The sequence below is a fragment of the Miscanthus floridulus genome, chromosome 2, assembly GCF_019320115.1.
Source record: "Miscanthus floridulus cultivar M001 chromosome 2, ASM1932011v1, whole genome shotgun sequence".
Taxonomy (NCBI): domain Eukaryota; kingdom Viridiplantae; phylum Streptophyta; class Magnoliopsida; order Poales; family Poaceae; genus Miscanthus; species Miscanthus floridulus.
The window spans coordinates 148,911,812-148,972,759 of record NC_089581.1 but is presented as its reverse complement, the minus strand read 5'-3'; the positions used below and the strand labels follow the sequence as shown (position 1 = coordinate 148,972,759).

The 60,948-nt window shown below is 45.5% G+C and overlaps 5 protein-coding genes and 2 pseudogenes across 6 annotated transcripts; 3 read left to right on the top strand and 4 right to left on the bottom strand.

Annotated features, from left to right (window-relative positions):
- Window positions 1–613: 613 nt before the first annotated feature.
- Window positions 614–4,505, bottom strand: LOC136540056 (uncharacterized). Of its 2 annotated transcripts, none has more exons than XM_066532041.1 (10): window positions 4,251–4,505; window positions 3,973–4,155; window positions 3,582–3,872; window positions 3,315–3,497; window positions 2,482–2,703; window positions 2,225–2,341; window positions 1,955–2,098; window positions 1,670–1,771; window positions 1,141–1,209; window positions 614–1,022 (listed from the first exon to the last, which is right to left on the bottom strand). In XM_066532041.1, exons 1-10 carry the CDS (start codon window positions 4,410–4,412, stop codon window positions 789–791), a joined length of 1,707 nt encoding a protein of 568 aa, XP_066388138.1. In that variant the 5' UTR covers window positions 4,413–4,505; the 3' UTR covers window positions 614–788. The 2 variants fall into 2 exon arrangements, with proteins under 2 accessions (XP_066388138.1, XP_066388139.1); XM_066532042.1 differs by having other exon boundaries at window positions 3,582–3,797.
- Window positions 4,506–6,804: 2,299 nt separating this feature from the next.
- Window positions 6,805–7,986, top strand: LOC136537247 (zinc finger BED domain-containing protein RICESLEEPER 2-like). Its single transcript, XM_066529286.1, has one exon. The coding sequence runs from the start codon at window positions 6,805–6,807 to the stop codon at window positions 7,984–7,986; it is 1,182 nt and encodes a 393-aa protein (XP_066385383.1).
- Window positions 7,987–14,352: 6,366 nt separating this feature from the next.
- Window positions 14,353–19,551, top strand: LOC136537245 (nuclear poly(A) polymerase 3-like; annotated as a pseudogene).
- Window positions 19,552–22,077: 2,526 nt separating this feature from the next.
- Window positions 22,078–31,984, top strand: LOC136532702 (AP2-like ethylene-responsive transcription factor AIL7). The gene is made up of 8 exons (XM_066525299.1): window positions 22,078–22,535; window positions 22,666–22,748; window positions 30,230–30,238; window positions 30,328–30,416; window positions 30,913–30,986; window positions 31,075–31,125; window positions 31,202–31,278; window positions 31,521–31,984. Exons 1-8 carry the CDS (start codon window positions 22,078–22,080, stop codon window positions 31,982–31,984), a joined length of 1,305 nt encoding a protein of 434 aa, XP_066381396.1.
- Window positions 31,985–33,315: 1,331 nt separating this feature from the next.
- Window positions 33,316–36,359, bottom strand: LOC136532683 (probable NADH dehydrogenase [ubiquinone] 1 alpha subcomplex subunit 5, mitochondrial). Its single transcript, XM_066525286.1, has 2 exons — window positions 35,880–36,359; window positions 33,316–33,693 (listed from the first exon to the last, which is right to left on the bottom strand). Exons 1-2 carry the CDS (start codon window positions 36,214–36,216, stop codon window positions 33,512–33,514), a joined length of 519 nt encoding a protein of 172 aa, XP_066381383.1. The 5' UTR covers window positions 36,217–36,359; the 3' UTR covers window positions 33,316–33,511.
- A 16,845-nt stretch (window positions 36,360–53,204) lies between these two features.
- Window positions 53,205–56,845, bottom strand: LOC136532673 (GPN-loop GTPase QQT2-like). The gene is made up of 7 exons (XM_066525274.1): window positions 56,626–56,845; window positions 56,374–56,518; window positions 56,048–56,274; window positions 54,885–55,175; window positions 54,392–54,597; window positions 54,024–54,298; window positions 53,205–53,445 (listed from the first exon to the last, which is right to left on the bottom strand). Exons 1-6 carry the CDS (start codon window positions 56,686–56,688, stop codon window positions 54,025–54,027), a joined length of 1,206 nt encoding a protein of 401 aa, XP_066381371.1. The 5' UTR covers window positions 56,689–56,845; the 3' UTR covers window positions 53,205–53,445; window position 54,024.
- Window positions 56,846–59,686: 2,841 nt separating this feature from the next.
- The window catches only part of LOC136537244 (uncharacterized), a 2,990-nt pseudogene continuing 1,728 nt past the window's right edge, over window positions 59,687–60,948 (bottom strand).

The following is a 60,948-nucleotide window of genomic DNA, read 5'->3' as shown; positions in this document are numbered from 1 at the left end:
CCCAGCCGTTCTCCTGACTGATGGACCCCTGTCATGCAGGCTATAAAGAGTAAGGTGGAGGTCGGGGCGCAATACACGGGGTTAACCGTAGCCGCCAGCACCCCACCATGTCTAGACCTAGTTCGATCATGAGGGTGCGTTGTGAGCGACGGGAAGCTCCACCGCTGCCTCGAGATCGCGTCTGCACTCCTGCCTTCTTCAAGACCCTAGCAAGCGTGTCAAGGTACTGCTACTTCCTCATCGACGCCGTGGCCACGATTTCATTGGACCGAGGTACATCGTAAGTAAAGTTTTTACCGGAGGTCTTCAGTCCTATCGTGCTTTTGCATCATTTCAGTGCTTCCGATAACCAATGTCTGTTTTTGCATCATTCCGAAAATCGAAAATATCACTGCAGTGCATCTGCATAATTGCTGTAGCTTCGAAGCGGCACGGCAGATTTACATCTTTTATGCGGCAACTAAATAAAAATAGCATATATAAGCATTTTTATCTCCCCGCACCAGGCCTTGCCAAACAACTCCGTACTTATAAGAAATCGAGCAGGCAAGTTTTTTAGCTCGATATTTTTTCGCCAAGATACAGCTAGCGTAACATAATTCCTTGAGGCGCATTTTACATGTGCCAATAATATCATAAATGAGAACCACGTAAATTATCTTGGTCGACAATTCAGAGGACACGACGCATTGAATTTTCGTTTTCTAGGGTTCCCGTCTGTTTTTTTTCTCCATCGTTGTCAAAAAGAAAAAAAATATGGGGAGGATTATCCATTTTTAAATGGAAGCTCACTTGATTTGAAATCCAGATTCAAGATCTACCCACTTCTCGATGTCTCTGGCCAAATCCTCCGCTAGCCCAGTATAAGAATGCGGGGTTAGCTTCGAAAGCTTTGATCGAACCTCCTCCGGTATGTCTAGACCATCAATGAATTGCTGCATGCTGTCCTTGGTGACAGCTTGGCCTCTCGTCAGTTCCTTCAGCTTCTCATAAGGTTCAGGTATTCCATATCTTCGCATAACCTACAAAGAGTAATAACAGTAACGTGATACATGCCTGATGTGCACACAATAAGCACTTTCTGACAGCAACCCGAACAGAATCCAAGGGGAAATGGACAGAAGAAAACAGATGCCTTACTGTCTGTATTGGCTCAGCAAGGACCTCCCAAGTTTGCTCCAAGTCTTCAGCTAAACGTGATTCATTCACCTGTATAGGCACCAATTCAGCATAAATTTTCTAGCCTGATCATAATTATTTAAGATGTATGCAAAAATTTAACAAAGTTATCTGAGTTCAATAGTAAAGAAGAGTAAACATCTGATATTCCCATGCAATGGTCCAAGAATGCAAGTGTATGCAGTTGAGCACTGCACAAAGGAATATCCTTATCCTACTCAGTTATCCTCAGCTGGTTTGAGTGGTATGAACTTTTAGTTGGGTAAATGCCTAGGCCTAGCAGTCACCACTAATTTATAGTGTATTTTCCCCTGTCAGGTCAAAACTTATGAAAAAAGCAAGTGGTGAGGTAGGTCAATCTGCTTGATCATCAAGCATTCTGCAAGTACTTATAATAATCATAAACTAAAAATTAAACATGCATCAACTATATTGAGGGTACAACTATATCACCTGTAACGAGACAAAGGACAAGCTCTGGGCCACCTACCTGAACCTTGCTGATTCCACGCATGGTAGTTTTGTAAGCCAATAGAGAATGACCCAATCCCATACCCAAGTTTCTCAAAACAGTCGAGTCTGTCAGGTCACGCTGTGAATGATACAACATGGTGGTTCATTAGTATACATATATACTAATGAGATGGTAAGTATACTTTAAGATCCAATCTCGCATAGGTGTCAAGTGTCATGAGTACAGGCACCAGATTTTCATCCTGACAACTCATGTTAGAAAAGCTGAAATTGAGGAATAAAATCGGATTAGCGACAATACCTGCATCCGGGATATTGGCAGTTTCATGCTTATGCCAGATAATATAGAATTCGCCTGACATAAATTGCCATCACTATTTTCAAAATCAATGGGGTTGATTTTATGAGGCATAGTGGAAGAACCAACTTCACCAGCCTTTGGTATCTGAAAAAATAATTTTGGAAGATGTTGGAAGTTAATATGGAACATAAAAATAAATACCATCAATTTGTTTCCTTGCAGTACAAGTTTAATCCTCCCAAACTGTAGTGTCAACCCTTTTTAGTTTACCTGCTTGAAGTAACCTAATGATATATAGGACCACATGTCTCTATCAAAATCAGTCAACACATTGTTGAACTGGGTGAATAGATTGAAGAGCTTTGATATGTAGTCATGAGGCTCAATCTGTAAAGGGATAAAACTGCATCAGAACCAACAACATTGATGGTTATGATCACCCTAGAATTTGAGAAGCCTCCCTAATTGTGCAAGAACATTGAAGACCAGAGAAGAAACTAAATGTCAAAACAAAGAATATAGATCACCTGAGTAACGTAGGGATTAAACTGCAAACCCAAGGATCCAACAAACTCTTCTGCCACCTTAGGCCAGTCAACTTCAGGATATGCAACCACATCAGCATTGTAATTGCCAACAGCCCCAGCAAATTTCCCTAGTATCTTCACCTCCGAGAAACTCTTTCCTATATCAGATAATCTGGCCGCAAAGTTTGCCATCTCCTTTCCCACGGTTGTTGGTGATGCTGGCTACAAGCAGGAATTGATTGAAAGCAATTTAAGACAGGGATCCAAATCAAGTCTTTCTTGCAAAGCAAGTGCATTCATACTAGCAATTGAGCAAGACAACTGTGTTCACTATTCTATCGATGGAGTTACTGAGCTGTACTCCACAATGCAACACTGCTGAAGAACTTTTTTTTTTACTTATAGAAATATATTTTTCCCTTTTCCTGTACAAATGGAAAGGTTGAAGATTATCTGCCAGAACCCAGAACAATATAATAATCTTTTTAAATTTCCTAGACTGTGCTGATAAATAATGCAGGTTTGTTATTTCCTCCAGCCATGTTGCCTTGGAAATAGCTGAATGAGTTGATCAATCATTCAATTCCATTCTTTTCATTATGAACTTATCAATTTACTATCACTCAAAATCACCTTGTTCCATCAACCAAGCAAACTTACAAAATATTAAGCCCCGATAAATAATTATTTATATCATATATCTCACAAAGGACGCCTTTGATAGCTGTCTATGGAGAAGCTATGCTTCAAACTAAGGGTACAAAAATCTTCTTGTTCTTGCTGTATAACAGTGTAATAAAATATTGCGGTGAAGGTGGCTTCATAAGTCATACCTGCCCATGAGTTCGAGCCAACATAGGGTAGCCTGAATTTTGTGTTGCCAAGGAACACAATGCTCTACATATGTCGGTCATGGCAGGGAACATAACTCTATTTACCCCCTCTTTCAGAGCCAATGCATGCGACAAATTGTTGATATCTTCAGAGGTACAACCGAAATGGAAGAACTCCGACACCTGGAAACAGGTTCAAGAAGCCACTCAGCTTAAAGTCTAACCAGAAATAATTACTCCTAGACACATTAAGATCCTAGCTGCAACCTTTGCAATCTCTGGATTTGAGCTGCACCTTTGCTTCAGAAAGTACTCGACGGCTTTCACATCATGGTTGGTTACTTTCTCGATTTTCTTTACTTCTTTTGCATCGTCAATGCAAAAATTCTCAATAATAGCATTCAAGAAGGCCTGGGCTTCCTTGCTGAACTGAGGCACCTCAGTGATCTCAGGAATTTGAGAAAGTTTCAGTAGCCAATTGATCTGAAGAACAAGAAAGACGCGGCAGATAAGCAACATTGACAATGACACCAGCAACAGGCTCTCAAGCGTCCAATTCTACAATCAAGATTGTACGCAGATACAGTGAATCTCCAGTAAAGATTGCAGGCAGATACAGTGTTTGCAAGGAGCTCAAACTATCCTAAATGTCAGATACCTCGATGAGAACGCGGTATCTGATGAGGCCGAACTCGCTGAAGAAGGGCATCAGCTCCTTGACGAAGCGATCGTACCGCCCGTCCAGCGGCGAGAGCGCCATCAGGCAGAACGTGTCGTGGTCCGGCAAGCTGTGCAACTCCTCCAGCGACCTCCCCGTCCAGTCCAGCAGAGCATCAGCCATCTGAACAACACGGCACAACCCGTAAGTCACAAGCAACCAATACCTCGCTAGCAGGATTCCGGGAAGTTGCACGTGGAGGAGGCGTGCATCGTCACCTCGGTGGAAGCTCCGGCCACGGCGGCGGAGGCTGAGCACCGGAGGCGCCAAGTCGGGAGAGCACGGGCGCCGCTAAGCCCGGTGGTTCTCGGGGCGGCGGCCGAGCGCGGAGAGGCCGATACGGCGGCTGCCGGGGGCTTGAACGACGGCGGCGCGGACATGATTCGAGAGTCACGGCGGCTGCTGTGAGTGGTTAAACCCTAGCGGGTGGCTGCGGATGGGGCGATGAAATAATAAGAGCGGATAAATGTGTGCAGGTGTGGGGGTTTAAGCAGGATTTGTCGATTTCATTTGATGGGAGCTTCTTCCGATTATATTTGGCCATGCAGCCCGCGGCCCGCCGGCCCGGCCCGTGGCCCGTTGTTTTGGCCCGGCCCGAGCCCGGCCCGGCCCGGTGGCCGCCGTGCCCGTGCCGGCCCGGCCCGAGACATCGGGCCGTGCCTGGGCCGCCGGCCTGGCCCGTGGCACGGCACGGGCACGGCCCGGTGCATGATGCGGCCCGGTGGCGGCCCAGTCGGAGAAACGGCCCACGAAGGCAGGCCGCCGGCCCACCCCACGCACCCCTCTTAGTCTCTCCCCTCGTCGTATATAAGCCATCCGCATCCGGCCGGCCGCGGCGCATCCCCCTCCCAAACCCTAACCTAATCCTCTTCGGCTCTTCCTCTCCCCCACCGCGGCTCTCTCAGTCTCTCGCTCTCGGCCTCTCGCTCAGTCGCTCCGCTCTCCCATTCTCGATCCAGATCCAGATCCACCGTCGCCGACGCCGACGTTCGTCCGTCCTCCCCGTCACCGGTGAGCGGTGACCGCGCCGACGCTCCTCCCTGGTCCCTGCTTCCCTGCCGTCTCCTCCTCCCTCCTTTTCCTCTACTCTCAGTCCCTCACTCCCCTCTCGGTGAACCATGTGAGTGTTCATGGCAGTCCCTCATCCTCCACCACCTCGCCGTCGATTCTAATCCGTGTCTGTCTGTCTCATCCGCTGCTTGGCTGGCCTCTTCATCACCGGCACCGGGCTCCAGGTACACAGGTTGGACCGTTGGACTTCTTCTCTAACCCTAACCCTAGATCTGTCATCTGTTCTTCTTCTTCTCACTTCTTCGTCTTCTTCTCACTTCTTCTTCTTCAGTTCTTCACTTCTTCTTCTTCTCGTCGTCGATTCTAATCCGTGTCTGTCTGTCTCATCCGCTGCTTGGCTGGCCTCTTCATCACCGGCACCGGGCTCCGGGTACACAGGTTGGACTTCTTCCCTAACCCTAACCCTAGATCTGTCATCTGTTCTTCTTCTTCTCACTTCTTCTTCGTCTTCTTCTCACTTCTTCTTCTTCAGTTCTTCACTTCTTCTTCTTCTAACTTCTTCTTGCGTGCAGGTTGGCGCCTGACGCCGCGTCTTCCTCCTCTGGAGTAGACATGGCCAGGCCGCCCAAGCGCCCGTTGAGGGGCGGTGCTGGTGCTGCTGGAGGTCGAGGTCGGGCACGGCTGTCCGGCTCGTCCGCGGGTGGTTCTGGCCTCGCAACGCGGGGGGAGAATCAGCATCCCCTCGGCGATGGTGAGGACCAGGCGCCGTACGCGGATGACCTGCTGGAAGTCGAGGACGACGATGACATACGTGATGATGCAGCCGGTCTGTTCGGCATCGACCTCGGTGACGGCAACCAGCCCATCGATGTCGATGGCGACGACGACGATGGTGGAGTTGAGGTATCCACTGACACTCATGGTACCTCCTCTGGTAAGAAAGTTTCTGCTGTTTGGGATTACTTCCATGAGATTAAGGAGAAGGGAATTCGAGTATGTGCCATCTGTAAACATTGTCATGCACGATACACTGCTAGATCGGCCGCTGGCACTGGCCATTTGAGACGGCACATGAATTCTTGTATGAAAAAACGTGATCAGGCTAGTCTTGTCCAGTCTAAGCTTGCTCTAAATCCTGATGGTTTGAACAATTGGGTGTATGATCCTTTGATTGCTCGCACTGAGTTGTGCCGTTTGATTGCTAGGCTAGACCTTCCTTTAGGGATAGGTGAGACTGATGCTTGGGAGGATTACATTAAGCGTGCTCATAATCCTCTGTTCCAAAAGGTTTCTAGGCAGACCACCACTAGAGATATGTCTAAACTGTTTGATGAACAACGTGATATGCTTATGAAATCTGTGTTGCCTACTGCATCTTCTGTTTCTTTGATATCTGATATTTGGTCTGGTAATGCTAAAGAGGATTATATATCTGTGGTTGCTCATTATGTTAGTGCTGATTGGGAGTTACAGAAAAAAGTAATTGGTTTAAGCCTGATTGATGTTTCACATTCTGGTGATAACATTGCTGATAGGATTGCTAGTGTGGTTGAGGAGTTTGGTTTGATAGACAAGGTATTTTCTGTGTCTCTAGACAATGCTTCTGCTAATTCTAGGGCATATGAGATTTTGCAGCCTATGTTCTTTGGTTATTTGGGTTCTTATCCTGCACCTACCCCCACTGATCCTAACAAGGTGCAGTACTTGCTTGTGCATCAGCGTTGTGCATGCCATATCATCAATCTTATTATTAAATCTGGCATGAAGAGGTTGAAACCTTATACTGAAGATTTCAGAACTGCAATAAGTTTTTTAAATTCCTCTAATCAAAGAATTGCATTGTTTAAAAACTACTGCAAGGCTCGGGGTCTTAGACCTAGGAAGTTTGGCTTGGACATGGATGTTAGATGGAATTCTACTTTTTTGATGCTCAAACATTTGCTGCCATACAAAGAAGTCTTTGATGTGTTTATTACCTCTAATTATGGTTCTACTTTATTGACTGCACGGCATTGGCATGTTGCTGAACAAATAATAATATTCCTGGAACTCTTCTATAACTCTACTGTTGTGCTGTCTGAGGTTTATTATCCCACAACTCCACTTGTTTTGCACCATATGCTTGACATGGTTGAACATTTGCAAAATGCTGAAAGAGATGCTAATTTTAGAATGATTGCTACTCCTATGAAGCTTAAATTCCTTAAATATTGGGAGAAAATTCCACTCATTTATTCATATGCATTCATTCTTGATCCTAGAGCTAAGATGAAAGGGTTCTTTAATGTGCTTGAATTGCTTGCTAAGACAACTGGATGCATTTATAGTTCATACTATGTTGATGTAAAAGATGAATTGTATAAATTGTTTGGCAATTATGAACAGAAATTTGGTGCAGTGAGGTCTCAGAGGGTTTCAATCCCTTCAGCTCATACTGGTAAGACAAAACAGGCATGGGGAAGGATCTTTGGAGGTCCTGGTGATTCCCCTGTCTCTTCTTCCCCCTCAGCTCATACTCCATCTGTTGTTAGTGAGCTCAAAGCATACTTGGACAGTGACCCTGTCACATGTTATGAGGAATCCTTTGACATACTCCTCTGGTGGCGTGACCACAAGCTAACTTATCCAATCCTGTCTATTATGGCTAGAGATATTATGTCTGTCCCTATGTCTACTGTCTCTTCCGAGTCCTGTTTCAGCTGTACATCCAGGATACTCGAAGATCGGCGGCGACGCTTGTTGCCTGAGCATGTTGAGATGCTCACCTGCATCAAGGACTGGGAGCAAGGTGCAAGAAGAGAACAGCATACACCTGAGGACCTGGACCTTGAGGAGGCATTCAAGAACCTCTTCCTCAATGAACAAGGCGAAGGCAGCGGCTCCGGCAGTGTCAGCGGCAGCGGCGGTACTGCTGGTGCTGGTGCTGGTGCTGCTGGTGGATAGAAGAAGAAGAAGAGAAGATGAGAGGTAGTCACTCAACATTCAACTATTCAAGTTCCATTTTGCATCTTTTCTTTATATTCAAGTACTGCTGGTACTAACATTGCTTTGCTTGCAGGAACTTTTGGTGTGCTGTAGTGAGTCACTATGATCAATGAAGGAAGAACTTTGCTAGTTGCCACTGATGACCTGATGTTATAATAGGATAGAACTTTTGCTGTTCCTGGCTTCCTGTTGCTGTGATCTGTGAACTCACTAAGTCACAATGACTTTGCCACTGATGTTGGCTATCCTAATAGGATAGAACTATAAGACCTTGACATTTAGAGCTGGCTGCACTCTTTTTTCCTTTCTAGGGTTTCTCACAAAGGTGAGTTTTACCTAAAGGTTTTTAATGAGGCAGCATTGCACAAAACAACTCATTCTAAATATAAGTTCATCATCATATGATCTGTCATCTGTGTGCTGTGTCACTGTGTGCCTGTGTGATTGTGTGAACTGTGCATGGGCCATGGGCCGGCACGGCCCGGTGAAAATGGCCGTGCCCATCGGGCGGCACGGCACGGCACGGCAAAATGGCCCACGGGCCGTGCCATGGGCCGTTGGCCAGGCACGAGCACGGCCTAGGCACGGCACGGCCGGCACGACGGCCCGTCGAGGCACGATTCCGTGCCGTGCCGGCACGGCACGCCGGGCCAACGGGCCGGGCCGGCACGGCCCGATGGCCATCTATGCTTCCGATTTGGTCGCTGTAGCTGTAGTTGTACTCGCTCAAGACTTGAGAAGCCATTGGAGATCTGGCGGCACGTGTTTTTTTAAGGGTGTTCTTGCCCCTTACCCAGACGTGTAATTGTGATTTTGTCCTCATTTTCTAATTTTGTAATTTTGCCCTTCACGGTTCACAAGTCAATGTGATTTTGCCCCTGGTCTTTGCGAATTTGCCCCTGTTTTGACCATTGACTAGGGACAAAATCGCATTGACCTATGAACAGTGAAGGATAAAATCATAAAGTTAGAAAAACAAAAATACAATCATAATTTTATATCAAAATAGGAGCAAAAACACGAGAACTTTTTTTTCTAGGACGGCTATGGACCGTAGCCGTTCATTTGGTGGGACCAAAGCAAGCACGTATAAAGATGGCAACGACCACAAACCCGTTGGGTCTTACCAACCTGCCCATGAACATAAAACATGTCCGTTAATAAACCCATGACCCATCACGACTTCACAAGTTTAGTTTTGCGTCCAAACCATGCCCATCGGGTTCATGGTACCCAACGGGTCACCCATGCTCACGGTTAAGGTGAAAACTGGACGAGGAACTCTCATATATATATATATATATATATATATATATAACTACTTAATTTACGAGATTATAGTAACTCTTTACTAAGTAGTTTACTATAACGTTATGGTAAATATCCCTATGTGTTATATTAACCCAACTATCGTAAATATGTATTGACGTTATCGTAAATTAGTATATAAAATTATCGTAAATAGAGGTGGCTACAGAATAACTTATTTTGTAACTGGCTACTGAATATACTCTCCCTATATATACCATTCGACGTTACCTAAGACTATCTCCAACAACACATATCCAAACACAGCACCCATTCCGTGGTTTGGGTCACCTACGACAGGAAGGTCACACACCCAAATCTTATCTTCTCCTACAGCAAACCCAAATCTTATCCTCCTCTGTCGGCGCCGCCATACGAGCGACCGCCGGAGCTCGAAGCCGCCGCCACTGCCCTCCCTCTCCTTCTCTCCCTTTCCTCCTCCTCCTCCACTCTTCCTACTTCCCTCTCCCTGCCCACGCCGCCGCAGTCCGAGCCCACTCCTTCCCTCTCCCCGTCTACCGCTAGAGGGAGGGGTCGGTACGGTGGAGAAGAGGTTGAGCGCCGGTGTTGGAGGCGACTGGTGGGGAAGGGGATGGAGGCGGAGACGATGCGCGGTGGAGGAGGTGACGGCGGGTACAGGGGCGGTAGGTGGTGGCGAGGGGTACCGGCGGAGGAAGCCCTGCGGCTGCGCCTGCTTGAGGTCGTGGCGCGCTAGATCTCGAGCTGGGTGGCGACCTCGGTTGCGCGTGGATCTGGGCGGGACGGTAGACGGGGAAGAAGGAAGAGGGCGACACCCGCTTGGGATGCACCGCTCGGCGTCGGGCCGCTCCACCTTCGGCTGCTCCGGTCCGCGCCGACACTGGCCTGCTCCACCTCGATGGGGGTGCCTGGAAGAGGAGGACGGGTGCAGTGGCACTGGAGCCCCACTTCGCCGGCGGCCACCGCGCGCCCTGTGCCCCGGCTCGCTCTCCCTCTCTTTCCTCCTCCGCCTTGCCTTCTCTCTCTCCTTCTCTCCTTTTCTCTCCCTCCCTTTTCTCTCTTGGCCGCATGACCCTGCCTCGTCGCCGCGCGGGGCACGCCCAGCCCTGGCTTAGGGTCCGGCCACGCGCCGGTGCACCTCAGCACGCCACCCAGCCCACCCGTCGTCTCCTTGCCGCTGCGCCCCGCGGTCGTGCCCTCCGCGGCAGAGATTTGGGTCGTGCATCGGGAGGATGCTTATTTGCCTTTCCTCTCTTCTCCCACGCAAAATGTATAGTCTGATTGCCTACTCTGTTGGAGATGGTTTTTTTTTACTGTTTACCATATATTTTGGGTATAGGTCGCGTGATGGGTCAGTCTAAACGAGGCTATGCGCCCTAGAAAGTTTGGACAGCCCCCATCCCTTCTATTTTATAGTATATCTGGCCACGAGTGCTCTACTATGCTAGCGAGGTGGAACAAATTTGATTCCTCGGTAGGGCCAGCAAGGCTCGGCTCGCTCCACTGGAACTGGCTCGTTAGCTAACGAATCAGCTCGGCTCAGCTCGTTAATATTATGATCCAGAGGGACAGCTCAGCTCAACTCGTTAGCAAGCTCGAGCTAGCTCACGAGCTACTAAAAAATAGGACATACATGTTTATAATGTTCGTGTCACAATAATTCTAGAAGATGACGTCCACCGTTATGCAACCATACATGATTAAAACATATTAGGTTCATCAAAAGTATCAACCATGCAACATAGCTGGTTTATTCATGATTCATGCAGTTCCAGTATACTTACTAGTTGCTTGCCACCACCGACTTATAAAAGTACACAAATTCAATGTCAGCATCATCATCTTCTCCCTGAAAAACAGTCTATAAATCAACATTTAAGTACTATAACAATTGTAAAAATCAAAATTTATATGAAACATTTGAAAATAAGGATTACATATCAATAGAATAGGTATACATTTCTAAGTCTGCATCATCATCTTCTGGATTCATGGTCATGAGCTGATAGGCCTAGCTCGTTTGAGCTCGTGAGCAGCTCTCGTACTGGCTCATTAAAACAGCGAGCTAGACAGCTCATAAAAAAAATTAAAACGAGCCAAATCGAGCTGGACACGAGCCGAGCAAATTAACAAGCCACGAGTATTTTATACTGCCCTAAGCAGGATAGCGCTACGAGCTTTCACGTTGAGTAGCCCAGCGAATTTGCATTTCTTTCATGTTTCATGTTTTTAAATTTTTGTTTCCAAAAGTAAATAATGAAAATTAGTATTAATATTTTATAGCGCCGGTCACGTCATGTAGATACTCTTCTACGATGGATCGGGTTTAAAAAAATCATGGGTTTATGAGTTTGGGTACCCACAAACCCGTTGGGTCTGAAGCCCATTAACAAGCTCACAGGTATAAAAATTGACACATACCTTTACTCTAATAGAGTAAAAACCCATCAAATTTTGGGTACTCATTACCATCTTTAAGCACGTATTCCCTTGTCTCTCCTGTATATTGTCACATTTCAAGGTTTATTCAGCATGTTCGCTTGTTGGTTTCAGTCAAGACTTATCAGCCAACTAATAGTATTTTTCTCTCATAACAAACCAACACCAGTTAGGCTTATCAGCCTAGAAACCAACCCACGAACAGACCGATTATTGTTTCTAAATCACTTTTTGGTATGAATGAATGTCACCGGTCAACTTATTATATTAAGACAATTGCAATATAGATATATATTTCATAAGTACCATTTATATAGACTCAGAGGCTGCTTGATTCGCTTTCAAAGTTTGTCATGGCGAGATATAGACTCAGAGGTAGTATTTGGTTTGCTACCAAACTTACCAAACTCTCACATTTAGCTTGCCAAATTTATGACAATTTTTTTTTTGTCAAATCTTTGGGGCAAAATTTGAAAATGAACCAAGCAGGCTCACTTCAAAACGTAACGACTTATTCTCAATTTCTCAATGGGAAGGATATATAGTAGTTAGATGTATCTAAAATTATTATGTACGTGAGCCTGTGAAAAGGATATAAGCAAGAAATTAAGAATAGTTAGGCCTCGTTCAGTTACGGGGAGAGCCGAGCGGCATCTTCGTAAATTTGTATAGCAATCCGTTCTAGGCGCGGAACGTCTGGTTCCGTAACAACCGAACGGCGCCTTAAGGAAAATGAGGCTAGCGTACTTCCTCGATGCTGTGTATACTTTCTTCTCTGCTATGGATTTACTATTGTTTCAAGAAAAAATGTTGAATGTGATAACTTATTCTATTTCGTAGAAAAAAGATGACCATAAAGTTCGAAAGAATCAATTTTCAAGAAAAAATGTTGAAAGTGATTAACTTATTCTATTTCGTAGAAAAAAGATGAACCATAAAGTTCGAGAAAGAATCAATTGACAATTGCCTAGTTAAGCTTGTGACATCTGTTACATATGAAACCTACCTCCAAAGGCTGAACAACCATCGTGCCACGTGACAAACTTTTGGCGAAAGAATAGTTCGCTCTGTCTGCAACGCGCAGCTGCGTGCTTTTTCAAGACTGCCCTGGCCCTCCTTTTATGCTTCTCCCTAGACTGCAACTGAGCTAGAGCAGCAAGGTGGTGCTAAAACTGCTAATGCCTCCGAACTCGACTGTCTCACTGCGCACTCTGCTGTGCGGCCGCGGCTGCGCGACGCGAATTGGGCCTGGCCCGTTACTCCTTGAGAGTGCCATTCACTCATCACAGCGATTGATGCTAGGCTGGCCCAGCAGAAGATGGGCCGTCACTCCCTGGGAGTGCCAATTCTTGCTCTTTCTCTAACTTTCCACGTCTTTTCTTTTTTTCCCCTTTCTATAGACATTTCGAGGTTGAAGAAAATGCTAAATACGAGGTTATACGAAACTACTTAGTCACCAAAGCGCATCACATATTCACATCAACATGTTGATACGTACGTTGGTTGGAGAATAAATAAGATTTTCTTTGCGTACTCAAATATGTGGTTTTTAGTTCAAGGGTTGCCTACAAAAAATAGAAGAGGATTTGGTAGCTATAATAAGTATTTTATAAATTATTACAAAAATACAGCTTTGCGTAGTACTCGGTACTGCTTTGCTTGTATTTCTTTCTTTTCCATAATAGTATAGTAGTATTGCTGCCAGCCCTTATCTTTTTTTTTTAAAGAAAAAGATGTGTAGCTCCTACCAACTCATCAAGATACGAAGTTGATCTGAAATCCTCACGAGTAGAACTATGCAGTGCATCCATAATATGGCATGTTTTAGTAATAATTTTTTCATATAAACTTTTACCTATGTTTTTTAGGGGTAAATAAAATTATACCTTCACGATGATAAAGTCTCAAAAATACATAAAAACATAAAATGAAAAATTTTTTGCTGAATTTCTCATCACTACACTTATATTCTTATTGCCACTGGCCTAATCGAAAGGGAAGGCGCGGCAAAGCCGCGCCCGCGTTTCTAGTGCTTACTAAATGTGAATCTACATTTTTTCCACTGCACACTACAAAGAAACTACCCCTTCCTTTCCTTTACCCTTCCAAATAAGTTGGCTTATTTTCTTCCAATATAATTATTAGGGCCCATCATCAAGCCATTCCACATTGGTGGGTGTGGAATAACTCCTTTCACCATGCAACCTTTTATAGATATATGCGATGTGATGCAATTGTCAAGACTTTATTATTTTCCACATGTTTGTTTTGATAGGGATTTGATATTGAATTGTCATGATGTCTCTTCTAGTTTTGTTTATGCACTAAATAAAAGAGGATTTCGGCGAGCAAAAGTGGTCCCATAGGAACAACTAACAACACCATGAAGCTTTGAAAGTAGGAAAGGGAACTTATAGAAAGCCAACAACAATACAATATTGTTAATCTATCAAGTATGGACAGCTCTGAAGCGAGCACACGACCTTATATAAAAAACTCACGGAGACCAAATCAGCAACCTGACCTTTCCTCCGCTTTCGTTCCTCGCCAGCCATCCTGAGGCAGAGCGCGTGGCGCGCTCCCAACTTCCCAATGTTCCGCCGCGTCGGCTCTCGCGACTCCTACCCCATCCGGCTCCGCCCGACCAAACCCCCGACGAGGCAGCAGCGCCCATGTATAAACCCCATCCTTCTCGTGTCGTTGTCCCCGTCTCCCCTCCTCCCCTTCTTCGATCCCGTTCCATTCGGGTCCATTCCCTTTCCAACTAAACCCCAAAGCTGTCTCAAGTCTCAACGATTTCAAAGCGACAGAGCGTGAAGCTCTGTTCGCGTCGTCGTCTCCGCGTCCGCCACCCACTCAACAACGCGGCGGCGAATCGCGGCCGGTTCGCCGGCGACCGCCGCCTCCTTTCCCTTGCCAGCGGTCCGCTCCAGAAGCAATGGCACTGGACCTCGCTGTCGGGGGCTCGGCGGCCCGCAGGGCCGAGACCCAAACCCTAGCGCCCGTGCTGCTCATGGGCCCGCCGCCTCCACCGCCGATCCCGCCGACGACGGCGATGTACCTCCCGGGACCCCCGCCCCCGGGGGCGCTCCTGTCGCGCCCGATCCCCATGGCGCTCCCGCGCGAGGTCATCGTTTACATGGACGAGTGTCGGAGCCGCTTCCTCCTCAAGGTGAACTCCGGAGCTTAAAGCTAGCACGCACGGCTGTCCCTTATGGTGTAATTTCGTGTGCATTCGTGGTTGATTTCGGGAACTGACGTTTTACGTGTTGTAGTTCATTTCCGACGCGGGGATTGTGCCTTCGCTAGAGGACGAGCTGAGGAGGGAGCGGGTAGTACGCGAGCTCGGCAAGGTAATGGGGGTTAGGGTTTCGGGCTTAAAGGCTTCTGGTTGCAATGCCGGTCGAAATTGATGTTTTGATCAGCTGGTGATTTTGTTGCGGATAGTGATGGAGTGGGCAAAGAGGGTGGCGTACGAGCAGGGCAAACAGCACTAGATCACATCAGCCACAGTGTTGACTTTTGGCTCCTATGCCTTAGGGGTAAGGAGGATGCCAAATTTGTCCACAATTTCTTGGAAACCTTTATGGTGATGTAACATCCAGTTTAATTGTTCATGGTATTGATTTAGAATGATATGTAGTGTCCGTGTTGCATTTACTGTATCTTTTGTATGTTGTGTTCTATTTAAACAAATTAATTGTTGCTGAAATTGATATCGTCACTCTTTAATTGCCCGGATATTTTCCAGTAAGGCATTAAGTTTATCAGCTAGCCATGCAGTACTGTTAGTTTGTTACATTATTCATTCTGTTTCGACAAGTTATCTTCTGTGCAAGTATGTCTTGGAGTTGCATATGTGACATGATCAGTTTAGTAAAGGGTGTCTCTTGCTTTGACAATTCTGCCAATTATGACGACTTTGATAGTGTTTCACCAAAGAAATACAAGCAGCATATAGCTTCTCAATCTTTCTGTCATGTGATTGAGCAAAGCATGGTAACATTTGTGAGAAAGTATCTTTGATGTCCTTATGCTATACTCCGTCCGTTCCAATTATAAGATGTTTTTACTTTTTTTAGATACATAACTTTTGCTATGCACTTAGATATACAACATGTCTAGGTACATAGGAAAAACAATGTATCTAGAAAAGCCAAAACGTCTTATAATTTGAAACAGAGGAGTACTACATCATAACTCCGTCCTCCCTGGTCCATCATGTGTTTTTACCATTACTTTGAATTTGTTAAACTATTGGTTAGTTTGTAGAACAAAGATGCTGTACATGATATCTGGTGCTTATTTTAAGTTCTCACAGGCTGTACACTGCAAGCTATGCATGCATTTGATTCCCATGTGCTAGAGAATGTGGATGGGCCAAGCTGGAGATGTCTATCTGGAGTTCGTGCTAATAGACAAATCATTCAATTAGTTCCTTATATGAAGTTCCAAAAACCACCTCACTAGTTTTATTCATGTACCATTTTCCTTCATTTATTTTGTTTACTCTGTGCCTTTTTGTATCTGGGACCTAATGTTGTCTCCAACTGTATCACTTTGTTCGTTATATACATCCTATATTTCTCAGTTTTGTCTCGGTTAATATGTTTTGTCAATGCTGAATCAGATGTCCTTTTTTGTTAGCACTGTTGCATACTTGCACTTTTTATGACTTCTTTAAACCTTTCTTGCTACCACTCTTCCTATTCTAATTTTACCTTTTTATGGAAAATCAATGCAGAAATTTCAATATCTGTTGCGGTGCCTCAAACTATGGGCAAGAAGAAGAGGACTTCATTGCCATGTAGGTGCTTTGTCCACAGTCGATTATGATGTCCTTTATTTTCTACAATTACGCTGTTATTGATTGCCTGATGGTATTTCTGTATTTCAGCTACTTGGCTTCTTCGCTGGAATTCATTTGGCAATTCTTACTGCATATGTTTGCCGCAGACATCCGAATGCTAGTATAAATACTTTGTTGTCTTTGTTCTTCGATATTTTTGTTCACTGGCCTTGGCCTCTTCCAGTGAGTTTGCTTGATCCGCCAGTTCTTTGTCGGGGTCCTGATGGGTGCTCTCTCATGCCCATAATGTTGCCCTGTAATCCACCAGAATTTTGCTCCTCTAGTACAACAGAAAGTACTTTCAGCAAAATAAAAGAAGAACTTCGGCGTGGTTATGCTTTGACAAAGGTACAGCTATTCTTGCTGTGTTTTTTTTTATTAATGCTTTTTTTCTCCCTGAAAGGTTCCTTGCTTATGTTTCCACTGTTTAGAATGTACATATTTATCAATTGAGGTTTCAAGTTATTTCCTTTGGAGCATTTTGTTACAAGCTACCAAGTAATTTAAACTTAAAGGGGTTGTTTCTTATTTTAAGGCTCTCTTTTGAATTGATGAATTTCCCTTTTGTGTGGCCATGTTTCCATTTTCTCTTAATAGGAAAGGTTTAACTGGTTTTGTTTGAATATTGGATAGCTATAGTGTCTTACAATGCAATTTCTGGGTGTGTTGGCTTCTCGGAGTCCAGGGTGGACATGGCTCAATAAATTTCTCATTTCCCAACAAGGCACTATAATTTTTCACCATTTAACTACTCAGGAAGACACTACTTGTGCCCACGTCCCTGCCCCCACCGTTGGACTCACCCAACTCCAACCCCCCAAATTAGCTCTCTGGATCAGTTGCTGTGTTTATGGTTTAGATTTTTACTCACTGATAGTTCTCCAAATATGTTATGTGGTAAAGTCTTAATGCTAAATGTCAACAGTTCCATTTCACCCCAGTGTTCGAAAAAACGTCATTAAACGCTCCCCATCTATGGTGAAGAAAACAAGAGAAGTGATAGGGTTAGGACCTCATGGTGTCCATGTCGCTCGATTATGCTTGCCCTCTGCTCGATTCTGCCTCGCCTCATGTCCACGAACAGAGAGAGTGGAGGCCATGCACCACGAAGGGGGAGCAGAAGGAGACGAGGTTGCCCACAAGCGGAGCAGAGGTGGCGCGCCATGGGGCAGAGAGCGGACAGGGATGGGGGCGCAGTAGCTGATGGGGATGGGAGCACAGGGAGCGGAAGCTGCTGCGCAAGACCTGAGAACCGGCAGCGGCGAGGTGGGAATCGCTGGAATGGTGCTGGCTGTTAGGGCACTGGTAGCACATATGGTGCTTAGATGGGCTATATGGTGCTTAGATGGGTTGTGGGCTTTATAGACATAACTCTTTAGTTCTCATTTATTCTTTCATATATGCAGCTGCATCTCCATATACATAGCTATTGTGTTACTGAAACATAAACGTTTAATCATGTTTAATCGCGATTAGGCACTAGCCAGTGGCCTAGCGCCTAGCTTTTTTTGGAACCTTGCTCTATTATTGGTGAAATGTAGAATTAAGGCTTGCATGTGTCCCTAATTGTCAGGTTGGTAATATTTCATCTGCTGCTTCCACAGGATACCAGAAGTACTGATTTTGACTGGAGTTGGCTCTTTGCATCTTTTCCATATGGTGCAAGATACAAATGCTTTCTCTGCATAGTTCTCTCTGCTCCATTGGATGAAGAATTGCGTGACTGGGTTGGATGGGTGAAATCACGATTCCGCAACCTTCTTCTCAAGGTTATTTCACATTTTCTTTGTGCATTTGTGTTTTTCTTTGAAGGGCGGGTCTGGTGCAAGCGGTAGAGTCTTACCGCCTGTGACCGGAAGGTCCCGGGTTCGAGTTGCAGTCTCCTCGCATTGCACAGGCGAGGGTAAGGCTTGCCACTGACACCCTTCCCCAGACCCTGCACAGAGCGGGAGCTCTCTGCACTGGGTACGCCCTTTTTATTTGTGTTTTTCTTTGCCACATTCTGGGTAGTAGCTTTAATGTTGATCTTCAACTCTCCAACGATGTTCTGCAGCTGGAGTCTTGGCGTTTACTGTGACCCAGATCCCTCGGAACAAGTTGATCATACCATCACTGAGCCAAATGTTGTATTCTTCTGGGGTCTTGTCTACAGAAGGAATATTCAAATCTGCACAAGTTCTCTCAAAGAAGATTTCATGAAAAGCGTCTGCAATAACATCTATGGAAAGGAAAAATGTGCCCATTCAGACATCATAATGTCCATTGTTGGGCCTCCCCAGCTGCCTAAAAGTATCTTTGATCTCTCAGTTTACTCAGAAAAGCTGCCACAGCATATGATGGGGCACCAACTAATGAAGCAGAGGTACAATGCAGTCAGTTAGGCTCTGCTGTCATATTGCGTGCGAGCTTCGTTTGTGAATATGAAAACAGTAAGAAGCCACTGTTGAAGTCGTTTCCAACATCAGATATTCATGATTTTTTTCTGTTCATGCCTCTGGCACAAGGAATATGGGAGTTTTTTTTCCCCGGGAAGCTAGATGTCGATAGCTGGATCTTTCTTCAAGCATCCAGCAAAATAGGGTCATTCGAGCGACTTATTCCTGTTGTGAGGTTTGTGCAGGTACATGCATATTCATGTACACAGCATAGCAATTGGTATACAAGTCAGAGGGTGGTAACATATAGATGTATGTAAACTGTAGGTGTAATGTTTGTACCCAGCAGCAAAAATTGTGTATATTGCTTCCTGTTAGTGCTGCTGCTGGGCACTGATGCTGAGGTCGATATGGAGGAGGTTGTGAATGGAAACTATACAGTCCAGGTCAGTATGAAAGTGTTTTGGATCGATGCGATCCACTATTGCTTTTGTAGGACGGCAAAAACTTGTGTGTCCTACTATCCAAGGACTCTTGTGGTAATTGGTAATGAGTAATGACCATGACTTTGAGGAAGAAGAAATGTTTTCTCGTGCGAAGCTTTGATGTAATTGCGGCCATTATTCTTTCCCATCTCTTTATATTCTTACAAAAACGTTGGAGGTGCAAGATTTGAATACAGCCGTTTTCGCTTGTAGCTGAGCCAACTGTAGTTTGGGGCTCATTTGGATGCATGACAGTTCTGGTAAGCTTGCCTCCTTTGTAGTGCTCTACTCCAATATATATTTTTTTTCTTGAAAGATTAGTTGTCGGCTTGTGTTTATAAGAATTGCTGGACAATCATTAACTGAATTGTGGGCAACAGAATTTTGGTGCGGAAAGTTTGTGTCCAGATGAGGCAAAAACTATGCATGCGGCGCGTACTGATTGCAATTCTCACTATGGCCGTACCTTGTCTCAGTATAAAAAGGCAAAAACTGAAAAATTTCCATGAACATGGTAGTGTATTATCTTTACTAACTTTTTTTTTTATTTGGTTCGAGGAGAAGAATGGCTTAATTCATTATCTCAATTTTTATAAATTAAATAATTGGTACAAGTATTTGGAATTAAGTTACTCCACCAAATTTAAGAAATAAACTTATTAAAGATAGGAATGTCTTAGTGACTTAGTCGACCCTCGGCTTGAGCCTGTCCACGAAAATAAGGTTAGACAGCAGGGGTTAGTCTCAAAGATAAAAATAGGCTAATAGATCTTTATCCTATTAATTCAATGAGTAAGATGGACTGACCCAAATACCTAATCATAGCGCAACAACTTTTTTTTCTTGGTCTTATAGAAAACATGGATCCTTGGAACAACATAATGATTTTGATGGTTAATTGACAACATAACTGTTTAGAACTAACGACGCTTGCTACTCTATAAGTTGCTTTAGTCTTAAGGACACACGGATGGACTTGAGCTAGGTTAAATATCCTTATATTTAAGTTGTTTTAGAAGAGTACCTTAAAATTTATTTATAGGATATAAAAGGACAATATAATAGCAAATTACATAAAACTTGTCTCCTATATTTCTTTAGAAATATGAGAGATGTCCTTTATTTAGGAGAAATGTTGTCTGCAACATTACTTTAGCAGTATTTTTCAGTGAAAAAATAATGTTTTTCTCTCGTAACAAATCAACGTAAGCTAAATTTTAGCTAAACGAACATGACCAAAAATTATAGTACAAAAGATGAGATAGGAGATTTGTTATAGCATCTGCATATCTTAAAATGTTACTTTTTAGGTATATATAGTTTGGATAGGATAGGATATACGAAACTCGTAGACAAAGATCAAACAATCTGACGTCTCAAAAGAGGATCAAAGAGCAACTCTACGCTAGGCTAGACTAGGCGAAGCCACGGGCAGCGCTCGGTTCACAAAGTCACGCCGCAGTGAGACGTGAGACTTGGGAGACCGCGAGTCCACTCGAACTCGATTGGCCCCTTGACCACGACTCACCGAGGACTTCGCCTCGTCGACCGGTGCGGCGCTGCGTCCCACGGACTCACGGAGCAAGTGGAGGAAGGAGAAAGGAAGCGAGCGAATCGATTCGAATCCATCTCGATCACGTAGCAATAGCAGCGTATTGTAGGCTATGCTAGCTACTCCTAGCTGCTAGCACATTCGTAGTACGATCTGACAACTCAATCGCCATCCGTCACGTCCGTGCGGCAGCGCAACCTGCCGTGTGAACGGCACGTCACTCGCTGTTCAGCGGAGACGGCTGCGGTTGCACTGCCTCCGGCTGTGGAGTGGTACGGCCGCAATCAAACACGTCCTTAACCAAGGGAAAAATAATCGGCTTCTGATTTCTAGGCTGATAAGTTCGATACTAGTTTATTATCAGAGAAAAACACTGTTAATTAACTGATAAACTCTGACTAAAACAACCAGTGAACATGCTGAATATGTACAGGAGTATTTGGGAGATCTAGTACGTTTTCGTAACAGCTTCGATTTTGAATCGTGACTAGGAGGGATCAAAGAGAGCGGCTTGTGACACGCACACGCGTACCTTCCGACCTCCCTTTTTCTGTTTTCTCGTTGTGTTCACCATGCCAATTCCTTTCAGATATTTTAAAACCGAAACCGCCGTAGGAGAGGCGCTGTTCACCGGATAGCGCAGCCGCAGCCAAAACAGCCCAGCACAGCAATGCGAAAGACCCGGCCCCAGCGCTGGCGGAGACCACCCCCGCACCTACCCCACCGCCACCCCAGCTTCTATTGTTTTGTCTGGTTCCGCACACCTGAAGACCGGAGTCCGGAGGAGAAGCGCCAGACCTCCTGCCCCATCATTTTCACCCCACGCCTATAAGTATCCGCTCCTCCGTCCTCCCCTCCACCTCCTTTCCCCCGCCTCTCCGGCTCTCCGCCGCTTCTTCCGCGTGCGGCGTGCGCCCCGCCGCCCTCTTTCCCCGGCTCCGTGTTTGTTTCTCTTCTCTTCTTCTCCGCCGAGAGAGAGAGAGAGAGAGAGAGAGAGAGAGAGCCCACAAAAAACCCAGGACGACGAGGAAGAGGCGGAGGCTGATCACGGAGAGACGTACGATGTCGCCACCGACGAACGGTGCCATCTCGCTCGCCTACGCGCCGTCGTCCATGATGCTGGGGGCGGGCGCCCTGACGAACCCGCCGCTCCTCCCCTTCGACGGCTTCACGGACGAGGACTTCCTCGCCGCCGACGCCGCTCTCCTCGGCGGGGCTGGCGGCGCCGACCAGACCCTCCTGCTGCTGCCCTCGTGCCCCGGGACGAACGGCGGCGGCGGCAGCAGTAGCTCCGCCCAGGGTCTCGGAGAAGCCCTGGCGTGTGGTGAGGTCACGACCGCCGCCGCCGCCGGATCCTTCTCGCTCGCGGGCCAGCCTGCGCCTGGGCAGGGTTCGTGGGAGTTCACGACTGCCGTCGCCGAGGACTGCACCACAAACTTCTCGCCCTCGCCACCGTCCCCGGCGCTGCCGCCCGTGCAAACCACCGCCCAGAGGACCTCCATCTACCGCGGGGTGACCAGGTACCAGCGTGCGTGCGTGTGCATCGGTCGCAAGTGGAGTAGTAGATGTTCTTAGCGAGAGTAAGCGTGGTTAGGGAGTGTAATTAACGGCTATCACGTGACTAACCGCTGCGCACGTGTGGGCCATCAGGCACAGGTGGACGGGGCGGTACGAGGCGCACCTGTGGGACAACACGTGCCGGAAGGAAGGCCAGAAGCGCAAGGGGCGCCAAGGTAATTAGCCCCGTCGTCAACCAATCCTGATTCCTGCATCTAATAAAGTAATAATCCTCTCTCAATAGTGTTTATACTTACTAGTATAAAGCTTGAGACGGCGATTACCGCGGCGTGGCCGGGGTGAGAGCGGATGCAGTGTGTCACAGGTGTGCTGGGCCGGGCTGGGAGCCCGGGACGGGACGAGCGGGATTTCTTGTTGGATCTTTTCTGTACGGGACAAAGAGGGTTTTGATGGGACGCCGCCGTCTCAGGAAACGATGAAGTGACCAGCATCCCTGCGACCGCAAAGCCGACCACACCAGTCGCGCATAGGAGTTCCCGGATTCTCTGCGGAGCCGGGGCCTCCCCTTTTGAGACCTTTGACCGTGCAGTGGTGTTAGGCACATAGACATGCCTGTTTTGTTTCTCCTGTGCCTAAACGTCGGGTTAAATCAGTTTAGTCGCGGGGTTTATGAGTGAGTCCATCGTGGAATGTTGCTTTCCTGGCGTCGGAATCACAGCCTGCCGCGGGCGATCGAGTACGTACATGCCAGGGTCAGAGATGCAGCTTTTGCTTTTTGCACTTTAAGTTTTTGGCTCGTGCGTCTTTCTTCGACGCCAAGTTTCCCGTTCTGTTTCGGCCGGCCCGGTCTTACGTGGACAGGATTTTGAATTTTGAAAATGGAAATGCCTGGTCACTTTTGTAACGCTAGCTGGAGTGCCAACAACCCATATTCGTCAGCAGCGACGACTTGTTTTTCAGTTGATGTTCACGGAGTGCCTGTGCTGCTGCTGCTGCTAGTGGCGAACAAGGTTTCCAATCGTTTGCAGCTGCCATACGTGGAAAGTTTTTTTATTTTTCATTTTTTTATTGAAAATGAATTTGGAAGTGTCTACTAGACATTATGTAGCGCTAGCTAAAGCGTCAACAGTTTAGCAATACTTGCAGTGACATGTTTTTCTTGTTCAGTTCTTTTCTGGTGTCACTGTTCATCTTCACCAATCACCATAGTGTTTGCCCTTGTTGGATGATAGGTATGCAAATGTACCTAGCTAGAACATCATGAACTGCAAATCTATAAATGTTCTAGGTACTTGGTAGGTAGCTAGGTCCTTTACAGAATTATTTAAAAAAAATCCTCTATTGAAATTAAAATATTTAGTTTTGTATGATGCATGCTCTAAATCTGACTGCAGCAAAACTAGTGCTATAACTTCACAATGAATTGCTGCATGCACTTGGTTGCTGAATTGCTGTTGCAGCTGTTGTGTATGACAAGATGACAAGTACGTAGAAGGTGAAAACAATTGAAAATTTTGCTGTTAAAACTTCTTGTGGGCTTGCCACAAATTTTACACATTTCCCATGACTTGTTTGGAAATAAGATACAAACAATACAATTTAAGCTGATGTTGAAGTGTTGAACGCATGCTTAGTTATTCTGGAAGCCATTTTGACTAGATTTCAAGTGCACACTAATAGAGAATAGTCAATAGACTTGTTATCTTGTACAGGGGTGATTACACACATATATATAGGAGAGAGAGGTGAGCCCAAAGGGCCTAATCAGCCAGAGGTGGCGCATAGGGAGAAGAGATTACAGTTGGCATATAATTAATTCTAACATCCCCCCGCAAGCTGAACGTCGGTAGAACGAACGTTCAGATTGGAGCGAAAGTCGGTGAAAACGGAGGAGGGTAGTCCCTTGGTGAAGACATCAGCGAATTGCGACGTGGTGGGCACATGGAGAACACGAACAGCACCAATGGCCACCCGTTCACGGACAAAGTGAAGGTCGATCTCCACGTGCTTAGTGCGCTGATGTTGAACAGGGTTGGAGGAGAGGTAGACGGCGCTGACGTTGTCGCAGTAGACGAGGGAGGCGGTCTTCAGGTGGTGGTGAAGTTCCTGAAGAAGCTGCTGCAGCCACACGACTTCGGCGACTCCGTTGGCGACGGCGCGGTATTCGGCCTCGGCGCTGGACCGAGAGACCGTGGGTTGCCGCTTGGATGACCAAGAGACAAGGCTGCCACCGAGGAAGACAGCATATCCTGAGGTGGAGCGGCGAGTGTCAGGGCAGCCAGCCCAGTCAGCGTCGGTGTACACAATGAGCTGAGTTGGTGCAGAGCGGGGTAGGATCAAACCATAGTCAACGGTGCCCTGAAGGTACCGAAGAATCCGCTTGGCTGCAACCAGGTGAACTTCCCGAGGGTCATGCATATAAAGGCAGATTTGTTGAACAGCATAGGCAATGTCAGGCCTTGTGAAAGTCAAATACTGCAGGGCGCCTGCAAGGCTGCGGTAGGCGGTGGGGTCTGTCACGGGAGGACCATTATCTGCAGAGACTTTGGCACAAGTGTCAACCGGAGTGGAGCAAGGTTTGCAGTCACTCATGCCGTGCCGACCAAGGATGTCCAGAATGTATTGCCGCTGAGAAAGAAGGAGAGTGTCCTTGGTGTGCTGAACTGCCACGCCGAGAAAGTGGTGCAGAGGGCCAAGATCCTTCATGGCAAATTCATTCTTCAGAGCCATAATCACACGGTGGAGGAGCTGCTCGGAGGAGGCAGTGAGTACAATGTCGTCCACATAGAGAAGTAAGTAGACCATCTCCGTGCCACGGCAATATATGAACAGAGAGGTGTCTGACTTTGCTTCAGTGAAACCGAGAGACAGTAGGAAGGTGGCAAACCGGCTGTACCACGCACGTGGAGCCTGCTTTAGTCCATAGAGGGATTTGTGGAGTCTGCAGACATGGTCCGGAAAGGCAGAATCAGCAAATCCAGTGGGCTGGGAGCAGTAGACAGTCTCTGACAAGGTACCGTGGAGGAATGCGTTCTTCACATCAAGCTGATGGATGGGCCAATCCCGAGAGTGAGCCAAGGTGAGGACAGTGCGAACAGTAGCGGGCTTCACAACGGGGCTGAATGTCTCATCGTAGTCGATGCCGGGACGCTGAGTGAACCCGCGAAGAACCCAGCGAGCCTTATACCTGTCCAGAGAGCCATCAGCATGAAACTTGTGCTTGAAAATCCACTTCCCGGTGACCACATTTGCCTTGGCAGGCCGGGGAACAAGTTCCCAAGTGTCATTGTCCAAGAGAGCAGTATGTTCTTCTTCCATGGCCCTGCGCCAGTGAGGATCGGCGAGAGCATCACGACAGGAGCGCGGTAGGGGAGACAGGGCCTCGGTGTGCATAGCAAGTCGAGGCTGCCGGTACCCAGTCTTCCCGCGGGTTGCCATGCCATGAGTATTGGCAACCGGGGAAATGGGAACAGCTCCGGGCGGAAGAGGAGGATCACTCTTGACATAGCGCGGCGGAGATGGGACCATGCTGGAGCGGCGAGGAGGTGTTCCGGCGGGGGACGCAGGGGCTGTAGTAGGGGCACGCCGAGTGTAGACGTGGACCACTGGAGGTTTGTCGAAGCGGGCAGTCGAGGGGGGGCCCGCTGTGGGCGCCTGCTGCGCCTGAACAGGGGGCGCCGCCGTGGGCGCCTGCTGTGGTGCAGGGGGCACCGCCGTGGGCGTCGGCTGTGCCTGGACAGGGGGTGCCTGCTGTACCCGGACAGGGGACGCAGGGGGTGCCTGAACCGGGGGTGCCGTGGGCGCCGGTGCAGGGCGCGAGGTGGCCGGTGAGGCCCGCGGGGGCACGACGACACCCGATGGCCGGGGCGCCGTGACGTCAGGAGGGGCCGGCCTGGGCACCGAGATGCCCAGACCCGGCACAGGACCTGCATGAGAGAAAGTAGCTGGCAGAGGGTCGTCAGCAGTTAGAAAATCCAGCTCGTGAGTAGATGGCGAGGGCCGGCGGAGGCTGAAAGGGAACGTTGTTTCATCGAAGACAACGTGGCGGGATATGATGACCCGGTTGGAGGTGAGGTCGAGGCACCTGTAGCCCTTGTGATCAGGGGAGTATCCCAGAAAAACGCACAGCGAGGAGCGGGGGGCAAGTTTGTGGGGTGTGGTGGCGGTGAGGTTGGGGTAGCAGGAGCACCCGAAAGCCCGGAGATCATGGTAAGAAGGGAGAGTGCCATAGAGGGCGAAGAATGGGGTGCTCATGTTGAGAGTTTTGGTGGGGAGGCGGTTGATGAGGTGGGTGGCGGTGGCGAGAGCATCGGCCCAGTAGGATGGGGGCATAGATGCCTGGAAGAGTAGTGTGCGAGTGATGTTGTTGGCGGTGCGAAGCATGCGCTCGGCCTTGCCATTCTGTTGCGAGGTGTAGGGGCAAGACATGCGGAGAGATACACCTTTGGCAAGAAAGAAGGTGCGAGACGCAGAGTTGTCAAACTCACGGCCATTGTCACATTGCACAGATTTGATGGTGCGTCCGAACTGGGTGAGCACGTAGGCGAAAAAATTGGAAAGAGTAGTGAAAGTATCAGATTTTAGCTTGAGGGGAAAAGTCCAAATAAAATGCGAGCAATCATCAATAAGGACAAGATAATATTTGAAGCCGGATACACTAACAACTGGTGACGTCCACAAGTCACAATGGATCAAGTCAAAATTGTTGGATGCTCTAGACAAAGAAGTAGGAAAAGGCAGGCGAACATGGCGCCCGAGCTGACAAGCATGGCATAAGGAGCCATCGCCAGGTGTGCTGCAGATAATGGAGGACGACTTGGCGAGGTGCTGGAGGGTAGATGACCCGGGGTGACCGAGACGGCGGTGCCAAGTAGTCGATGAAGGAGTGGCCACGAGAGCGCAGGAACCGGAGGGTGACGACGGGAGCTGTAAGGTGTAGAGGGGTCCCGAGCTGTCACAGCGAAGGAGGAGGTTCCTGGTACGAAGATCCTTCACAGAGACACCAAGTGGGTCAAACTCGACAGAAACAAGATTATCAGAAGTAAATTGTCGGACAGATAAAAGGTTTTTGATGATGTCAGGAGCAACAAGAACGTTGTTGAGGCGGAACGGGCCAGGGAGGGTTGAGTAGCCGGAGCCCACAACCGGAAGAGTGGCACCATTTCCAACAATGATGGAGGAGGGAAAGGAAGAGGTAGGGGACATGGTGACCATACCAGGGTTCGCAGCAATGTGCGAGGAGGCGCCCGAGTCGATGACCCACTCCGAAGATCTCGGTGGTGGGGTGAGGGACACGGTGCTGAAGGCGTTGGCGAGGCTCTCCGGGTTCCAGGGTGCCCAGGCCGGAGGAGGCGCCTGAGGGGGCGCTGCGTACGCCTGAGGGGGCGCAGCGTAGTACGCCCCAGGAGCCGGAGGGTAGAAGGTCGGTGGCACACCAGCTGCCATGGCTTGATGAGGCGCGCCGACGCGAGGAGAGGGGCCACGGGGACCGCCAGGGGTGGAGCCGGGCCACATATGGATGGACCCGGTCCACGGGTTGAGCAAGGAGGGCCACTGAGCAGTGCCATGCGTGCTGCCCGTCGAAACAGGGGTCGAGCCGGAGCCGCTGAAGCTGCCCTGACCGTGTCGGCCGCGGCGGCGTCGGCCGCGGTAGTTGGCAGGGGGCCCCCCGTTCGCCCCGGCCGGCTGAGTAAGGCGCGGGAGGACAGGGGCAGACGCCTGCGGAGGGGCGGTAGGCTTCGAGGCGACGAGAGCCGAGGGAGGCGCTGATGGAGGAGTCATGTTCAGCTCGGCCAGGCGCAGGTCAGCACGGACGTCGGTGAACGACGGGAACGGCTTTTGGCGGGTGACGAGCTGAGCCATGAACTGGAAGCGCTCGTTTAGTCCACGCAGCACGTTCATGACGAGTGTGCGGTCCTGAACTGGCTCACCAAGATCAGCAAGCGCGTCGGCCATGCCCTTCAGCTTGCGGCAGTAGGCATCGATGGAGAGGGCGCCCTGAGAGAGAGTGCGGAACTCGGCGTCGAGAAGCATGGCGCGGGACTCACGATTGTTCAGGAACTGCTGCTCGATGCCGAGCCATGCTGCCCGAGCAGTGAGGCCGTCGCGCTCGTGGACGACGTCCAAGAGATCGGCGGAGACGGTGTTGTAGAGCCAGGAGAGAACGACGCAGTCCACGCGCGCCCACGCCGGATCGTAGAGGTGGGAGGCATCGCTGAGGACGTGATCCTTCAAGGCGAAACGACCGAGGATGAGGAGCACGTAGCCACGCCACTTGGAGTAGTTGGAGGAGTTGAGGTCAAGAACGATGGGAATGAGGTTCTTGATGTTTTGGACGGCGGCGGCTTGGCTGTGGAGGTGAGCGACGGCAGCAGCCTCGGTGGTGAAGGAGCGGACGTCGTCGTCGTCGTGCGGGTCCTCCTCGTCGCGGGCGGACTCGGCGCGAAGGCGGTCCCGGAGAGCCGCGGCCTGCTGTTCGAGGAGGTCCGCCTGCGCGCGCTCCTTGTGGAGGGCCTCGACGGCGGCGCGGACGCGGTCCTGGGCCGCGGCGGCGGACTTGAGGAGGTCGGCCTCCGCCTGGAGTTCCTGGCTGCGCTTCGCGTTGGAGGAGCGGAGGGAGGAAGCTTCGTCTTCGAGCTTCTGGGCGGCGGCGGCGGCTTCATCGCGCAACTTAGCCGCGGCGGCCGCGGCGGATGCGCCCGAGCTCGAGACGCCGGAGGCCATGGGTGCAGCAGCCGGGACGGCGCGCGCGGGATTGGAGGAGGCGAGCGCTGCGGCCGAAGCGGCGCGCGCGGGATTGGAGCGGAAGCAGAGGAACGAGTCTAGTCTGATACCATAATAGAGAATAGTCAATAGACTTGTTATCTTGTACAGGGGTGATTACACACATATATATAGGAGAGAGAGGTGAGCCCAAAGGGCCTAATCAGCCAGAGGTGGCGCATAGGGAGAAGAGATTACAGTTGGCATATAATTAATTCTAACACACACCTTTTGTTTATTATTACCATAAAAGGGCGTACCCAGTGCAGAGAGCTCCCGCTCTGTGCGGGGTCTGGGGAAGGGTGTTAGTGGCAAGCCTTAATCTCGCCTGTGCAATGTGAGGAGACCACGACTCAAACCCGGAAGAAAGGTTTTGTCATACATTGCACAGTTCTCTTGCTCTTAATTATGACTACCTGATACAGTATTTTTTTTTAAAAAAAGAACTTGCTAGTTTGCATTCATGGATGGCAACATTTGGTCGTGTGAGTATTTGCTCAATTAGTTGCTAAGGCTGTATGTATGAATTAAAATCGTGAATTACTCCCTCAGTTCCTAATTATAGTTACTTTAGCTTTGCTCTAAGTCAAACATATCTAAATTTGGCCAATTTTTTAGAAAAATGTATTAACATTTATAATACCAAATAAATGCACTATCAAGAAATTTCCTAGTGGATTTAATGAAACTAACTTGATGTTGTAGATGTTGGTGCATTATTCTATAGAACCTGGTCAAATTAAAGAAATCTGACTTAGAAGTTAGGACAAAAGATAAAGTGACCTATAAATTGGAATAGAGGGAGTAGTTCATGCTTTTCAACTTTCTGACTGTATTTTCAGTTCTCTTTTTGTTCTAATTATCTAACTGTGGTTTCTCATGTCTGCTCTGTTTATATCCATTATCCTGCCGACGATATGCGGATTTTCTGCAGTTTATTTGGGTATGAACAGTTACATCTTATCTTTTGTTTTCTAAAGTATTCATTTTAGCATATTGTTAAGTAGAAGCTTAAAAATATCTGTGGTGCAGGTGGCTACGACAAAGAAGATAAGGCTGCTAGGGCATACGATATTGCTGCTCTGAAGTATTGGGGTGATAATGCTACTACTAACTTCCCTGTAAGTTCTGTACTTCTCTTCATTTCTGAACAGTCAACACATCAGTTTTTCCAGTGTCACGAAGGCGAGTAGTGTATCAATAAATTACAAAGCAAGCATCATGGTTCAGTTTAGATATTGCACATAATAAGGCATCCTGGTGCTATGTCAAGAATATACAGGCATGCATTGAAAACAATCAACATTTCACCTTTTCTTTTACAAAAAAGGAGCGTAAAATTTCTTGTTTCAGCCTGCAGGTCATAAATTTCTTGTTTGCACTCTGAAAATCAACCCAGTTGTTTAGCAACATTATGATTATATACCATCTAATTTACCAAAATCAGATTCCTACACCAATACTTGTTCCATTTTGAACTTAATATGCAGGCTGTGAACTGGGCATATTCATATATCATATGTTCTTTCTCCATTATATAACACAAACAAAACTTTATAGATGTACTCACATCTTTGCTCATGACATATTGACTGAAAATGGAGCTTCTCTTTCCAGAGAGAGAACTACATCAGAGAGATTCAGGATATGCAGAACATGAACAGGCGTGATGTTGTAGCCTCACTGAGGAGGTATTTTTATAACTTCACACTACTGCAACTACGTGATGTCCATGGCTGCTTCCATGCGTACTTACATATTCGACCTGTCGATCTTCAGGAAGAGCAGTGGCTTTTCTAGAGGAGCATCAATCTACAGAGGAGTAACAAGGTAAGTTTCAGTTACAGGAAGCCATCATTGATCGATATCTTTTTTGGCAGTATTTTCACTTGATTTGTTTTGTCAGGCACCACCAACATGGACGCTGGCAGGCAAGAATCGGCCGTGTTGCAGGGAACAAGGATCTGTATCTTGGGACTTTCGGTAAGGGCCTGTAATTTTGATGTCTCATACCATAGATCCTCAATGAATTTAGCCTCTTTGTTTTGTTATTCAGAGCATGGCATGGAAGTACCCTTATATGGACTTACGTATAGTATAGCAGTCTTATAGCTTTCCTGAAAATAGCACATGTTTCATTATGCAAATGCAATGGTTATTTTTATGAGTGATTTGGTCTTGTCATGACTCATCTGGACTAATAACATAAACCCTGCTCCTTGCAGCAACCGAACAAGAGGCTGCAGAGGCGTACGACATCGCGGCACTGAAGTTCAGGGGCGAGAACGCCGTGACCAACTTCGAGCCCAGCCGGTACAACCTGCTAGCAATCGCTCAACGAGAAATCCCCATCCTGGGGAAGAAGCTGATTCAGAAGCCAGCTCCGGAAGCTGAAGACCAGGCCGCTCTGAGCACTCCTTCATTCTCCCAGTCCCAGCAGTCGAGCAACAGCCTGCCACCGCATTTCCTCACCAACCTCCTGCAGCCGCTGCCGTCTCAGCCCTCACTAGCTCAGCCTCTGCCGAGCTACAACAACTTCGGGTTCGGGGAGCCCAGCTTCTACCGGCCCTGCCCCTGCCCCTGCCCCTGCCCCTGCCCCTGGGGTAACCCAGAGCAGAAGGTGCAGTTTGGCAGCAAGCTGGAAATCGTCAACGGTCTCATGCATCTGGCCAACTCTGCTGCGAACTGACAGTGCTTATCTGAAATGCCGGTGTTTTGCGTGGAAACTGCGAGGAACTGACGTTTTGCTTGGGTGGCTTCGGGGCCTGTTCATGGAACTGATAGCCTGAAGATAGTGGGGTATAACATACATTGTGCCGTTTTTCTTGTATTTTGGTGTACAAAGGCATCCAAGAGTCCAGTTATGCTAGCTAGATGCTGTTAGCGGAAACAACACGGGGGGTGTGGTCTACCGGAATGGCTTTAAGGCATTCACCTGAAACGAAGTGCTAGATTGTTTTAATCAATGGGAAGCATCACTGAGTGACTGGGTGTGCGGTCTCACGGAATGGCTTTAAGGCATTCAGCTCAGATGAAATTAACAATGGGTCATTTTCGTACATGAAGCTTTAGCACATTGTTCTGATGTTCCACTGTCGGTGACCAATACTCGTAGTGGCATGCTAGAGGCTGCACCTTCTGCGCGGCAGATCGAAATAGTCGTAGAGCACATCGCCTGCATCCCATGATGATGCGCGCCCGCCGATAGCCCCTGTTTTTTTTCCCTTTGATCAACTGATCCCGTCAGTATGCCAATTGCCACCGAAGAACGCAGCTACAGCAAACGCCCTGACCCGGCTGCGCGACCAGCAATCCAGTTCAGGTCACCACCCGCACCCAAACTGGGCGCTAGGCGCTAGGCGCTAGCCATGGGCAAGGCCTGGTTTAGATTAAGTTTTTTCACTCTCTCTCTATCACATCAAATCTTTGAACATATACATGGAGTATTAAATATAGATAAAAAAATAACTAATTACACGGTTTGATTGTAAATTACGAGATAAATCTTTTGAGCCTAGTTAGGTTATGATTAGACAATAATTATCAAATACAAACGAAAGTACTACAATACCAAATACTGATTCCTGACACCCATCTAAACAAGGCCCAAATGATTTTGTGGTGCGCCAGGTTACGCTAGCTGGCTGCCGTTAGGCCGGGGCCAGACCAGATTCACACACCACCATCACCATGGGCCCATGGCCGCACCAGGCAACGAACTCCAACTAGCATTCAATATTTCGTCAACATAGATTATAATGTCAAAACAAACGATGTTCAGGGCGCATCAAGTATTCATGGACAACAAATTTACTGTATCAAATCACTTAGGCTGTGTTTAGTTCGCGAAATTTGAGAATTTGACTACTGTAACACTTTCGTTTTTATTTGGTAATTAGTGTTCAATCATAGACTAATTAGACTCAAAACGTTCGTCTCGTGATTTCCAACCAAACTGTGCAATTAGTTTTTTTTTTCGTCTACATTTAATGCTCCATGCACGTATCGCAAGATTCGATGTGATGGCTACTGTAGCATTTTTTGGGAAAGTTTTTTAAGAACTAAACACAGCCTTAGTTCAAATTCACTCTTTGACGGTACTCACCAGAAATTTATTCTGCTCGGAACAAGCACATGGCTGGCAAATGACACAAGAAACTAGTCCCTACTCAACGCAGCAAAATGTGAAATGACATAACCGGGGGAAGAGTCATCTTTATGCCTTCACTTGAGGAGCATCGCCTTGCAGAGCGGGATCAGATTTGACGGCATCTAGTGTCTTGAAGAACTCCTCAGGAAGAGCAACGGGCCGGTGCTGAGGAACATGCTTAGGAATTGGGGTGTCATCTTCAATCACCTCACATTCATAGTCATCAGGAACACCCCATGGATCCCATTCTGCCATTCATTCAAACACAGAATCACATTAAAACAAACCGAAGCACTTTGCATCAGCCAACAAATACATGAAAACATATATGCTGGAATTGAAAGCCTAGAACATCAGTTTATTGCAATATAGCATCAGACACGTGTTCATAATCAAGGAATAGATGAATAGATGAGAAATGAACCAGTGCAAGTGTTGGCCACCCAGCGTTATAGTAACAATAACTTGCAAGTGATAAGTTGAAGGTATCCTCAAACCCATGCACTCAACAGAATTTTTGAAACTAAAAAGTCTGTTCTTGAATTATCACACTGATACAACAATAACATAGCCTTTCAGTCCCAAGCAAGTTGGGATAGGCTAGAGTTGAAACCCACCAAGAGCCTCAAATCACGGTTCAGGCACTTCAATAGCTGCTTTCCAAGTACTCCTATTCAAACATAGATCTCTAGGTATATCCCAAGCTTTCAAATATATTTTTATTACCTCCCCCCATATCAATTTCGATCTTCCTCTAATTCTCCTCATATTATTAGCTTGGCTTAGGACTCCACAATGCACTGATGCCTCTGGAGGTCTTCTTTGGACATGGTCAAACCACCTCAACCGATGTTAGACAAACTTTTCTTCAATTGGTGCTACCTCTAGGCGATCACGTATATCATCATTCCGAACTCGGTCCATTCTTGTGTGACCGCAAATCCATCGCAACATACGCATTTCTGCAACACTCAATTGTTGAACATGTCGAATCTTTGTAGGCCAACATTCTGCTCCATACAACATAGCGGTCTAATCGCTGTTCTATAGAACTTGCCTTTTAGCTTTTGTGGTACCCTCTTGTCACAGAGAATGCCAGAAGCTTGTCGTCACTTGATCCACCCTGCTTTGATTATATGGCTAACGTCCGCATCAATATCTCCATCCCTCTGTAGCATCGATCCCAAATACCGAAAGGTATCCTTCTTAGGCACTACTTGACCTTCCAAACTCACATCTCCCTCCTCCTGTACAACTCCGCCAAAGTCGCATCTCATGTATTCGGTTTTAGCTCTGCTCAATCTAAAACCTTTAGACTCAAGGGTCTGCTGCCATAACTCTAGTTTCCTATTTACTCCCGCCTGGCTTTCGTCCACTAACACTACATCATTAGCGAACAACATACACCAAGGGATATAAAATTAAAGTTCTGGCTTCTGCAGCTACATGTGCATGGCAAAGCATATACGAACGCACTGTTGAAGCAGAAGGTATTCACAGTGTATTGCTATTACCAGCTTGATCTGCATTCTTGCTAATGCTAAAAAACTAAAAGCAGAATAAGAAATAAGATTAAAGGGCACATAAAACATTGGGATTTATTTCAGTTATACTCTGCTAACTCAGAGACACAAACAGACTAACTAAACCCATAACATTTTTTCTCAAAAGATATGAACATCGAAGACTGTCACCTTCATCAGAACTACCGCAAAATAAGAGGTTAAATGTTCCACAATAAATTTAGTAGTATAGTACAAAGGATACAGTCTGGCAGAATTTTGGCTGAAACTGGCTGAAAACACTGTTCTAGCTGAATTGTTGTGAGAGAAAAACACTATTCCGGCTAAAAAAAGAAGTCGAACAAGCCGAATATGGGGTAAGCCGAACGGGGCCAGTGTGATATATCAGAACCTAAGACATTAGTTTAATACTCTGATACACTGCTCCAAATGGGAGGAAACAGGCAGTATAGATGGCCGTTTCCAGATGCAGCATGCACCATGAGACCAGAGGCACACAAGATTCCAGTAGTATTTTCAAGTGCTAATTGCTGATCAGTCCATAAAAAGTTCACTTTCATTTTTTCAGAGCCATAGACTAATGAACAATATCAGGGAGAGTTCTAGCCTTCTAGGGATCATAAGGTAACCTCACACCAACCTCCCATCTATCTACAATTCCAAAGACTATCCAAAAAATTCCAATCCTACCACAAACAATTATCAAACGATAGCATTTGTCCTACATGACCTAACCTATTACGTGTATTGTATTATCAATATCCCCAAATCAGCGAAGCCACCTATCACATAAAACTTACACATCAATATATCAATTACACTAACTACTGCCTACGGATCAGAAAACCATAAAAATGGAATAAACTGTACAGACAAAGAGGGTGACGAGAAGGTAGCCAAGAATCACATACCAATCATTTTGGCGATGAGCTTGAGCTCGTCCTCGGCCTCCTCGATGAGCTCCTCGACCTGCCCGCATCCGATCCGGTCCTCGATGCGCTTCCAGTCGTCCTCCTCCTGGCAGATCTGGAGGCGGTGATTGGTGAAGGACTCAACGGCCTTGCGGTAGCCCTCGTCTTTGGGGACGGCCTCGATCTCCTTGAGCGTGCGCGTGTAGAGCCCGATGAGAACCTCCCGCGCGTTGGGCACCACCTCAAGGCCCACGATCCCCGTCGTCTTCTTCACGGCGCGCGCCGCCCTCAGCGCCGCCAGGCCGCCCCCGCCGGTCAGGATCCGCCGCAGGAACATCTCGCCGTCGTCGTTTGCGGTGGTGGTGGTAGTGGCGTCTCTCTGCTGAGGTGCGGGGACGAGACTCGAGGGCTGCTGGATTGGGGACAGTCTGGGCTGGACTCGCGGTTGAGTGGGCTTTCATTCTCTTTCTTCGTTCAGGTGGCATGGGCCTGTTTATTTCCACTAGAGATTGTGAAAAGCAGATTGTGGATTGTAAGAGCAACTCGAGTCTTTTTATTTCTTATCTTAAATAATATACAAAGGAATATAGATTTTGGTAAAAAGATATCTTCTGAAAGCATCTAGGCCCTTAGTTGGGTTTCAGTGATTAATGACAATACAAGATTACTATGGCTAACGTGTGTTTTGCAGAGGCAATTAAGTTAGGTCATGGTAATGGAGATCGATTAAGCAATCAAGGTGGTCATGCCCCTACGATGGAAATCATTTCGGTTTTCAAAGGATGGACGACAAGGTTAAGGATGGACTAATTCTAAGTGTCGATTGGAGTTGAAGAGACACTTAGAGTAGTTTAGAACTTTGTTTTTCCTTTGGCCGTACTATTAAGGGGGTATGGACGAGTAGCTTGACCTAGGTGAGTCTAGTGAGTTAGGTGTGGTGCACACTTGTTAAAACTAGCGCTAGGTAGCTCCTACATATGCCTAAGATCCAATAGAGCAAATTTCATTCACGTATGATCGAGAGTTTAAAGTGAATGGAGGGTCAAATACTGACCGGACGCTGGCTTCGGTGTGACCGGACGCTGGCGCAGAGTCTGGTCAGTTCATTTGACCAAGGTGATTGTGTCTGGTTTGACCAGACGCTGAGAGGTCAAGTGACCGGATGCTGAGAGGCAACGTCCGGTCGTTTCCAGTAAGGTTCTAGAGAGGGAAAATCATGACCGGACGCTGTCAGCGTCCGGTCACACTGTAAACTCTGGAGTTCGAGGTGTACTGACTGGAGCGTCCGGTCAACATAACCGGAGCGTTCGGTCACCCCGTAGAAGCACATAACGGTTCGTTTTTCAGCTCATGTTATAAATAGAAGCTTCACTCGTGTGTGGAGTTACTTTTACTCATTCCAACAGCTGAGAAACACCTTAGAGAGTGCCAAGAAGAGCAAGATCCTAATGAGGTGATTGAGATTTAAGAATCCAAAGAGAGACCTCATTAGTGAAGATCAAGAGTAGCAAAGTGTGCATCCACCTTCTCATTAGGCTTGTCGTGGTCAAGTGAGAGTTCATGCTTGTTACTCTTGGTGATCGCCATCACCTAGACGGCTTGGTGCTGATTGGAAGTTTGGTGATCACCCGGCGGAGCTTGTGGGTGACCCAACTCAAGTTGTGAGCGGTTGTGGGTGATTCATCGCGATGGAGTAGCGAAGAATCAACCCATAGAGAGCACTTGATCCTTACACGGATCAAGGGGGAGCTACACCCTTGTGCGGGTGCTCCAACGAGGAATAGTGGAGAGTGGCGACTCTCCGATACCTCAGCAAAATATCACCGTGTTCTTTCTTCTCTATTTACTTTGAGCACTTACTTTGAGCAATTCAATTCATGTCTTTACATTCTTAGAATTACCATGCTAGAGTAGGATTGGAACTTAGGTTGTAAGTCTTTTGTGCGGTAGAACAATTAGAAACACTTTTTAGGCACAAGGGGTTAATTAGGCTAACCATAGGACTTAATTATTGCGAAGAAATTTAGAATTAGCCCAATTCACCCCTCCTCTTGAGTATCTTGATCCTTTCAATTGGTATCAGAGCCTCGTGCTCACATTTTTAGGCTTAACCGCCTAGAGCAAGATGTCTCACAGGGATGAACCTCCTCCTATTTTTGAGGGAGATGACTTTCCTTATTAGAAAATTCGCATAGAGGCGTATCTTGAGGCTCTAGATGTTGGTATACTTAGAGCCGTCTCACAAGGCTTCCCAAAACCTCGGGATGCTACTAACTTACAAGGCGATGAGGTAAATTACAAGAAGTGGAATGCAAAGGCTCGAAACACCATCTTTAGAGGCATTTGCAAAGATATGTTTAATCGGGTGAGGAACCACAAAGACGCCCATGCACTATGGTCGGATGTTTGTGCGCTCCATGAGAAAACTAAGAGTGAGCGTGAGAAACGCTATCATCTTGTCATGAAAAAGCTCAACTCTTTTGAAATGCTTCCTAAAAAAGTGCTAATGAAATGTATTCACGTTTGAATGTTCTTATAGAGGAAGTCAATGGGCTTGGACTTACTCAAATGCAACCATCTAATGTTGTAAGAAAGATCTTGAGTGTCCTCCCCATTGACAAATATGGGCATATTATGACCATGCTACATCAAGGTGATCTTTCCACCGCTACACCGATACAAATCTTGGGAAAGATCAATGTTCATGAGATCTATATGCACATCACACCTCAAGATAGCTCATCCTCTACAAAGAAGAAAGAAAAAGACTTGGAATTCAAAGCTAGCCAAGAGAAGGGCAAAGCAAGGCTCGAGTATGAGAGCTCAAGTAATGATGAAGTTGATGATGAAAGCCTTGCTCTCATGGTGAAGAAAATCGCCAAGATGCTAAAGAAGCTCAACAAGAGTGGCATCAAGTTCGATGGCAAGAAGAAGTTCTTCACAAGCTCAAGAAGAAAGCTAATCTCTGAGATGGATTGCTACAATTATGACAAACTTGGTCATCTAGCTCACCAATGTACAAAGCCCAAGAAAGACAAGTTCAAGAACAAGAACAAGGGCAAGAAAGATGACTTAAGTAATGAAGATAAAGATGAGAAGAAAAAGAACAAGCCATACAAGAAGAAGGACTTCCATAAGAAGAAGAGTGGAAAGACTTACATTGTCGGTGATTGGCTCACGGATATTGATTCATCTAGTGGATCATCCGATGATGATAGTGACGACAAGAAGGTGGCCGCTATTGCTATTGATTCTTCATCATCTTCACCGTTATCACCGCCATCATCCTCTACACACCTATGCCTTATGGCCAAAGGTGAACAAAAGGTATCACATGATGATGATAGTAGTGGTGATGATCATGCTCATAATGATGATAGTGATAGTGATAGCAATGATGAATATGAGTCACCTACCTATGATGACCTTGCTAAATTACTAAAGAAATACACTAAGATCATTATAAAGACTAGAGCTAAAAATAAAAAGCTTAAGATTAAGAATGATTCTCTTTTAGCTAAATGTGAGATAGCCGAAAAGGCTAGTGTTGAGCTTAGAGAAGCAAATAATGCTATGTCATCCAAACTCAAGGAGCTCAAATCTTCTAAGAAATAGCTTAAAGATAAACATGATAAACTTGAGTGGGTGCACAAAGGGCTCATCACTAGCCATAACAAGCTAAAAGATGAATATACCACTCTTAAAGTTAATCATGATACCCTTGTTATTGCTCAAGAATTCTTATTAAATGAGCCACATGATGCTACTAACGATGTTGTTAAGATTGATATAGCTACATCATGTGATGACTTGATTATTGAGAGCATTGAGCAAAGTTCTAGTAGCAAGGGCAAGTAAGTGGTTGAAGCCGATGACTATGATGAGTTTGTCAAGCTTAAGAATGATAATGCAAAGCTCAAGAAAGATCTTAAAGAACTGAAAACCACCAAGCCTATTGTGCTAGAAACTATTGTTTATGATGATGGTTTGATTCTTGAGAATGAGAAGCTCAAAGATGAGAACAAGAAGCTCAAGGAAGAAAAGAACAATGATGCTCTCAAGGAAGAAAACAAGAAACTCAAGTTGGAGAAAGAGCATCTTAAGATTGTATTGAGCAAATTCACTAGAGGCAAATATCTTTAAAGTGAGCTTCTAATAAATACCGTCATGAAGATGGATAAAAGCGGCATTGGGTACATGGTAAATAAAGAGAAAAAGGCTCCAGCTCAACAACAACAATCAAAGTCAAAGCCAAAACCAAAGAGATGCTCATGAGTGCCAAACTCCACCACCACAACCCTTGCCCAAGCATGCTAGACCCTTTGCTTTCAATGCTCACTACATACTTAGAAAGGATTCTAGTGGAAAGATGAAAGTGATGTTCTTAGGATCTCCAAATAAGAATATGCCTAAGAAAATTTAGGTTGCAAAGTCACTTGTTGAGAAGGTGAAGGGCCCTCAACAAGTTTAGGTTCCTAATGCTTGATCTCTTGTGTGTAGGTGAACTACAAGACCGGTGAAAGTCATTGGGTTATTGATAGTGGTTGCACACAACATATGACCGGTGATCCTCGTATGTTCACCTCACTAGATGAAAAAGTAGATGGACAAGAAAGAATCACATTTGAGGATAATTCAAAGGGCAAGGTTAAAGGATTGGGCAAAGTGGCAATATCAAATGACCATTCAATATCAAATGTGCTATATGTTGCTTCATTGAGCTTCAACTTGCTATCCATTAGGCAATTATGTGATCTTGGCTTTCAATGCTTGTTTACCAAGAAGGAAGTTGTTGTATCTAAGAAGGATGATGAACAAGTGATATTCAAAGGATTTAGATACAACAACCTATATCTAGTGGATTTTACCTCCGAAGATGCAAATTTAAAGACATGCCTATTCACCAAAACAACACTTGGGTGGCTATGGCATAGAAGACTTGCTCATGTTGGGATGAGCTCACTCAAGAAGCTTATGAAGAATGATTTGGTGAGAGAGTTCAAAGATGTGAAGTTTAAGAAGGACAAGCTTTGTAGTGCATGTTAAGACGGTAAGCAAGTTGCAAATACCCATCCAACAAAAGCTTTCATGTCAACCACAAGAGTGCTAGAACTCCTTCACATGGATTTATTTGGACCAACAACATACAAGAGTTTGGGAGGAAATCTTTATTGTCTTGTGATTGTTGATGATTCTTCAAGGTATACATGGGTATTATTCCTTCATGACAAATCCGAAGTTGCATCTTGCTTCAAGAAGTTTGCCAAGAGAGCACAAAATAAATTTGAAGTGAAGCTCAAGAAGATAAGAAGTGACAATAGGAAAGAATTTGACAATACAAACATAGAAGCTTATTGTGATGAAGTTGGGATCAAACATGAAGTCTCCGCAACTTATACTCCTCAACAAAATAGTGTAGTTGAGATGAAAAACCGAATATTGATCACTCTTGCAAGAACAATGCTTGATGAGTACAACACCCCTAAAGCTCTATGGGCGGAAGTGATCAACACCACATGCTATGCATCTAACCACCTATTCCTTCAAAAGTTCCTTGGCAAGACACCTTATGAGTTGCTCAATGGGAAGAAGTCGAGCGTCTCCTTCTTTAGGGTGTTTGGTTGCAAATGCTACATCTACAAGAAGCGGCAACATCTAGGGAAGTTTCAAAGACGTTGTGATATTGGTTTTCTTGTTGGTTACTCATCAAAATCCAAAGCATATAGAGTATTTAATCATGCCACCGGTTTAGTTGAAGAAACATATGATGTGAAATTTGATAAATCTAACGGCTCCTAAGGAGCACATGAGAATCTTGATGATATAGGTGATGAACCATTGAGGGGGGCTATGAAGAATATTTCGGTTGGAGACATCAAGCCTAAAGATGATGTATAAGTGATTGATCCACTTTCTTCATCAAGTGTGCCACAAGATGGTGATAAAGATGGGAGAGTAGAAAATGAAGATACTCATATCTCTTATGAGCAAATGGTGGTACAAGCACAAGATGTTGATGCTCCACAACCTCCTCCTCAAGTGGTCAATAGAAGAAATACACCTCTACTATAAGATCATCCATAAGATCTCATCATAGGGAGTCCATCAAAGGGTGTAATGACTCGCTCACAAAAACTTGCTTTATTCATTGCTCATCACTCCTTTGTCTCTTGTTTTGAGCCTACTAAGGCTGAAGAAGCTCTTCAAGATCTAGATTGGATAAATGTCATGCATGAAGAGTTGAACAACTTCACTCACAATGAAGTGTGGACTCTTGAAGAGCAGCCAAAAGGAGCAAGAGTCATTGGAATAAAGTAGGTGTTTTGAAACAAGCAAGATGATCAAGGTGTTGTTGTGAGAAACAAGGCAAGACTAGTTGCAAAGGGGTTCTCTCAAGTTGAAGGTTTGGATTTTGGAGAGACTTTTGCACCGGTTGCAAGATTAGAAGCCATTCGTATCCTCCTTACATATGCATCACATCATGAAATAAAATTATATTAAATGGATATAAAAAGTGTATTTTTAAATGGCTTTATTAATGAACTAGTCTATGTTGATCAACCTCCCAGGTTTGAAGACCCTAAATATCCTAATCATGTTTATAGGTTGTCTAAGGTATTATATGGGCTTAAGCAAGCCCTAAGAGCTTGGTATGAGCATCTTCGGGATTTCCTCATTGAGAAGGGCTTCACCATTGGGAAGGTCAATACCACACTATTCATCAAGAAGCTTAATGGGCATATCTTCATTTGTCAAGTATATGTTGATGATATCATCTTTGGATCATCAAATAAAGATTCTTGCAAAGAATTTGGTGAATTGATGTCGAAGGAGTTCGAGTTGTCCATGATTGATGAGCTTATATTCTTTCTTAGTTTTCAAGTCAAGCAAATGAGAGAAGGGATCTTCATCTCTCAAGAGAAATATACAAAAGATCTCCTCAAGAGATTCAAGATGGATGAATGTAAGCCAATCAAGACACCAATGCCAACCAATGGACATCTTGACCTAGATGAGGGAGGTAACAAGGTTGATCAAACCCTCTACCGTTCTATGATTGATAGCTTGTTATATTTAACCGCATCTAGGCCCGACATCATGTTTAGTGTGTGTATGTGTGCTAGATTTCAAGCTAAACCTAAGGAAACTCATTTAATTGCCGTAAAAAGAATCCTTAGGTATCTTAAGCACACACCAAGCATTGGCCTTTGGTATCCTAAAGGAGCTAGATTTGAATTAATTGGCTATTCCGATTCGGATTATGCCGGGTGCAAAGTTGACAGAAAAAGCACATCCGAAGGGTGCCATTTGCTTGGTAGATCACTTGTGTCTTGATCCTCCAAGAAACAAAATAGTGTGGCTTTGTCCACCGTCGAAGCGGAATACATTGCCGCGGGTGCTGGTTGTGCACAAATACTTTACATGAAACAAACTTTGCTAGACTATAGTATAGTTCTAGATAAAGTACCTCTTTTGTGCGACAATAAAAGTGCGGTAAAACTTGCAAATAATCCGGTTCAACACTCTCGCACCAAGCACATAGATATCCGCCATCACTTTCTAAGAGATCATGTGGCTAAAAATGATATATCACTAGAAGGTGTAAGGACCGAGGATCAATTGGTGGATATCTTTACTAAATCGCTAGATGAGGCAATATTTTGTAGATTGCGGAATAAACTAAATGTGCTTGATTTTAGTAACTTCACTAAAAATTGAGCTTGTGTTGTCCTTTGCATTGCATTGTAATATACAACATGTTTTAATGCTTTATATTGCATATAGGGCTTGTCTAACATGGTTAAGATAACCGCCAAAAAGCATGTGAAGAAGCTTAACCTTGGATCAAACTTGACAAGCAACTAGATTTACATTCAAGTATTGTATATGCATGAATGTTGTTTTGTCGTTTGTCTTCAAATCGCCCTCTTTTTGCCTATTTTCTTAAAAAGAATTATAGTCTAAGGCAAAATATTTTAAAAAACTTGAGGGTTTGAGAGAGGTCACTCACATCAGTTCCAATTGGTGTTTATTTGGATCTTATTAGAGTTGGGACTTGATTGGGAACAGACAACACGAAGGACAGTGAAGACTTGCTGGAAAAAGAGTGACCGGATGCTGCACCGAACTCTGATGTTCAGCGTTCGGTCAGTTCACAGGAGGTGAACCTGCTGCCGAAGGAGTGACTGGACACTGAAACAGTGTTTTTCCAGTGTCCGGTCAGAAGGAGCTACAGCGTCCAGTCGATGATGAAGACATCAAGGCTAGGTGACCGGACTCCGGCTACATCCGGTTGGTGTCCACCAGACACGTTCGGTCATGATTCCAGAGGAATTGGACCTCTCTAGAATCGACCGGACGCTGGGTGATAGCGTCCGATCGCTACCATCGGAGCGTCCGATCAGTAGAAATCGTACGGCATCAGAACTCTTTCTTTGTTTCCTTTTCTAATCCACTGGGGGCCACCTTATTTAATCTTTGTTGGTGCTTTGACCTAATCCACCCACCGTATTCACCACCGGAGCTCCGCCGTGCCTACCCTAGCTCCACGCCACCGCACCACGAGCCCTCCCATGCTCTAGCTCCACCATGCCTGCCCTAGTGCTGAGCCGCTGCCTGCAGTGCTCGCCACCGCTCGCTCCTACGTCGCTGTAGCCCACACACCGCTTGCCCACGCGCCGCCACTACCCCTGCTCTAGCGATGCTGCCAACTGTCTCACGTGCCACCACTGCTCCCAAGCCGCCGCAGCTCACCTGCTCCCACACCAGCACCACCGTGCCGTGCCATCCTATGCCCGCGCAGCACCCAGCTGCCTCTCCCACACCGTGGCCTGTGCCACCATGATCCAGAGCCGCCCCTCAGCCATCCAGCGCTGGTAAGGCCTTGTCCTATCGCCGTCGTACCCTAACCCACATTGCTTTGTCCATAACCTAAATCGATTTCAAAGCATTGTTCTCAATTGCATTCAGGGTCGTCGCTTCACCGCAAACCCTAACCCTAGATTTGGTGGTTTCCTGTGGATTGCTTCTCTTCTTTTTGGATCGCCGGTTCGTTAGGTAGCATGCCCACGTTTCAATTTTGTACCTAAATTGCTTGCTTCCTAGGTTTTCGCATCTATTAGGTATATTGTATTTATTTGTATACCCTATCTATTCTATCATGTAGCAAGTCGGTGCCGTTGAGGTGTCTGTGGTAGTTGTCAGTTAACTCGGAGCCAAGCTCGTGAGTACGAAATGAGGCCAAGCCTCGAAAGTGTCAGCGATAGTTGATCTTTGACAGAGGCAGTTGTTTCTTTGTCAGCGGCAGTTGATTCTCTTCAGATTCATCAGATGGCTCGCACAAAGATCGTCGGAGGTGGTCCTGATGATGAGGATCGGAGGCCCCTACCTCACCAGCCTGCTGATCCTAAAGGCAAGGTGACCAAGAAGCTGGCAGTCAGAAAGCGCAAGTATCAAGATGCAGATACAGCAAGGGCTACCGCAGTTGCAGAGGCTGTAGAGCGTGCTAAGAGAGGAGGCGCTCGTAGTGGAGTTGTTATTGTAGATCATCTGTCACTAGAAGCGTAGGGCAGACTTGAGTGTATTGAGCGTCTTCTTGGTGGTCCACCTGGGACTGTCATGATGGCAGGACGACATCTTGCCATTGAGGAGCCTCAGCCTCAGGGGGAGTCACAGCAGGAGCCACAGCAGCAGCCCCCACCAGCAGAGCCGATAGAGCAGACTCAGGAGGGCCAGTAGGCCAAGGAGATAGAGCAGGCACCTTAGCCATAGCTTCGCCGCTCTAGTCATACCCATGCCCTAGTTACACCGAGGGCCAACACACAGCGGAGGGGTTCTCGTCCACTGCCCAAACCATAGGGTCCGCCTCTAGTGAGCCATCTTGACTTGAGGGCCACCATGGTCAAGCGGGTTCATCAGCTGAGATTTGTTGAGTTTAAGGTATGGTTTCCGCCGATGAGGGATAAGAGAGTTTTAGAGGGCTTCTACACTCCATTGTAGAAGGATTTCTACAATGCCTATCTCAACACTGGGGCAGTTTTCAGATCTCAGAGGGTGTGCCACATTGACTCTATAGTTGCAGTAGCTAGAGAACACATTCGCCCCTACCTCACATATCTATAGGGGCTATCAGGTTTGATTGGATGGACCAAACTATATGTTCTATCTTGGGTTCGGTAGTTCTATGCTTCCCTCTAGATTGACCCACAACATAGATATATTCACTTCGTATTCGGAGGAAGAGACTACCACCTAACAAGCTAGAGGGTCAGGGAGATACTAAGACTTCAGGAGTAGCTAGTCAAACTTCACGAGGTGTGCTATGGCTAGACAGCACCCCTAGACGCCCTCATGGTGGCAATGTGCCCCCTACGGACTTGGTTCGCCACTACTTCACTGAGCCCTTTAGAGAGGGATCACGCGGGAACCCTAGTGACCTAAATCCCACTGCTCACATACTTGAGGCTATTATGAGGACACTGCTTCCCAAGATGGGATACAGAGAGAGCTTGACTCGGATACATCTTTGGCTTATCAACTCTCTAATGTAGTAGACATTTTTTGATATTTGGGATCTTTTTCTATTAGAGATGGAGGATACTATAGCTGAGGGCTTTAGAGGTCACAGGTAGTTGCCCTATGCTCACTGGATCACCTGGCTTATCCACAGAGCAGTCACAGTGAGGCCACCAGAGATGCTTGTAGAATATAGTGGTGCTATGACTGAGTTCCCTGTCTATAACATGACACAGATGATCCATCATAGCACTCCATAGGCACCTAGTCAGCTGTGCCATCGTCCTGATGTGCCAGAGTCTACAGCCCAACAGGATGATATCATTAGAGGCGTTGCAGCTACAGAGGAGGAGGAGCTTGCTCAACAGGAGGGGATGGTCATGAGTGACCCTAGTGATAGTTTTGATGATGACTATTAGCCCATCCCTCGGATGCTTCCTCAGCGATATGACCATGAGGCCAGCAGCTCTAGCTCAGCGCCACCTGCCCCATAGACCGACCCCGCACTCCTTGCTATACTTGAGCGGATGAGGTAGGACCAGGCACGATAGGCTTAGGAGACAGCTGCTACATTTGCTTAGTTCTAGACTCAGCAGGATGAGTTCCAACGCCAGCAGCAGCAGATCCAGCAGTAGCAGCTCCTTGGATTTATGCAGCATGTTGTGACTGCTATTAGGGCTCCACCATCATAGCCTTCGCCCTAGCTTGGTCAGACTGCCACTGCCTCGATGACTCCAGCATTACAGCCTAGTGGGCTTCAGAGTCAGGGACAGCCACCAGCATAGTTTACTTCTCCTACAGAGTAGGTGTCCTAGTATTTTGCTATGTCACTGCCAGCTCCACAATTCACATCGCTTCAGACAGGCTTTACACCAGATGAGACGCCCTCGCTGCTAGTGCCAGAGACCACAGTGTCCAGGAGCCTTGTGCTTCCTTTAGTGAGTTGACAAGGATGCCTACTCTTCCATATCTACATGTCCTAGGTCCTTCTACTGTTGCATCAGTTACCGGGACTACAGAGACGGTCCCTTCCTCAGTGGCATCATCAGAGCCTACTATAGTCCTACCAGCTCAGTCTACAACAGCTCCAGTTCCTGATCCGACCTAGACTGCTATAGCACTGATTACAGCTATAGATGGTCAGACTGCTCAGAACTCCAGATCAGATGATGATGCCAACCAGTTTTAGCTTGCTCCTCATACTTCAGCACCCGGCTCGTTCACTGTAGCCCTGCCGACCGACTCTTAGGTTTTGGTGTTTGACGCCAAAGGGGGAGAGGGATCGAGTATGATAGTCTTAGGGGAAGCAACTATTTAGGGGGAGCTTAGTTTTTATATTAGCTTATATATTACATTTGGAGTTTTTATGTGTGATACACTATTATGCATTCATCGTGTGTTTACTTTCATGCATTGAACCATATATATGTGATAGTGATATCTACGTGATCGTGATATATGACATGTGTGCTCTCTACTTTGAATTATTTATATGTCATATCACTTGTGTTATGCTTATTTGCATTTGCTTCCGCACTTTTCTCCGATGCAAATGAGCTTTATTACTTGTACTCATGCTTATTTCATATCTTTTGAGTACATCATGTTGGCTTGGTTCATATAAGCTTGACTAACACCTTTGTTTTTATTGACAAAAGCTTATATGATCCAAGCATGTTAAAAACCTCAACTCTTTCACATACTCAAGGTGGTATTGTCATCAATCACAAAAAATGAGGAGAATAAAAATATCTAGGCCTCTAGTTGGGTTTTGGTGATTAATGATAATACAAGATTACTATGACTAATGTGTATTTTGCATAGGCAATTAAGTTAGGTCATGGTAATGGAGATCGATTGGGCAATCAAGGTGGTCATGCCCCTACGATGGAAATTATTTCGGTTTTCAAAGGATGGACGATAAGATTAAGGATGGACTAGTTCTAAGTGTCGATTGGAGTTGAAGAGACACTTAGAGTAGTTTAGGACTTTGTTTTTCCTTTGGCCATACTATTAAGGGGGTATGGATGGGTAGCTTGACCTAGGTGAGTCTAGTGAGTTAGGTGTGGTGCACACTTGTTAAAACTAGCGCTAGGTAGCTCCTACATATGCCTAAGATCCAATGGAGCAAACTTCATTCACGTATGATCGAGAGTTTAAAGTAAATGGAGGGTCAAATACTGACCGAACGCTGGCTTCAGTGTGACTGGATGCTGGCGCAGAGTCCGGTCAGTTCATTTGACCAAGGTGATTGCGTCTGGTTTGACCGGACGCTGAGAGGTCAAGTGACCGGACGCTGAGAGGCAGCATCCGGTCGTTTTCAGTAAGGTTCCAGAGAGTGAAAATCATGACTGGATGCGCCTGGTCAGTGCTGACCAAACGCTGCCAGCGTCTGGTCACACTGTAAACTCTGGAGTTTGGGGTGTACTGACTGGAGCGTCCGGTCAACATGACCAGAGCGTCCGGTCACCCCGCAGAGGCACATAACGGTTCATTTTTCAGCTCATATTATAAATAGAAGCTCCACTCATGTGTGGAGTTACTTTTGCTCATTACAACAGCTGAGAAACACCTTAGAGAGTGCCAAGAAGAGCAATATTCTAGTGAGGTGATTGAGATTTGAGAATTCAAAGAGAGACCTCATTAGTGAAGATCAAGAGTAGCAAAGTGTGCATCCACCTTCTCATTAGGCTTGTCGTGGTCAAGTGAGTGTTCGTGCTTGTTACTCTTGGTGATCGCCATCACCTAGACGGCTTGGTGCTGATTGGGAGTTCGGTGATCACCCAGTGAAGCTTGTGGGTGACCCAACTCAAGTTGTGAGCGGTTGTGGGTGATTCACTGCGACGGAGTGTCAAAGAATCAACCCGTAGAGAGCACTTGATCCTTGCGCGGATCAAGGGGGAGCTACACCCTTGCACGGGTGCTCCAACGAGGACTAGTGGGGAGTGGCGACTCTCCGATACCTCGATAAAATATCGCCGCGTTCTTTCCTCTCTATTTACTTTGAGCATTTACTTTGAGTACTTACTTTGAGCAATTCAATTCATGTCTTTACATTCTTAGAATTGCCATGCTAGAGTAGGATTGGAACTTAGGTTGCAAGTCTTTTGTGCGTTAGAACAATTAGAAACATTTTTTAGGCATAAGGGGTTAATTGGGCTAACCATAGGACTTAATTATTTCGAAGAAATTTAGAATTAGTCCAATTCACCTTTCCTCTTGTGCATCTTGATCCTTTCATCTTCCAATAACTTCTTTGTAAGATCTGCAAATAATGTTATCCTCTATTCTAGATTTCTAGCCAGTGAAAGGTGAAAAGCGGGACTGACTTTCTAGAGTGCACATAAGATATAAAAAGGCTATTAAAGGGTAGAAAGATATAGAGAGTGATTTTTATTCAAATGATTTCTAAACAATGATTTAGTGAGTGGATTAAGAAAGACTCTTGGAGATGTTATAATACTTTGGATTGTAAAAAGCTATTGTTGTTTGGCATCGTGGATTGGGATGGTGGGATTGTTATCATTTGCTATGCAATGTCTAGAGTACCCCCGGATTTGCCTAAGTTTATATTCAGTTCTTTTATTTATTTCAGAGTGTTGTTTGTCGTTGCTTGAACTAAAAAATTAAAAATACAATTAATACATCATCTAAAAATAACAAAGCATGTAGCATAAAAACAGTACATGATCCGATAAAGATGCTTCGGTTCGAACGTAACTTTCATCTTAATCACACAAGTCAAAATTTCTATCCCAATTAACTTTATTAAAAGGATCCTCCTCCATTTATTGATTTTAAAAATGGCAATAGAACTAAGGCTCAGTTTAGATCCGAAAAATTTGGCAAAATGAGCACTGTAGTGTTTTTGTTGTTATTTGACAATTAGTGTCCAATCATAGTCTAATTAGGCTTAAAAGATTCGTCTCGTGGATTTCGTCTAAACTGTGTAATTAGTTTTATTTTTTATTTATATTTAATGCTTCATGCATGCGTTTTCGTATTCGATGTGACGGGGAATCTTGAAAAATTTGACGTTTTGGGAGGGAACTAAACAGGGCCTAATATTGTTTACTATACCCCATAATAATGTATCTTCAAGGTGAAAACTAATAGAAAGTAGCAGTATTAGAAACTCTAGCTAAAACAAGAGCATCTCCAAGAGTTCCCTAAATCTTCTCCTAATCCTTGGTTTTTAAAAAGAAGTGAAAAAATCTCTCTCTAACAACTCCTAATACAACTCTCGTCGCGCGGAAAGAGGTTGCGGCCGCTCTCGCGCGCTGCGGCGCGGTCGTCGCCCTCGAGTCCACCATCATCTCCCACGTTCAGCTTGCTCCTGCCTTTTCCTTCCGGTTCCCTCTTCATTCGCCGCGCTGCCCTCTTCTGGCTAGCTTGGCGCATCAAAGTTCGATTCAATTCCATGGCGTGCTCCATTTGATGGATGTCCCTTGACTGCAACATGCTTCACGCGTCCCGTGTAGGTATGCTGTACCCGAAGAATCTCCAGACCGCCATGGAGGTGGAGGCCATCGTCAGGGACAATGGGGCTATCCCTGCCACCATAGCCATCCTAGATGGAGTTCCCCATGTCGGTCAGTTCTCTGCTTCTTCACGTGCTAGTAGTACATGTACTGATGTACATCTAGGCATGAGTAGCGACATGCAGATCGATGATCCATCTCCGCGATGCGGTGGTCAGAGTCGAAGGGGCAAGCCGGCCGGCTGTGTGCTTCAGCTTCTTCTCGCTGATTGTACTGAACTGATGGTTCCTGCATGCTACTGTGATCCTAGTACATGGCCGGCAATTATTGCTGCTGCTGCCGATGGCTAGCTTGTTCCTGCTACTAGCTGATATCTAGCCGATGCACGTGCATGACTGCTGGTGCCTGGTGGTGCCGGTCTGCTAGGAGGTGGTCATGGCCGGCTGGGACTGCAGGGCTAGGGCACAAGCCGCACGACGAAGGAAGGAGGAGCGGCGGTGGCGTCGAAGAAAAAAAAATCCAAGTGGCACCAAATTTTAAATTTTTAGAGTGGAATATTGATACTATTGGAGATTGACTTCTTTTTTTCTCCCAATATCTTTTTAGGAGTTGAAAAACATGGTGTTTTTAGAAAGAAAATTTAGAAAACTCTTAGAGATGCTCTTAATTACTACTTGGAATCTCATTTGGAGTGATTATTTCACTTTTTATCTATTTGCATAGATTTATGTTGCATCTCAAATTTTACATAAGCATTGACATTTGCATCATATACCCATCCATATTTTTGTGGATTTTCCGTGCATATTTTGATGCATTTTTTTAATGAGGGCATGGGACGGGGCGGGGGCACTGGAGATGTTTTTGTAACAAAATATTGCAACTATTGGAAATGCTCTAAGACCTTGTTTGTATAGCTTGCATGTTCTTATACAACTGAAACAAATGAGTTCCAAATTATAACCAGATCTTAACAGCCAACAATGATCTACTTCCCCGCTAGCTTACATATTGTAACAGCCTGCAATGTGATCCGTGATGTTCAAAGTAGCAGGGTCCAAGTGCATATTGTAACAATGCGCAAGCTGATCAACAACCTACAGACAAACAATCAGGGTCTAAGACCAGTCTTAATTAGAGTTTTATTCTCATTTAAAGTTTTGACATATCAACAAATTTGCTTAGCCGGCATGATATTTATGAGAGAGAGAGAGAGAGAGAGAGTTTTATTAGAATGAAACACATCCATCATGTTTATGAACACAATGCAACTTCCAATAAAAGTGATTTGTTTTCATTCTCGCGTGCTTTCAAAGATCTGTGCGAGATGAGCAAATAACTGTTTGCAATTGCAAGGCTATATATTTGATATGACGACTATAGCATCTTATAACAATTAAATGATATAGCCAGTTTATGAACTGTGCATTGTAACAGACTGTTTTTTTTTTTCACTTGTAAAGCTGGGATTTATAGCTTTAGGCCCCGTTTGATAGGGCTTCTCCATCGGCTTCAGGAGCCGTTTGGAGCCGTTTTCTACCAAACGGGGTAAAGTAAAATAGCTTCACTTGTGAAGCCCCTAAAAACATGCTCTCACATTGATTTGGGGTGGGATGAAGCAAAAAAAAAATGGCTTCTTCCGGCTCCTCCTCTAGGCCCCTAAAAATATACTCTCACAGGAAAGCCATTTTGCCAAATGGTTTACCAAAACCGCTTCAGCTCCATCGGTAGAACTGTTCGTGGAGCTAAAGCAAAAAAAAAAAAATGACTTCATCAGTAAAGTGAAGCCCTACAAGCCTTAGTTTTGCTTCCTACTATCCAATACGTATTTTACACTTCTCTCCGGCACGAACTTTGTATCAAACATATATGCTTTCTACAAAACATGGTATATTCTTTGGCCCTGTTTGTTTCACTGAAATTTAGCTGTGTTGATTTGTTACGATAGGAAAACACTGTTCATTCATCTTGTACGTGGTTTTTAAATGCAATCATTAGTATTATTCGCACTCTAAAATTTCTGCCACTCAGAATCAGAGGCTGAGCTATACTCATCACTGTGGGTGCGGCCACACCCATACGAAAATAGAAAAAGGGTAGAAATGATCAATTTTTTACCATATTTGCACCCTCATATTATATATCCTTGCACCTACAAAGGCAAGCGCAGCCCCCTCGGATCTGCTCTAGCTTCACTTCTGGATCATCACGACTCTTTCCTTTCTGTATCCCGAGTTCATCAGCCAAGAAGTCTGCTGGAACGCCAGCCAAGAAGGCGAAGCGAAGGATAACGTGCGAGTTACGGCGCAACCGATTACACAAGTCAACAAAACTGAACCCATCTATCCTTGCACCTTGATTAGTTCGGCTCAGCGACGAGATAAACTTCAACGTGAGGTTCCAAAAATATGGCATAAACTGCCAGCAGCAGGACATCAGAATTTAAACGAGTAGACTAATAACAAAGTCAACAACCTACTGATATTGACAGTTTTTCATTCCACTTCAGTTAAACCGTAGACAACCATTTGGATTCTCCGTAAGGCACACCAAAGTTACTATTGGATCCCCTGCCAAGACAAAGCTTAATAACATCAGATCCGAATTGAAGAATCAAACAATAGTGTAACAATCGATACCATCTCATCTTGGTATTAGAATAGCAATGCATTGTGGGGTCTATTTAAAGTAAGTTCAGATGTATGGTACTCCCTCTGTTCCAAATTATAGTCTGTTTAAGTTTTCTTTAAGTATTTTTTTCTAACTTTAACCAAATTTGTAGACAGATATATCAACAATTACAATATCAAAAAATGTATTATCAATACATATTTCAAGGTTGACTTATGAAACTAATTTAATGTGATAGATGTTGATCCATTCTCCATTGAACTTGAACAAACTTAGACTAGTTTTGACTTTGGACAAAACTAAAACAACCTATAATATGATAGGTCAGTGTTGCTAATGCAACATATAATATGCCTCTAGGTCAAGTAACAACTGCAGATATACGTTGGTTAGCATTAGTGCTAGAAACACATATTCACATCCAATGCAAACTAGTGTGTGAGCATTATTAACAACTTCCTCAGATTCCAAAACAACTGACTACATTACAAATTTAAATGGAGCAATACTACAGTACCTCAAAAACCAAAATGAGCCACTTCCTCGTCTTCTCCTTCATCTTCATCTTCATCATCCTCAGAAAACCCAAAATCTTCCAATGCTTCCTCTTCTTCCTCCTCATCGGCATCATCCATCATGTCTGAAACAGATTTTTTGTCCTTCAAACCAGTGCTGAGAACCACAGTTTGTCCTTTGGATTTCATCATATCTTTCTGCAATTTTTCCATATTCTCCTTCCTGCGTTCTTCCTCCAATCTTTCCTTTTCAGCAATCCTCTTGTCAAGATCAGCCCTGAAAAATGTCAAATACCAATTAGTAACACACTAACACAAGGTCATAGACAGGAAGATCAGTCTTCTAACTGTTCATCTGAGGAGACAAGACCTGTAGGTTTCCATGTATTCCTTGGCGCTTGCTTCTATAGCTTCAAAAAATGTATTGACTCCAGCACCAGAAATCGCAGATACTCCAACAGAGCGCAAATTCTTGTAGAATTCGTCAAGAACCAGAGAGAGGCTTCGTGTATATGTAGCGGAGTACGATTTGTCGGATTCCAAAGCTGTCTGAAACGCCTCAAAGTCTTGCATCCACTGGTCAGCAATGAAACAGGATGTCAGTGCCTGATAGTGAAAAGTCAAACTGGTTGAATGTACAGTACAATATAAGCACAAACTGGCTAATAAGGCAATTAACACTTTGAACAAAGCTTAAGGTCACAGACACAACCTCGGCAGATTGAACCTATACATATTTCACAGTAAGAAAATTCTGCATGACATGCAAATTGTAACTTTGGGAAGATGTGAATGTATGGCAGGTGCAAATGTGATAGAATCAACAACAAAGTAAACAATACTGTCATAAATGGTATACATACTTCGATAGCGAACTCATGCTTGGCAACATCAACCTTGTTGAATGTCAGGACTAGAGGGAGGCGAGTTTTGTAGAGAATACTGCAGGCATAGAGCATGTTGCTCATAAAAGTAACAGGGTTTGTTGATCTGGGAGTGTCAACAACATATGCTACAACTGTTGGAAACGTCGATGCAAAAGCTTCAGTAATGATAGCTCCTGAAGCTGACCAAGTGAAGATCTCAATCTGACCAGGAGTGTCCACAAGTACATAATCCAATTGGTCTGCACGCCTTTCAATGACAGACACAACCTAAGAATGAATATTAAATGTCATATTAGCTGAAGAAAATAAAGGTAACAGGAATGTGCATTTCCCATATACCACCATAATAAGTACAGTATAATTTTGCAGCAAAGTTAAATTATTCAGTGTGGCATCAGATAAATCCCCCGGTGCTCCTATGTGGATTGAATTGAGCACAATTTCTATGGGAGCTTGCATGGAATGGTAAGAGTTGACGACATCCAGAGTGTTTTATTAGCACATTTAACCAAAGTCATCATTCACAAAGCACATCAGTTCTCTGTCTTTGATCCCAAATCCTGTTATGTTAGTAGAATCTTAACAGTGCACAACATTCTTGTTACTACTGTTGACACATTGGATCAGCAAATTGAAATATTAGCCCTGTGTAGAAGTGCAGCTCTAAAGCTATCTAAAATTCTAAATACTATTTTGCTAAGCTGCAGGACTAACAAATTATTATTCAACTCATAGGACACAGACAAAAAGAATTATTAGCATTCTCATATAAGCAAGCACTTGGTGCCTACACACAGCATACTGGGCCAAAAAAAAAAAAATACTGTTCGCAATGGTCGCCATGTTTGAATTACACACTATTTTTCACCTAACTAGTTGTTCAAAATTTCAAACCAGATGACAGCTTTTCCATTAGATTTGACTGGAAATATAGTTCAATCGAACAAAGACAGGCAAGCACAAGTGCTAAACAACAAGCATACCTGAAGACGAATGGGGTACAAGTTTCCACCTCGAAAACTTGTGAACTTAGAACCGGAGAGATAACAGATAGAACTAATAAACAGACTAACAGGCCAGCAGTACTATGAAAAGCTATCAAAACGACAGGAGTGATGGAAGAGATTATAGCAATCAACCTCATCGAACTTAGTGGCAAACAAGTTGAGCGAGGTGAGGATGCCACCATTGGGACCAAGGCTGTACTCCTTCATCACATCCTTATACCGCACAGTGTCACGAATATCAATGTTTGCCCCGAATGGCAGGGTCATCACCGCAGGGTCGAGGTTGACGACATAGCCCCTCTTATTTGATCCCTGCGTATCGCATACCAGCCGGTGCATCAACGTCGTCTTCCCCGTCCCTGAACAAGGGGACAGAACAAAACTGTCAGCTCCCAGGTCGATTGGGAGATTCATGCCACTGAATGTAATTAAACAGCCGGCAAGCGAAATCGACGCACCGGCCATGCCGATGACGATGATGATCACAGGCTTCTTCTTGAAATTGGTGCGCCCCGGGCTGATAGAGAGGCTACTGATGGAGTCCGCGAGCTCCTCGCCCTTCCCGCTCCCCTCCTCTGCCTTCCCCTTCCCCTTCGTGTCCGTCTGCACATGCTCCACAGCAAGGGCGCAGAACAGTCACTACCATGACCCTAAACCCAAATTTGAGGAAAGAAAAAATCCGAAAGGGGAGGGTGGCGGCGGCGGCGTGCCTGGTCCTCGAGGTCCATCTGCGTGGGCTTGCTCGAGGCGGCCGGCTCCGAGTCGACGTCCATCGGCGGTGCGGTGGTTTAGTGGAAACGGTGGTCGACAACCGGCGGGAGGAGAGGTGTAGCCGCTAAACCCTAGGCTTCACCGGGGGTCTGCTCGGACGACCGCGGAGTCTGCGGAGACGACGAACAGGAGGAAAGGGAATGAACAAGAGAGGATGGTGGGAGCCAGGATGTGTTGGGCTGTAGCCTGATGTAGTGATGTGGCTTCGAGTTGTTTCCTGGCTTACCGACTTAGGACAGTGGGCTAACCGCCGTGTGGGTTAGGCCCATGCCTCTAAGAGATTGTTTGTGTGGGCTGATGCAGCCCATACTACGGCGCTGGTATTAGGCTATTTCGAGTTTCACTAGAAATACTCGCGGCCTTCCCGCGTATGGCCAGTGTGCGAGCTATTTGCAGTGTTGATGGGCCTTTTTTCCATTCGAATCGTTTTAACAAGTGTAGTAGGATAAGTATTTATTTATTGCAGATACATGGCGAACGCCGTGGTTGGAAAAATTGAGTGCTCGTTTTTTCTTTGTTGATCTTTTCTCTGTTGATAAAGTGTATACTGCTATACAAAGACTTGCTCAGATACACAAACAAGTATCATTGGAGTTTGGTAATCTTCAGCAACCAGTAATGTAGCAGCTAAAGTTTAGTTCCTTAACTGAAGAACTATGGTGACATTGTGGGCGGTGAGAAATTCTTAACAGATAATACTAATGTAGTACGCCTGAGCAGAGGCAGTTAACAAAATCTTTCTCAAAAGGTTGGTACAGTATCTTATAACCTGTCATCGGATCATTCTATGTTGCCCAAAAAAAATTCTAGGCTGTCAGAAGCTGTGTTTTGGAGCAAAAGTTACATAGTAAGAGCGTCTGTTAACAAAAGTCGTGTCCATAACTGTAATCAAATACTAGGATTAGAAATAGACATTCAATGCTTATGGGCCATAGCACAATGGAAGCATAAGAGGCACCCCATTTTATATATTAATGTTAATATCAGTTATGGTAAATTGGTAATATGAATTTGTAACAATCTTCCTGTTCGCTTGAACTTATTCAGAACTACTTTTCAGCCATAAAACGGTATTTTTCTCTCACAATATTTCAACATAAGCCAAATTTCAGCATAAGCCAAATTTCAACGTCTGCGAACAGGGTGAATATTGGTTAGTTGGTATTACATACCTTTTTTTTACTCCTAGTCTTTACTTATTTGGGATTAGTTCTTCGTTATGGTTCCTGAAAATACACAGTAATTTTTTGTTGAAATAAGCAGTATTGAAATTGAAGCAATGGAAATTGACATAGGGTTTTTTCCAAAGGAAAAACGGAGTATATGACAAGTCACGATGCCATGGTGACATCATCATCAAGCTAGCAACACAGTAGAGTACCACGCGGCAGCCGTGGCTCAGTCGTGCTCTGCCCGGCGCCGGGCGGGAAGCACATGGTGGCGGCGGCTGGATTTTGGGTACAGCCTAATCATTTTCCGTTGAGAAAATGGTGATTCTGCCATTACGGAAACTGGGCTTTGCAATTTTGCCATTCCGCAAATGGGATTCGTCTGTTTACCATTCTCAAACGATACACACCTGCAAATATGCCCTGTGGAGGATTTGTTGCCAAATTAATTTTTTTTTGCTGCGGCATCTTTTTCTTCCTGTTTTGCCCCTGAGCCTTATCCCTTCGTTCCTTTTCATTCACCGTATCTTCACGGGAGAGAGAGCACGGAGAGAACGGGAGAGAGATGAGACGAAGACGAACAGAGGGAACTGCTCCACCGCCGCCGATGCCGCCGACGGCCGACAGCAGCCCACCTCCTCGGCCCTTTCCTTCCCAGCCACGGCCTCCGCGCTAGGCCGCCGCCGCGTCCGCGCCAGGCCGCTGCCGCCGCCCCGACGCGTCCGCGCCAGGACGCCGCCGCTGCCCCGACGCGTCCGCTCCAGGACGTCGTCGCTGCCCCGACGCCAGATATGGATGAGGCTTCGTCTAGTTCGTCGTTCATCCCAACAGCTGCCCTTTCTCTGTATCCACTTGGCCCTAGCGGGATCCCCTCATTCTATGCCCAGAATGTGGTGATAAAGTAGTGGAATGCAAATCCTGGAAGAACAACGGCAAAATTTTCTTCAAATGCGTAAACTACGATGAATTTGTGAGTATATAATGATCTGTTTTTGTCATATAGAAATGGATGAACTAGGTACTGTGTCAAGATTTGGATAAATAGTTTGTGTTATGTATTGTCATTTCCACAGGCAGTGAAGAAATGTCCATTCTTTAGGTGGATTGATGCTTACAAGAAAGTAGTTGCAAAGAAGATTAAAGAAGACATGGAAAAGAAACGAAAAGAAGAAATGCAAGCTGCAGTAGCATACGAAGGTCATGGTGAAACTAAAGCCTTGGTCGAAATGAAGCCTAATTGCAGCATTTACGAGGAAGAGAGGATGGATCTCAAGATGGACAAGTTTATCGTTCTGGTGCAGCTATTGGTGGTGCTGTGTTTACTAATTGCAGTCCTAGTTCTTTTAGGTGTGGTAGTGCTTATTAGCAAGTGAAGTTGTTTAGTAACTGTGTTCTAGAAGTGTGGGGTACGACTACTGGTGGTGGTCTGTTTAGTAACTGATTTGTAGAATGTGTTGTAATGACATCTAAGTCCTATGAAATGAAGGTGTTTTTCTGGAATCGACCTGTATTTTTGACTTGTTTTATGCAGAATTTTGACATAATTTTGCTTGAATTTGGACAGAATTTCAATAGAATTTGGACAGAATTTTGACACAATTTCATGATCATAATAACATTCCAGCAAAGTACATGTCCAGATAAATTCAAGATAGGTAGCATTTAAGTTACAATAACATAGGTCCAAATAAATTAAATAAGGTCCAGATACATAGATACATGTCCAGAGATACGTTTTCATAGAGATCTCCATTCTCATAATGGAGATACATGTCCAGATACAATTTAAGTTACAATTTCATGATGGACATAACATTCCAGACCGAAACCTTCAATTGGTTTTCAGTTTTCTTGGCTTGAGTTTTTTTTGTGGGCTCCTCTTTTGCACTGTCTTGTCTAGTGAGACACCTTCAGCTAGCAGGTTTTGCAATTGGCTGCAATAAAAGTAGCACTATGAGTCACTTGTATGAAAGCAGTATACAAGTATAAAAGAATGAGAATTAATGTGTAGCATACCCTCTTGTAACCCTATTGGGGCTGTTCTGTATGATCTGGTCCCTTGTGAGCCTTGTGGGGCTGGTGAGTGTATTTGGGGCTGGTGTAGGCATTTCTTGGTCATGGAGAGAAGCATCTGGGGCTGGTACTTCAATTTCTAAAGCATGCAAATCATTTGGGGCTGGTGGTGCGATTTCTTGGTCATGGAAAGCATTTGGGGCTGCTGGTTCAGTAGCAGTATCCTGAGATTTCCCTCCCTTCTTTGCTCTCTTTGTTGAGATTTTTGCATTCTCACCATACTTTGTTGTATTTTTTCTTGGCTTTCTTTTCCTGCAAGTTTGGACAAAAAAGTATTTAATTTAGTTAGCAAAACAAGTCATGGCAGCAAGTACATATAGTTGGGTCTTACCTTTTCTTAGTCCCATTAAGATGGCATTTGTAGCTTGTTTCACCATGGTCTAATTCCCCACATCCCTTGCACTTTCTTTTGCCTCTAATCATTTTTTTCTTGCCCTTTTCTGCCTCATTTGCAGCTTATTTATCTGCCTCATTTGCTGCTTCCTCGGCTGCCTTCTTTCCTTTGCTACCACCACCTTCAAGGAAGCTTTTGATCCTGAGTTTTCTGTACTGTTCAACAATCCTCTTGTCAAGTGGTGCCCTAACCCCAAAAGGCAAATCAACATCTAGCCACTGTGTTCTATCAGGCAATGGCTCTATAAGTCTCTTATAAGCTGCCCTGAACCTCTCAACAGAGTAATACTCATGCACAAAGTCCTCCATATGTACATTACTAGACTGTACACTTGTAATCAAAGCCAAAGCATGCTGGCAAGGCTTACCAGTATGCTGCCACTCAAGATAGGTGCACTCATGTAGAGAAGACTTAACAACATGTCTACTGCGAGTGTTTGTGGTGTCCCAAATTTCAGCTGCAACACTTCCACCATCTATAACAGTCAAGTGCCCAAGTCCTCTAGTTCTGGCTTTCAACTGTTGTATCACTGCTGGGAGGATCTTTCCAGTAAGCCTTTCTGAAATTTTTTCCTTTTCGCCCATAGCACCATAATCATCTCTCTGAGTTTGTCTGCAAGCTCAATA

Excerpts from the sequence above, each read along its gene's own strand:
- LOC136532673 (XM_066525274.1), bottom strand. The coding sequence starts at position 56,688 with ATGGACGTCGACTCGGAGCCGGCCGCCTCGAGCAAGCCCACGCAGATG. Across the intron at positions 56,519-56,625 it reads AGATGGACCTCGAGGACCAG|ACGGACACGAAGGGGAAGGG; the intron begins GCACGCCGCCGC and ends GAGCATGTGCAG. Across the intron at positions 54,598-54,884 it reads AGCATGAGTTCGCTATCGAA|TGGATGCAAGACTTTGAGGC; the intron begins GTATGTATACCA and ends ATTGCTGACCAG.
- LOC136540056 (XM_066532041.1), bottom strand. The coding sequence starts at position 4,412 with ATGTCCGCGCCGCCGTCGTTCAAGCCCCCGGCAGCCGCCGTATCGGCC. Across the intron at positions 2,704-3,314 it reads TGGCTCGAACTCATGGGCAG|CCAGCATCACCAACAACCGT; the intron begins GTATGACTTATG and ends TCCTGCTTGTAG. Across the intron at positions 2,099-2,224 it reads CATTAGGTTACTTCAAGCAG|ATACCAAAGGCTGGTGAAGT; the intron begins GTAAACTAAAAA and ends TTATTTTTTCAG.
- LOC136532702 (XM_066525299.1), top strand. The coding sequence starts at position 22,078 with ATGTCGCCACCGACGAACGGTGCCATCTCGCTCGCCTACGCGCCGTCG. Across the intron at positions 30,417-30,912 it reads ATGCTACTACTAACTTCCCT|AGAGAGAACTACATCAGAGA; the intron begins GTAAGTTCTGTA and ends TTCTCTTTCCAG. Across the intron at positions 31,279-31,520 it reads TCTGTATCTTGGGACTTTCG|CAACCGAACAAGAGGCTGCA; the intron begins GTAAGGGCCTGT and ends TGCTCCTTGCAG.
- LOC136537247 (XM_066529286.1), top strand. The coding sequence starts at position 6,805 with ATGAAGAGGTTGAAACCTTATACTGAAGATTTCAGAACTGCAATAAGT.
- LOC136532683 (XM_066525286.1), bottom strand. The coding sequence starts at position 36,216 with ATGTTCCTGCGGCGGATCCTGACCGGCGGGGGCGGCCTGGCGGCGCTG. Across the intron at positions 33,694-35,879 it reads GCTCATCGCCAAAATGATTG|AATGGGATCCATGGGGTGTT; the intron begins GTATGTGATTCT and ends AATGAATGGCAG.